The following is a 67,584-nucleotide window of genomic DNA, read 5'->3' on the forward strand; positions in this document are numbered from 1 at the left end:
CTCCTCTCTCGCCCTCCTCCTATCTCTCCTCTCTCTCTCTCGCCCTCCTCCTATCTCTCCTCTCTCTCTCTCTCTCTCGCCCTCCTCCTATCTCTCCTCTCTCTCTCGCCCTCCTCCTATCTCTCCTCTCTCTCTCGCCCTCCTCCTATCTCACCTCCTCTCTCTCGCCCTCCTCCGGCCAATTGTTTGCAGGAACGCTCGTTAGCCATGATCTGGCGGTGTAATTCTGCCGGCGATTCCCCGATGAAGGAGCAAACGCTCCTTAATTTGGGAAATCAGCATCTTTCAGCTTATAAATTCTAGTTTGCTGGCAGCAGATGGCGGTGTGTAGTCACGGCCTGCTACCGGCAGACGACTAGTCGGTATGGGGCCGAGCGATGACGTCAGTGATCAGTGCTCCCAGACTGTATTACACTGCCAGATCAACGCTACCGAGCATTCCTGCAAACACTAACGATAGACTGGACAACAATAGCCTTAATGAGCAGGCGATTGCCGGGAAGGAACGCTTCCGTCCCGACAATCGCCTGCTAGATCATGCAGTGTAATACATGCTTTACTCATACAGCCCGAACACCACTGCCGTCTGAAAAAGTGAGAAAACCTAGACCACCAGGGCCCCTAATAAAGACCCCTTTTTCTTCCCTAGACCACCAGAGCCCCTAATAAAGACCCCTTTCTCTTCCCTTAGACCACCAGGGCCCCTAATAAAAAGACCCCTTTTTCTTCCCTTAGACCACCAGGGCCCCTAATAAAGACCTCTTTCTCTTCCCTAGACCACCAGGGCCCCTAATAAAGACCCCTTTCTCTTCCCTTAGACCACCAGGGCCCCTAATAAAGACCCATTTCTCTTCCCTTAGACCACCAGGGTCCCTAATAAAGACCCCCTTCTCTTCCCTTAGACCACCAGGGTCCCTAATAAAGACCCCTTTCTCTTCCCTTAGACCACCAGGGTCCCTAATAAAGACCTCTTTCTCTTCCCTTAGACCACCAGGGTCCCTAATAAAGACCCCTTTCTCTTCCCTTAGACCACCAGGGCCCCTAATAAAGACCCCTTTCTCTTCCCTAGACCACCAGGGCCCCTAATAAAGACCCCTTTTTCTTCCCTAGACCACCAGGGCCCCTAATAAAGACCCCTTTTTCTTCCCTAGACCACCAGGGCCCCTAATAAAGACCCCTTTTTCTTCCCTAGACCACCAGGGCCCCTAATAAAGACCCCTTTTTCTTCCCTAGACCACCAGGGCCCCTAATAAAGACCCCTTTTTCTTCCCTAGACCACCAGAGCCCCTAATAAAGACCCCTTTCTCTTCCCTTAGACCACCAGGGTCCCTAATAAAGACCCCTTTCTCTTCCCTTAGACCACCAGGGTCCCTAATAAAGACCTCTTTCTCTTCCCTAGACCACCAGGGTCCCTAATAAAGACCCCTTTCTCTTCCCTAGACCCCCAAGCACAGCACCATTACCCCATTCACTGCCAGAAAAAAGTAGAGATAAAGCCATCAACTCATTCCCTTTCCAAGATCAGCAGGAACATAGACAACAGCACTTTACTGCCCTAGACCACCATGGATGCAGACACTGAACTCTTTATTGGCCTCCTAAGGGCAGACAATGAATCCTCCTTTACCCTGGATCACCAGGAATGTCCTCACCTAAACAACCATATCTATACCGACCATGACCCTGTCACTGCCTCATACCACCAGGGACAATGATATTAATCTTTTCACTGCTCTAGACATCCAGAGGTCCGCACCGCAAGGGCCGTCACGCTGCGGAGGTCCGCACCGCAAGGGCCGTCACGCTGCGGAGGTCCGCACCGCAAGGGCCGTCACGCTGCGGAGGTCCGCACCGCAAGGGCCGTCACGCTGCGGAGGTCTCTACTATAGAGTGAAGAGTCCTCCATCTAATGATGTAGAAGCGGGCATGGACTCTGCGGTGGGTGTCCTGGGTGCTGGATCTCCCTGGTAACGTACACACCTTGTACTCTATACATTCTATACGAGATGGGCTGGAAATTCTAGGTCTGCCGCTTGCTAATCCTTCAGTGACCGAGCAGCACAGGAGGAATGAGGCACAACCAGTTTTCCCTTAGTAACTAGTGTTTCTAGTAATGCTGATGAGACACAGAGAGTCCGTACTGTAGTGGAAGAGACGCATACGTGCAAAGATGTCCGCAAGAAGGTAAGTGCCACAGCAGGAGACCCACCTCACATAACAGATCATGGGGTGCAAGGACTTCCCTGGAACAGCATCGACATGATGGGATTAGGTACACATCAGTACTGATCACTGTGCAGGTGTCCTATAGAGAGTGGATTGTACTGATCACTGTGCAGGTGTCCTATAGAGAGTGGATTGTACTGATCACTGTGCAGGTGTCCTATAGAGAGTGGACTGTACTGATCACTGTGCAGGTGTCCTATAGAGAGTGGATTGTACTGATCACTGTGCAGGTGTCCTATAGAGAGTGGATTGTACTGATCACTGTGCAGGTGTCCTATAGAGAGTGGATTGTACTGATCACTGTGCAGGTGTCCTATAGAGAGTGGATTGTACTGATCACTGTGCAGGTGTCCTATAGAGAGTGGTCTGGCAGAGCATCCATGGGAGAGTTACGAGGTGCAAACCACTACTGACCAAAAAGAGCACAAAGTCTAACATAAAAAACACAGCAGTACTTGTGTGTTGGCTGGTGTGGAGATTGGGTACTCTCTTGCCCCAGTCAACATTTGCCATTGCTAATAAGATAATTTACTTTATGCCCACCAGGGTAAAACGCTATTTTTGTGGTAAGCTACTCAAAGATCCCTCTGCCCCCTCCAGACTCCTCTATTCTACATGGACCCCTTTGTCCACTTCTGTCCCCCATTCCAGACCCATCTGTTCCTCTCCAGATTCCTCTATCCCTTCCAGACTGCGGCCTCACTCCAAACTTCTGTGTCCCCTCCAGACTCCTCTGCCCCCTGCTCCCAAATCCTGTCCTCCTCCAGCCTCTTCTGTCTTCTCAAGACCCTTACCCATACCCCTCTTCAGATTCATCTACCCCTCATCTACAGACCCGTTTCCTTTCCCAGACTCCTCTGCCTCCCTCCAGACTGTTCATCTTCAGACATTTCTATCCCTTCTAGACCACGCTGTCCTCCTCGAAACTACTCTGGCCCATCCAAACTTCTCTTTCCCCTACAAGACTCCTGTTATTCTAACATCTGTTTTTGCCCAGACTCTTTTGCCCCTCGGATTACTCTGTCCCTCTCCCACCTCTTTTTTTTACAAACTGCTCTGTCCCCTCCAAACTCTATATCCTCTCCATAGTCCTATTTCTCTATAGACCCCTCGGTCCTCCTCCATACTTCAAGCCCTCCAGACTCCTCTGTTCCCCCTCCATACCAGTCTGTGCCATCCAAGACTCCACTGGCAGCGGCTCATTTCCTAAATATAGTGAAATACAACTTGTTGAAATCTTTCTTTCACACGGGAGGCCCCTCATACACATTAGACCATTTGTGATCTCTCTGAAATCTACGGGTTTGGCCTTCTTTTACCTTTGAGCAGAACTTAACCCACACATAACCCTAGACACACACACACAAGTCATTATAGTGGACAGAAGAAGAAGAGGGTGAGCACCAGGTTCTCAGTAGCTGCCCTCCATGTCTTCAGGTGGACTTATATCTGATGTGTTGAGCTGTGCTACATGATGAGGTCTCCACACAGGGGCGGATTGACCATAGACCTTACAGGGAAATTTCCTTGTGGGCCGATGCCCAAGGGGTCTCCTGGGCCCTCCTCGCGGCCGGCCAGTGGAAGTTTTCGAGGATGTAATTTGTGCTTCTGGCAGTATTTTGTGATGGACTGTAGTATTTGGCTCTGTCGGGGGGTATAATGTGCCGCAATATGGTATTGCTGGCCTGGCCTTCCATCAATTTGGACCTAACTACAAAACAGGGCCACTTTTAGTATTTTTTCCAGGGCCACTTTAAGTTCCCAGTCCGCCCCTGTCTCCACAATATAATCAGGCATTATAGTTGCTTCTTACTTTCAGTGATGAAACAAAGAACTCAAGCTGCAAGAGCCAGGATCCAGCAGAGGCACGAGCAAGTGTGACCATTCAGGTGATGCTGCCACAGGAGGTGGATGAGGAGGGATATAGACGCCCTACAGCAGAGCGGACTACATAGTAAGGTGGATACATCTTCCCTGGACTTTAAATCTCCATCTCATTGACTCTTCCAGATTGCTGAAGAAATTCAAGAAGCTCTGAAGATGCCGACATTCAGTGTGTGGTCCGTGCAGGATAAGGAGGTAGGTGACCCCAAGAACAACCCTTTACAGGGGTAACAGAGCTTTTCAGGGAACACAAACTAGTGTAACTGGGAGGGGATATGCTCCCAGTGGGACTTATTTCACATGTTGATATTACTCTAACCATCTTTGTCGTATACTCGGCAGATGTTGAACCTCCTCGAGCACATGTTCTACAACCTCAATCTGGTGGCACATTTTAAGATGGAAGCTGCAACACTTCGGCAATTTCTGGTGAGAAGAGACAATCAATTCATGGTTTAGAGCATGTTCCTCAACTCCAGTCCTCAAGGCCCACCTGCCGGTCAGAATTTGGGACTATCCCAGACTGAATACCTGCGTTAGGTCCTGATGCACTGACAATAATCATATCATCTGCTCAATACTGAGGAAATCCTGAAAACATGACATGAGGTTGTGAGGACCAGAGCCCATACAGCAGTCCAACAGAAAGAACATGAGGTCCATGGTGACTGCTCAACCATAAGGCAGCTTCAGTTGCTATGACCTCCAAGAGAATTGCAGCCTATGGGGCAGCCTCCCCGCCATGCTCAAATACGTGTCATTATTTGGGGTTCTCCTCAAAACTAGGATGCACGATGACTCATGAGATGTAGGCCCCTGGTGCTCAGAACTTCCTTAATTTGGGGTCTTTGCTATCTTGTCTTCTTGTCTCCAGCGCAGCCTTCAGGATCACTACAGGCAGAATCCTTTCCACAACTTCAGGCACGGCTTCTGCGTCACACAAATGATGTACAGCATTATATCCCTGTGCGGTCTCCAGGTACGTGTCCCATCCACCTTCTATAGAGCAGAAGACCCCATGATGAAACTGCTCCATGATGACATTCTTTAATGAGCCTTGTATGTCTCCACTGATGTCCCAAAATATTCCTAATTAAACCTTTGGTGTTTTCCAGGACCTGCTCCCTCCTGAGGACGTGGTCACCCTGATAGTGGCAGCCCTCTGCCATGACGTTGACCACCCTGGCCTCAACAATAAGTGAGTTGCTGCAGACTGAAGGTGACATATGGGGTTGTAGGGTTCCGTGCAGATTACATCCACCATATTGTAGATGGAGAGAGGAAGGGGTTTGTTCAAGACATCAGAACCTCTCCAGAACAGGATACAGGCTGCCAACAACAGCACCTGCTCTCTGGATCAATCCCTCACAGTTTTCTGTAGGAACCTTCTCTGCATACTCCAGTGGAAAATACCAGGTCCTGCTCCTGTCCACCCCACAACCCAGAGTTATAGCCACCAGCAGTAAACAGTAAGGGGCCTCACTGGATGACAGCAGTCAGAGATCTTGAAAGCCAAGAGGAATGGATACAGAGAGTACATCAGAAAACTATATTGAATAACTTATTTTCTGGTCGGCATACCCCTTTAAGTGATCACATGACCTGGGAGGTGCTGGAACATTCATCTATGGTCACTATGATCCATAATGCCCCAATGCTCTGGAGTCCTGGGATTATGGGAGTGACAGGAGTAATTACAGAGGTTCTGCAGGATGAGGCTACTGCCCCAGCTCTGGTCACACCCCAACTCCGAGTGCACAGCGGGTCCACCTACCTTCCTACAACATACGGTAAGGCCTCTTGCACACAACCGTATGGCTATTTCAGTATTTTGCAGTCCGCAAAAAACAGATCCACAAAAAATACGCCTCACATATGCGTGAATTCCGTTTTTGCGGAACGGAAAAGCTGGCCCGATAGAACAGTACTATCCTTGTCCGTTATGTGGACAATAATAGGACATGTTCTATCTCGGAACGGAACGGAAAAACAGAAACAAAAGGCAAACGGAGTACCTTCCGTTTTTCTTGTGGAGCCATTGAAATGAATGGTTCTGTATACGGAACGTAAACGGGAAAAAAGGCCTCACTAGAATAATGACTAGAGGTCGGCCGATTGTCCTGCAGTGTGGATCCAGGAGGCAGAAGACAATATTCCTCCCCGAGTCTGACAACCCTGGATCCACACTGACACCGTGCTCTCCTCGCAGTTACCAGGTGAACGCTCGCACAGAGTTGGCCTCCAGGTACCAGAATAAGTCGCCCCTGGAAAATCATCACTGCGCCGTCACCATGGAGATCCTGAGCCGGACAGAGTGTGACATCTTCAGGAACGTGGCTCCGGAGCAGGCCAGGAAAATCTTGGAGGTGAGAGGACAGGTGGATGTACCATATGTGCAGCTCTCAGGGGCCCGGTGGGTTAGAAGGGCCACTGTCACCATACAAGCTGCTTCCTGCTGTCTATTATCCATAATTACTGGGGGGACTAAGATACATGAGGGGCCAGGGGCCCATAGACTGCTTGTACCTGGAACCGTCACCATCTCCTCCTCTTCTCAGGGCGTGGCAGAGCTGATCTTGGCCACAGACATGGCGCTTCACCCCCAGATCCTCAGATCCTTACAGGACGTCCACAGCTTCAGCTTCTCCCAAGAAGAACACGTGGCTCTGGTGAGGAGAGGACTGTGGCCCCTGACCCTGAATCCCCATATCTCAGCTTATCTGTCCAATATCATGGAGCCCCCGACCTCACTACCCGCACGTACAGACCTCTGGTGCCCCCCGACCTCACTACCCGAACGTACAGACCTCTGGGGCCCCCCGACCTCACTACCCGAACGTACAGACCTCTGGGGCCCCCCGACCTCACTACCCGAACGTACAGACCTCTGGGGCCCCCCCGACCTCACTTCCCGCACGTACAGACCTCTGGGTCCCCCCCGACCTCACTACCCGCACGTACAGACCTCTGGGTCCCCCCGACCTCACTACCCGCACGTACAGACCTCTGGGTCCCCCCCGACCTCACTACCCGCACGTACAGACCTCTGGGTCCCCCCCTGACCTCACTACCCCGCACGTACAGACCTCTGGGTCCCCCCCCCAACCTCACTACCCGCACATACCAACCTCTGGGGCCCCCCAACCTCACTACCCGCACATACCAACCTCTGGGGCCCCCCTACCTCACTACCCGCACATACCAACCTCTGGGGCCCCCCAACCTCACTACCCGCACATACCAACCTCAGGGCCCCCCGACCTCACTACCCGCACATACCAACCTCAGGGCCCCCCGACCTCACTACCCACATATACCAACCTCAGGGCCCCCCGACCTCACTACCCGCACATACCAACCTCGGGGCCCCCCGACCTCACTACCCACATATACCAACCTCAGGGCCCCCCGACCTCACTACCCACATATACCAACCTCAGGGCCCCCCGACCTCACTACCCGCACATACCAACCTCAGGGCCCCCCGACCTCACTACCCGCATATACCAACCTCAGGGCCCCCCGACCTCACTACCCACATATACCAACCTCAGGGCCCCCCGACCTCGATTCCGGAACATACCAACCCTTAGAGCCGCCCCCCCCCCCCCCGGCCTCACTACCCGCACATACCAACTACCTTAGCGCCGCCCCCCCCCCCGACCTCACTACCCACACATACCAACTACAGGGCCCCCCAACCTCACTATTCACACATACCAACCTCTGGGGCCCCCCGCCTCACTACCCACACGTAAAGACCTCTGGGGCCCCCAACCTCACCACTAGATTTATTGATGGCCCCTCACCTCACAGTCCAGTTGCACTAAAGCTGCTCTTTTCACTGTCCTATAACATGTGGCCCTTGGCTTGATCCCCGAGATTGCTGTGGCCCCGGGAGGGCATGCATCTGACTGTAATGTCTTCACAGCTGAAGAAAGGTCTCATTAAATTATGTGACATATCGAACGAGGCGCGGCCGGTGGAGGAGGCGGAGCTCTGGGCAGATGCCCTGATGGAAGAATATTTCCTGCAGGTAGGCGGAGCAAGCAAGGCACATGACACAAAAAGGACAAAGCTGATTGGTGGGGCATACTGCACACCACAACTCCCACAATGCATCACAGCAAAGCATGTACAGACAATGAACAGGGGGTGAAGATCCTACCACCTAAGAGCTAGCCGGGGGAGGGCGGATCCTACCACCTGAAAGCTAGGCGGGGAGAGGGTGGATCCTACCACTGTAGAGCTAAACAGGAAGGGTGGGATCCTACCATCTCAGAGCTAGGCAGGGAAGGGCAGATCCTCCCACCTAAGAGCTAGGCAGCGAAGGGCGGATCCTTCCACCTAAGAGCTAGGCAGGGGGAAGATGGATCCTACCACCTAAGAGCTAAACAGGAAGGGTGGATCCTACCATCTCAGAGCTAAACAGGGAATGGTGGATCCTACCTACTCAGAGCTAGGCAGGGGGAGGCTGGATCCTACTACCTGAGAGCTAGGCAGGGAAGGGTGGATCCTACCATCTCAGAGCTAAGCAGGGAAAGACAGATCCTACCACCTAAGAGCTAGGCTGGGGAGGGTGGATCCTACCATCTCAGAGCTAGGTGGAGGATGGTGGATCCACCACCAGAGAGCTAGGCAGGGAAGGGTGGATCCTACCACCTGAGAGCTAGAAGGGGGAGGGTGGATCCTACCACATCACAGACAGGAGGGTGGAGGCAGTAACTACTACCTGAAAGTTGGCAGAGGTGGGCAGATCCTACCACCTGAGAGCTAGGCTGGGAAAGGTAGTAACTACCACCTGAAAGTTAGGTGGGGAAGGATGGATGCTACCACCTGAGTGCTAGACGGAGCAGAACTGCAGCTTTGGAAGTAACTGGAGTAATAACATACATACCTAAGAGCCCTGGTCACACAGGGCGACACCCGGCAGACACAAGCAGCAGGTCTCTCATCACTACCTGTCCTCCCCAGAGTGACCGTGAGAAGGCCGAGGGTCTCCCTGTCACCCCATACATGGACCGCCACACTGTTACCAAAGCCAAATCGCAGAGGTCATTCATCAGCTTCCTGCTCATCCCCCTGTGCGAGGCCCTGTGCCAGGTAAGTGCACCGCCATAGACAGCTACTCACAACAGGCCATGGATTATCACTCCCATCATTTCACATGATTTGTCTTCCAGATCTTCCCTCAGATGACAGTTTGGATGTTACAACCTTTACAAGAGGCCAGACTGCGGTACGAGAGGCAGACGACAGAGGTGAGGGGCACGACATGATGGGGCGGGCGGGGGAGAGCAGACGCGCGGGGTCAGTACGGGGGCGGGCGGAGGAGAGAGCAGACGCGCGGGGTCAGTACGGCGGCGGGCGGAGGAGAGAGCAGACGCGCGGGGTCAGTACGGGGGCGGGCGGAGGAGAGAGCAGACGCGCGGGGTCAGTACGGGGGCGGGCGGAGGAGAGAGCAGACGCGCGGGGTCAGTACGGGGGCGGGCGGAGGAGAGAGCAGACGCGCGGGGTCAGTACGGGGGCGGGCGGAGGAGAGAGCAGACGCGCGGGGTCAGTACGGGGGCGGGCGGAGGAGAGAGCAGACGCGCGGGGTCAGTACGGGGGCGGGCGGAGGAGAGAGCAGACGCGCAGGGTCAGTACGGGGGCGGGCGGAGGAGAGAGCAGACGCGCAGGGTCAGTACGGGGGCGGGCGGAGGAGAGAGCAGACGCGCAGGGTCAGTACGGGCGGAGGAGAGAGCAGACGCGCAGGGTCAGTACGGGCGGAGGAGAGAGCAGACGCGCAGGGTCAGTACGGGCGGAGGAGAGAGCAGACGCGCAGGGTCAGTACGGGCGGAGGAGAGAGCAGACGCGCAGGGTCAGTACGGGCGGAGGAGAGAGCAGACGCGCAGGGTCAGTACGGGCGGAGGAGAGAGCAGACGCGCAGGGTCAGTACGGGCGGAGGAGAGAGCAGACGCGCAGGGTCAGTACGGGCGGAGGAGAGAGCAGACGCGCAGGGTCAGTACGGGCGGAGGAGAGAGCAGACGCGCAGGGTCAGTACGGGCGGAGGAGAGAGCAGACGCGCAGGGTCAGTACGGGCGGAGGAGAGAGCAGACGCGCAGGGTCAGTACGGGCGGAGGAGAGAGCAGACGCGCAGGGTCAGTACGGGCGGAGGAGAGAGCAGACGCGCAGGTTCAGTACGGGCGGAGGAGAGAGCAGACGCGCAGGGTCAGTACGGGCGGAGGAGAGAGCAGACGCGCAGGGTCAGTACGGGCGGAGGAGAGAGCAGACGCGCAGGGTCAGTACGGGCGGAGGAGAGAGCCAGACGCGCAGGGTCAGTACGGGCGGAGAGAGAGCAGACGCGCAGGGTCAGTACGGGCGGAGGAGAGAGCAGACGCGCAGGGTCAGTACGGGCGGAGGAGAGAGCAGACGCGCAGGGTCAGTACGGGCGGAGGAGAGCAGACGCGCAGGGTCAGTACGGGCGGAGGAGAGAGCAGACGCGCAGGGTCAGTACGGGCGGAGGAGAGAGCAGACGCGCAGGGTCAGTACGGGCGGAGGAGAGAGCAGACGCGCAGGGTCAGTACGGGCGGAGGAGAGAGCAGACGCGCAGGGTCAGTACGGGCGGAGGAGAGAGCAGACGCCCGGGGTCAGTACAGGCGGAGAGAGCAGACTCATGCGCATGTCCATTACAATGTCTGTGCACGTGTGTGTGTGTGGGGGGGGGTGATGGAGCTGATCTGCACAAGTCCATTATAATGTGGGGGGCGACGTGATGTGGAAATGAGGGCAGCGGACTCCTCACCTCGACATCATCTTTCAGGAAATGACAAGCAGCCTCTGATGTCCAGCAGAAGTTCCTCCTTCCGTGAAATAATCACCACGCGACGGAGTGGACTGAAGTGAAGGAGGGAGAGATGATCGGCGTCCCCCCGGCCTCAGGATGTGTACAGTAAACCAGGCTTCTGTAATAAAGGCTTTAAATTTATTTAAAAAAAATAATTATCAGGAGAAATTCGAGTTCCACCCACTGCCAGTCAATTACCGCCATCGCTGGGGGGGGGGGGGGCACCAGATAAAATATCAGGGCCTAGAAAACTTCTTCAGATGTGGGGGGGGGGGGATAAACGCCAGTACCTCTCTACCACAGTCTGAACAGGAAGCAGTTACCGTACATTATAATACACAGACATCAGTGCTGTAATGTGACCTGGATGGTGTGTGTGTGGGGGGGGGGGGGGGGGGGGAATCGGAGGGTCAGAGGCGGGATACGCGGGGGATCGGAGGGTCAGAGGCGGGATACGCGGGGGATCGGAGGGTCAGAGGCGGGATACGCGGGGGATCGGAGGGTCAGAGGCGGGGCTCTCCAGGACGCCCTTCATCAGTCAGTACATCACTAGCCCCTCACCCTCCTCTGACCCTTATACTGTCCCATGTGACCTGTCGCCTTCTGGAGGGAGGAGCAAGCACCGATTCACATCTTCTGAATCTTGGCAGCAGCTCCTGTTTGCCCGGTTGAGGACTTCCTTTTCTCGGTCTGGATCCGCGCTTCCTTCTTCTGCAGGTAGGAGGCCATGTTGTCAACTACGGCTTTATATAAAGCGCTGAAGCGGTTCTCCAGGGTCACCGATCCTGCAGGGTGACACGGACAAGGTCAGTATACAAGACACCTACCCCTCTCCACCAGCGTTCCCCATCATTCCATACTGTGACCCTGCCAGGAGCTTCATTCACCAGACCGGTCCGTAAGGCTCGGCCGCGCTTATGGTTCTGACACCAGTAACAACGATATCTAAAGGTGCGCGGGGAAAGATCCCATCAACCGGTTCCAGCAGAGCGCTGATACAGTAGTAATCACAGCAGTACAGTAATACATAGTAGTGGTCACAGCAGAGGAGTAAGGCACACAGTAGTGATCACAGCAGTACAGTAATACACACAGTAGTGCTCACAGCAGAGGAGTAAGGCACACAGTAGTGCTCACAGCAGAGGAGTAATACACACAGTATATATCACAACAGTACAGTAATACACAGTAGTGATTGCACCAATACAGTAACAGTACTGATCACAGCAGTACAGTAATACACAGAATGTCACAATCACAGCAGTACAGTAATACACAGTAGTGGTCACAGCAGTACACTAACACACAGTGATCACAGCAGTACAGTAACACAGAATGTCACAATCACAGCAGTACACTAACACACAGTAGTGGTCACAGCAGTACACTAACACACAGTAGTGATTGCAGCAGTACACTAACACACAGTAGTGGTCACAGCAGTACAGTAACACAGTAGTGGTCACAGCAGTACAGTAACACAGTAGTGGTCACAGCAGTACAGTAACACACAGTAGTGGTCACAGCAGTACAGTAACACACAGTAGTGGTCACAGCAGTACAGTAATACACACAGTAGTGATCACAGCAGTACAGTAATACACACAGTAGTGATCACAGCAGTACAGTAATACACACAGTGATCACAGCAGTACAGTAACACACAGTAGTGATCACAGCAGTACAGTAACACACAGTAGTGATCACAGCAGTACAGTAACACACAGTAGTGATCACAGCAGTACAGTAACACACAGTAGTGGTCACAGCAGTACAGTAATACAGTAGTGGTCACAGCAGTACAGTAATACAGTAGTGGTCACAGCAGTACAGTAATACACACAGTAGTGGTCACAGCAGTACAGTAACACACAGTAGTGATCACAGCAGTACAGTAACACACAGTAGTGATCACAGCAGTACAGTAATACACACAGTAGTGATCACAGCAGTACAGTAACACACAGTAGTGATCACAGCAGTACAGTAACACAGAATGTCACATTCACAGCAGTACAGTAATACACACAGTAGTGATCACAGCAGTACAGTAACACAGAATGTCACAATCACAGCAGTACAGTAACACAGAATGTCACAATCACAGCAGTACAGTAATACACACAGTAGTGATCACAGCAGTACAGTAACACAGAATGTCACAATCACAGCAGTACAGGTAATACACACAGTAGTGATCACAGCAGTACAGTAATACACAGTAGTGATCACAGCAGTACAGTAACACACAGTAGTGATCACAGCAGTACAGTAACACACACAGTAGTGATCACAGCAGTACAGTAACACACAGAATGTCAATCACAGCAGTACAGTAACACACAGTAGTGATCACAGCAGTACAGTAACACAGAATGTCACATTCACAGCAGTACAGTAACACACAGTAGTGATCACAGCAGTACAGTAACACAGAATGTCACATTCACAGCAGTACAGTAATACACACAGTAGTGATCACATCAGTACAGTAACACAGAATGTCACAATCACAGCAGTACAGTAATACACACAGTAGTGATCACAGCAGTACAGTAACACAGAATGTCACAATCACAGCAGTACAGTAATACACACAGTAGTGATCACAGCAGTACAGTAATACACACAGTAGTGGTCACAGCAGTACAGTAACACACAGTAGTGATCACAGCAGTACAATAACACAGAATGTCACAATCACAGCAGTACAGTAACACACACAGTAGTGATCACAGCAGTACAGTAACACAGAATGTCACAATCACAGCAGTACAGTAACACACAGTAGTGATCACAGCAGTACAGTAACACACAGAATGTCACAATCACAGCAGTACAGTAACACAGTAGTGATCACAGCAGTACAGTAACAGAATGTCACAATCACAGCAGTACAGTAATGCACACAGTAGTGATCACAGCAGTACAGTAACAGTATATCAACGCAGTACAGTAATACATAGTAGTGGTCACAGCAGAGGAGTAAGGCACAGTGTGTCCGCAGCAGTGCAGAAATACAAAGCACTGATCGCAGCAGTTTTCTGTTTCTTTTCTTTCCCCCCTACCTCAGGGGCGGGGGCAGAGGGGTATTTACTACCCCTCTATTCTTTCTGATAGACTGAGGTACATTTTTTTCTGAATAGGGACAGATTATCATCCACCATGGTGAAGACCTCCACCTCAGGAGCCACCACTAGTGCACCAGGCACACTGAGATACGGTGTACTGTCCCTTTAGACCAGGCCTTTGACATATGAGAAGCACTCACCTTCCATTTGCTCCCAGTTCTTTCTGATGGTCTCTGACACCTCCTTCATGCGGTCGTCTAGCGGCACCAGCTGGACAGAAACCACAGGACACATCAGCCATTTTATCTACACGACCAGGGGCAATCTGCAACATCGTCCTCACCACAAACTCCACCTAAGTAGCCACCACTAGGGGGAGCGCACTACATACAGATTATACAGCCACCACTAGGGGGAGCTCACTACATACAGATTATACAGCCACCACTAGGGGGAGCTCACTACATACAGATTATACAGCCACCACTAGGGGGAGCTCACTACATACAGATTATACAGCCACCACTAGGGGGAGCTCACTACATACAGATTATACAGCCACCACTAGGGGGAGCTCACTACATACAGCCACCACTAGAGGGAGCTCACTACATACAGATTATACAGCCACCACTAGAGGGAGCTCACTACATACAGATTATACATCTACCACTAGGGAAGCTCACTACATACAGATTATACAGCCACCACTAGAGGGAGCTCACTATATACAGATTACACAGCCACCACTAGGGGGAGCTCACTACATACAGATTATACAGCCACCACTAGAGGGAGCTCACTACATACAGATTATACAGACACCACTAGAGGGAGCTCACTACATACAGATTATACAGTCACCACTAGAGGGAGCTCACTACATACAGATTATACAGTCACCACTAGAGGGAGCTCACTACATACACATTATACAGCCACCACTAGAGGGAGCTCACTACATACAGATTATACAGTCACCACTAGGGGGAGCTCACTACATACAGATTATACAGCCACCACTAGAGGGAGCTCACTACATACAGATTATACAGTCACCACTAGAGGGAGCTCACTACATACACATTATACAGCCACCACTAGAGGGAGCTCACTACATACAGATTATACAGTCACCACTAGGGGGAGCTCACTACATACAGATTATACAGCCACCACTAGAGGGAGCTCACTACATACAGATTATACAGCCACCACTAGGGGGAGCTCACTACATACAGATTATACAGCCACCACTAGAGGGAGATCACTACATACAGATTATACAGTCACCACTAGGGGGAGCTCACTACATACAGATTATACAGCCACCACTAGAGGGAGCTCACTACATACAGATTATACAGCCACCACTAGAGGGAGCTCACTACATACAGACTATACAGCCACCACTAGGGGGAGCTCACTACATACAGATTATACAGCCACCACTAGAGGGAGCTCACTACATACAGATTATACAGCCACCACTAGAGGGAGCTCACTACATACAGATTATACAGCCACCACTAGAGCTCACTATCTACAGGCATTAACAGATAACCAGAGCACCAGGTATACTCTTTTTTTTATTAACCTCATCACTAGTGTAACATTAATATTCGGTAGGACATGGACATACGGACCTCACTTCCATGGGTAATCTGGAATACCCTTTAATAACTGTATCTGCCCCTGAAGCCATTGATTTGACATTTATGTTTATGATGAATGGATAGATGGAAGACCCACCCAGCGCATTCTCCACCCTTCCCCCGTGGCTTATGACTGACCTGCCATCTCTGCTCTCTGTACTGGAGGAGCGCTATAGGGTTTTCCTTGACAGACAATAACACCCAAAGGGAGGTCAGGTCCTCAAAATCCATGTCCACAGGGACATACGGGAGGGCGACGTACTGCTGGTGGGTGAGGTGCGGACTGGTGGAAATTGAGAACAGGTAGATCCCAGGAATGCTAGAAGACAGAAGATCTGGATAACTGATAAATACCTTATATATCAGTGGTGACAGGATCATACATGCACCACAACTCCTCACCCATCACACAGGACGGCCACTTGTTCTCCACTGCAGCAGATCCTGGAGACAGCAAATCTCTGGAAGAAATGAGACCTTCATGTTAATTTATCAGGAAGATCCACCCACCTCTGACGGTACCCATCACCTCATCTGAAGATCTACAGACCTAACTGTACCCAACACCTTAGCCGAAGATCCACTGACCTCCAACCATACCCATCACTTGAAGATCCTCCAACCATACAAAACACCTCAGCTAAAAATCCACCAATCTCCAATCATAGCCTTCACATCAACTGAAGATTCACCGACCTCCAAACTTAGCCCTCACCTCACTTGAAGATCCACCAACCTCCAACCATACCAAACACCTCAGCTGAAGACACACCTACCTCCAAAAGTACCCATCACCTCACCTAAAGATTCACAGACTTGCAACTATATCCATGACCTCCCAAACTTCAATCGTGCCCATTAACTCCAAAAAATAACCAAAAGCTACTACTGCACCCATCACATCTCAAAGATCCAATCACACTCCCAGAGCTAGGGCTGGCTCCTGAAAGTACATGCAGTAATCCAGGTGACCATGGATCTCACCTTGATCTCTCGGGTATCATTTTGGGAATCTTCAGGCCTCTCAATGCTGCCGATGGTAAACCTCTGAAGTTCCTGTCCCGTCTCGTATCTCCAGAGCCGCAGTGTCCCATCCTAGAGGGGGAAGAGAAAGAATAACGGAGATATCTTCTCAGCATTGGAGCTTGTGGAGTGTCACACAGTATTTGCTCACAGAAAGCCGATCAATTCCTGAAAACAGATTTTTTACTAAATCCATGTAAAAACAGCCCCAATGACAAATCACAGAAGAGAAAGAACGGGGCTGCTACATCTCCCAGGGCCACCCTAGTCTGGCCAGGTTTATGCACAGCTTCCGCCCCAAAAAAAGGACAACTTCAATTTCCAACCTGGCCCTAATAGAAACCTAACGATGCCCTACCGGTAGATCAAGTGCAAGAGGTGAAGGACAATGGGATAAACAAACACCAAAACTGTGGCAAACACCAAAAACTACAAAAACTCACGCTCCCCACCAGATAAAACAAGAAAATGAGCAAGATGCCAACTACTGTACACAGAGGAAGAGGATCCGAGATGAGGATCGAACCACTCACAGGGTCCTAGGATGAGAACCGAACCACTCACAGGGTCCCAGGATGAGAGATGTGAGAGGTGGAGAACAATGGGATGAACAAACACCACACTGTAACCAACACCAGAAAAAAAAAAAAAAAAAACTCACGTCTATATGGATCACACTCCCCACCAAAAAGAAAAAGGAGAAAGATGAGAACCAAACCATCCACAGGGTCCTAGGATGAGTAACCGAACCATCCACAGGGTCCTAGGATGAGTAACCGAACCATCCACAGGGTCCTAGGATGAGTAACCGAACCATCCACAGGGTCCTAGGATGAGTAACCGAACCATCCACAGGGTCCTAGGATGAGTAACCAAACCATCCACAGGGTCCTAGGATGAGTAACCAAACCATCCACAGGGTCCTAGGATGAGTAACCAAACCATCCACAGGGTCCTAGGATGAGTAACCAAACCATCCACAGGGTCCTAGGATGAGTAACCAAACCATCCACAGGGTCCTAGGATGAGTAACCAAACCATCCACAGGGTCCAAGGATGAGTAACCAAACCATCCACAGGGTCCTAGGATGAGTAACCAAACCATCCACAGGGTCCTAGGATGAGTAACCAAACCATCCACAGGGTCCTAGGATGAGTAACCAAACCATCCACAGGGTCCTAGGATGAGTAACCAAACCATCCACAGGGTCCTAGGATGAGTAACCAAACCATCCACAGGGTCCTAGGATGAGTAACCAAACCATCCACAGGGTCCTAGGATGAGTAACCAAACCATCCACAGGGTCCTAGGATGAGTAACCAAACCATCCACAGGGTCCTAGGATGAGTAACCAAACCATCCACAGGGTCCTAGGATGAGTAACCAAACCATCCACAGGGTCCTAGGATGAGTAACCAAACCATCCACAGGGTCCTAGGATGAGTAACCAAACCATCCACAGGGTCCTAGGATGAGTAACCAAACCATCCACAGGGTCCTAGGATGAGTAACCAAACCATCCACAGGGTCCTAGGATGAGTAACCAAACCATCCACAGGGTCCTAGGATGAGTAACCAAACCATCCACAGGGTCCTAGGATGAGTAACCAAACCATCCACAGGGTCCTAGGATGAGTAACCGAACCATCCACAGGGTCCTAGGATGAGTACCAACCATCCACAGGGTCCTAGGATGAGTAACCAAACCATCCACAGGGTCCTAGGATGAGTAACCGAACCATCCACAGGGTCCTAGGATGAGTAACCGAACCATCCACAGGGTCCTAGGATGAGTAACCGAACCATCCACAGGGTCCCAGTATGAGTAACCGAACCATCCACAGGGTCCTAGGATGAGTAACCGAACCATCCACAGGGTCCTAGGATGAGTAACCGAACCATCCACAGGGTCCTAGGATGAGTAACCGAACCATCCACAGGGTCCTAGGATGAGTAACCGAACCATCCACAGGGTCCTAGGATGAGTAACCGAACCATCCACAGGGTCCTAGGATGAGTAACCGAACCATCCACAGGGTCCTAGGATGAGTAACCGAACCATCCACAGGATCTTAGGATAAGGATCAAACTATTCACAGGGTCCAAATATAGAGACTGTGTAACTCACAGGGTCCAAATATAGGGACTGTGTAACTCACAGGGTCCAAATATAGGGACTGAGTAACTCACAGGGTCCTAGGATGAAGACTGAACCAATCAAAGGTCCTAGGAAGGACTATATAATTCATGGGTTGCGAGCAGCAGGTTCCCGGAGATCAGACACAGGGTGACCCACAGGTGAGGTGGGGCTTCTGCTCATACTCTTGTATGATTGGACATCAGACCAGAACAAGTTCATTCATTAAAGGTTTTGTGTTCCGCAAGTGATCACCGGTTCTAGATGATCCAATGATGAGATCTAATGGATCTGCAAGGGCGTATCTTTCACCTACCCCCGATCCGGACAGCAGCAGCTTCTCCTGTGCAGATGCCAGCTGTGAGACAAACCTGGACCAAGGAGACAGAAAAACATGAAGAACCGGCGCATTAGTGATCCCCTACCACTACCCACCAGAATCCCCCAATAAGGCTTCTCCCAGAGAGCCCCCCCTCCAGAAACGCTTCTCCCAGAGAGCCCCCCCCCCCAATAACGCTTCTCCCACAGAGCCCCTCACTCACTCTGTATGTCCCAGGCAGAAGGCAGTGATGACGTGCGGCGCCCCCCGCTGGCTGACACGGATTTTCTCATCACGGTCGCAGGTAATAATATATTGTCCATCTTGAGTCACCACCTGTGGGAGGACAAGAGGGGCAGATGAGTCCTGGGCAGCCGAGGTACAGCGCCCCCTGACTCCAGCCAGGTAACCTGTGGGTTGTACCATAGCTGCCCCCTAAGTGTCAGCTCCTGTGGTGCATTTACCAGGTCCAGTAACATGGAGAGGTGCCCCAGCTCCAGGTGTCCTTCCTCCTGTGCAGCCTGCACAGAGAACGAGAAAACATCTCCAGATTTATCCGCCACCAGGATGCGGCGCTCACACGGCGAGAAGGTCAGAGAGGTGCAGCGACGGCAGACCCACCTGTACCGGAGAGAAGGGCGGAGTGTAAACCAGAACCCGGGGCCCCACAAGGGGGCATCAAACAGGGAGGATACTGCAAAGGGCGAGACCCTCACACATCACTCACTAACCCCTCCCACTATCACCCCTGACCCCACCCACACATCCAAAACAATGCCACTATTAACTCTTACCCCCTCCCACTATCAATCCTTACCCCGCAAACATCCCAAACCCCTCCCACTATCAACCCCGACACCAACCACTCTAGGAAGGAAGGTGGGTCCAATAACTACCCCCCAGGACGTTAATGGAGAGGCTAAGCCCCACCCACCTTTCTTGGCACCAGATCTTAATAGGCAAATCTTAAAGCGGCTCTGTGTGCAGACAGCCCACCACACACCTCATACAGCGAGGAACAGAAGTATTGGAACACCCTGCGTTTTTTGCAAGTTCTTCTACTTAGAAATCATGGAGGGTCTGAAATTCACATTGTCTCCCACTCAGAGACAGAAAATGAAAGTTTTATGAAAAAAAAAAAAAAAAGCTAGAAATCCCATTGTATGATTTGTATAGAATGTCTTTGTCTTGCTGCTGAACAGAAGGATCTGAACACCTGAGAAACAGCAAGAATTCTGGCTCTCAAAGACCTGTTACTGTGCCTTTAAAAAGTCCACCTCTACTCTGCTCACTAATCCAACTTAGCAGCACCTGTCTGATCTCTGCAAAGACTCCTGTCCACCGCACAGTCAGTCAGATGCCAACTACTACCATGGGCAAGACCAAAGAGCTGTCAGAAGACACCAGATACAAAATTGTGGAGCTCCACAAGGCTGGAAAGGTCTACGGGGCAATTGCCAAGCAGCTTGGCGAAAATAGATCAACTGTTGGAGCAATTGTTAGAAAATAGAAGAGGCTAAAGACGACCGTCAGTCTCCTCGGACTGGGGCTCCATGCAGGATCTCACCTCGTGGGGTATCACTGATGATAAGAAAGGTGAGGAATCAGCCCAGAACTACAAGGGAGGAGCCGGTCAATGACCTGAAGAGAGCGGGGACCACAGCTTCAGAGGTCACTGTCGGTAGAACACTACGCCGTCATGGTTTCAGATCATGCATTGCACGGAAGGTTCCCCTGCTCAAGCCATCACATGTCCAGGCTGAAGTCTGCCGATGACCATCTGGATGATCCAGAGGAGGCCGGGGAGAAAGTCATGTGGACAGAGGAGACCAAAGTAGAACTTTGGTGTGCCTTTTCATAGGTATATACAGTGATATCCAATCATTCTAGTCAAGATGGATGTTCATTGCCTTTAGGAGCCATGCTCGACTATAGTTACAATTCTGTATGTCTTGAGTAGGCCGAAGTAAGGTTGCACAAAGGTTTCTGCTCTTTAGTGTTATTCTTCTCATGAACGCACCGGTCTGAGAAGAGGCCTCCTTGTCTACTTTGTCCTCTATACATTTATGACAGGAGATAAAGATAAGCTCTATGCAGCTGGTGATAATTACCTATACAATTAGGTGTTTATTAATGAAGCAGAATATAGAATATTCATGTAGTCATTTAATGAGCCTTAGTCCTTAGCATAAGACAATCAGTAGGACATATATATATATATATATTACTATATATTATATTGTTATATGTTATGAAGACAACATGCATCCAGTATATATATATATATATATATATATATATATATTTATATTTCTCATTAGGGGAATATTTGTCTCTAAAAGAGTGTCTGTAAAGATGTGTATTTTGTAACAATTAATCACATCTTTGGTATGACAGGAGGTACTGATACAACAAGGCCATTCATATCATTATGGTCCATAGATCAACAGTGTGAGAAACATTCAGAGACGCCTAGAGGTCTGTCTCTAATTGCTACAAGTGTCAGAATTAATCCCTATAGCTTTGAATTAAAGCTTCTAAGGTCAAATGTATAGAATACGTTTATTCAGACTTACATAAGTTAACCCTTTATACTATGATGTAAATAGCTTATACAGCAGTGCCACCTAGGTATGAGTAGGTGACATTACAACAGTAGCAAAAGTGCATTCTGGGTAAGGTTATGATGTCATATTTCTTATCAATGGTCACGCCCATCCGACAATGATTGGAAAGTTCCAAACTAGGAAGGGGTGTCTAACTGATAAGTTTGTGATCATAAACCACACAAAGAGAGAGAGAGAGAGAGAGAGACAAGTGGCGCTCTCTAGAGGGGTCTATCAAGATGAAAGCCATGGTGAGATGCGCTATGATGAACCACCCAGCTTTCCTGGGAGCAGAAGTGAGGTTCCTACTAGGACTTGGTAAGAGACACAGAAAATTATATTTCATTTTATTAAGACTAATTAGTGTGGGTGAAATTATACCATCTAGATTGGCAAATAAATAATTAATAGATATTGGGTTAGTAGTAGTCTTAGGATATTGTGAGGCTTCATTCTACCTGCAGAAGAATCAAGACTCATAATCTATCAGAACATTAAATAATTGCTTTTATATATATATATATATTTATATTGATAGAACATTCTTCGCCAAGCTAAGTGATGGGTTCCCACAGGAAAGACTTATTTCAAGTCCTTCCCATTTGAGATATGGTCTAGGAAAGATCCTAGATCCCTGTTATTTGTCTTAATAGTCTTACCAAAGTCATATGTGTGAAAATAGTCCAGGATGGGGTGGAAGGACACAGTTATCTCTTCTCAGTTATATCCTTGGATGGATTTGCTTATCTTGAGGTCATGTGACGTGTAGTTGGTTAGAGGGGGCGGAATGTATTCAGCGTTCCATATTGATGTCTAGGATTAGACAGGCCGTCCTGATATCACAGAAGGGATGTATGTAATTATGTTCCTATGTGATATCCTAACGTGATAATAGCTTGGTTATAATGTGACAAGTTACTCCCACTCACATGTATTGAGCTTGTAATGCTTTATATTAACGCTGTATATATCCATTCACATGTATCATTGTGTTTATAACCTTGTAACCAATAAACCTGTGTGTTATTGTAGAATGTAGGACTTCATGTTTATACTTAACGTCATCTCACGTCAAAAAGAACTTATTTATCTGAGGAAATAGTCGGACTCCGATGTGAATTATATCGATTCGTTTGTCTACAATTCACCAGGTCACGATTATAAGAATTTATGACAAATTTTATACATTTTATAATTTTCATGGTTAATTATTTTATGACCATAATTAATAATGTTTAATTGAATTATTACTTCCCCACAACTTTTTGGTCGTGTTTGGAGGAAAAAGAAGGATGAGTTGCATCCCAAGAACACCATCCCGACTGTAAAGCTTGGGGGGGGAGGGGGGGTAACATCATGCTTTGGGGGGGGGGGCTTTTCTGCAAAGGGGACAGGACGACTGCACTGTATTAAGGAGAGGATGAATGGGGCCATTTATTGTGAGATTTTGGCCAACAACCTCCTTCCCTCAGTCGGAGCATTGAAGATGGGTCGTGGCTGGGTCTTCCAACATGACATCGACCGAAGCACACAGCCAGGATAGCCAAGGAGCGGCTCCGTAAGAAGCATATGAAGGTTCTGGAGCGGCCTAGCCCAATCCAATAGGACATGTTTGGAGGGAGCTGAAACTCTGTGTTGCTCGGCGACAGCCCCGAAACCTGACCGATGTAGAGGAGATCTGTGGGGAGGAGTCGGCCACAGTCCCAGCTGCCGTGTGTGCAAACCTGGTCAAGATCTACAGGAGACGTCTGACCTCTGGAACTGCAGACAACGGCTTCTGGTCCAAATATTACCACGGATGGTCTCAGGTGTTCAGATACTTCTGTTCAGCAGCAAAGACAAAGACATTCTATACAAATCCTACAACGGGATTTCCTGAATTATTTTTTTATTCTGTCTCTCAGATGGGAGCGCACCTACAGTGTGGATGTCGGACCCTCCATGATTTCTAAGTGGGAGAACGTGCAAAATCGCAGGGGGTTCAAATACTTCTGTTCCTCCCTGTCTGACCCAAATCAAAAGGTAAAAGACCACCGCAAGGCATGGAAACCGCAGAGGGAGGTAGAAATCCCCCCTAATCATCTGCTCAGCAGCAGGGACATTGCCAGATAACGTGCTGAGCGGGGACACTAAGAACTGGCAATGTCCCTGCTGCTGAGCAGACGGTCTCGCCATACGCTCGCTACCACCTGCACACAGATATGTAGCTCTGCCATCCGCTCGCTACCACCTGCACACAGATATGTAGCTCTGCCATCCGCTCGCTACCACCTGCACACAGATATGTAGCTCTGCCATCCGCTCGCTACCACCTACACAGATATGTAGCTCTGCCATACGCTCTACCACCTGCACACAGATATGTAGCTCTGCCATCCGCTCGCTACCACCTGCACACAGATATGTAGCTCTGCCATACGCTCTACCACCTGCACACAGATATGTAGCTCTGCCATCCGCTCTACCACCTGCACACAGATATGTAGCTCTGCCATCCGCTCGCTACCACCTGCACACAGATATGTAGCTCTGCCATCCGCTCGCTACCACCTGCACACAGATATGTAGCTCTGCCATCCGCTCGCTACCACCTGCACACAGATATGTAGCTCTGCCATCCGCTCGCTACCACCTGCACACAGATATGTAGCTCTGCCATCCGCTCGCTACCACCTACACAGATATGTAGCTCTGCCATACGCTCTACCACCTGCACACAGATATGTAGCTCTGCCATACGCTCTACCACCTGCACACAGATATGTAGCTCTGCCATACGCTCTACCACCTGCACACAGATATGTAGCTCTGCCATACGCTCTACCACCTGCACACAGATATGTAGCTCTGCCATACGCTCTACCACCTGCACACAGATATGTAGCTCTGCCATCCGCTCTACCACCTGCACACAGATATGTAGCTCTGCCATCCGCTCGCTACCACCTGCACACAGATATGTAGCTCTGCCATCCGCTCGCTACCACCTGCACACAGATATGTAGCTCTGCCATCCGCTCGCTACCACCTGCACACAGATATGTAGCTCTGCCATCCGCTCGCTACCACCTGCACACAGATATGTAGCTCTGCCATCCGCTCGCTACCACCTGCACACAGATATGTAGCTTTGCCATCCGCTCGCTACCACCTGCACACAGATATGTAGCTCTGCCATACGCTCGCTACCACCTGCACACAGATATGTAGCTCTGCCATCCGCTCGCTACCACCTGCACACAGATATGTAGCTCTGCCATACACTCGCTACCACCTGCACACAGATATGTAGCTCTGCCATCCGCTCGCTACCACCTGCACACAGATATGTAGCTCTGCCATACGCTCGCTACCACCTGCACACAGATATGTAGCTCTGCCATCCGCTCGCTACCACCTGCACACAGATATGTAGCTCTGCCATCCGCTCGCTACCACCTGCACACAGATATGTAGCTCTGCCATCCGCTCGCTACCACCTGCACACAGATATGTAGCTTTGCCATCCGCTCGCTACCACCTGCACACAGATATGTAGCTCTGCCATACGCTCGCTACCACCTGCACACAGATATGTAGCTCTGCCATCCGCTCGCTACCACCTGCACACAGATATGTAGCTCTGCCATACGCTCGCTACCACCTGCACACAGATATGTAGCTCTGCCATACGCTCGCTACCACCTGCACACAGATATGTAGCTCTGCCATCCGCTCGCTACCACCTGCACACAGATATGTAGCTCTGCCATCCGCTCGCCACCACCTGCACACAGATATGTAGCTCTGCCATCCGCTCGCTACCACCTGCACACAGATATGTAGCTTTGCCATCCGCTCGCTACCACCTGCACACAGATATGTAGCTCTGCCATACGCTCGCTACCACCTGCACACAGATATGTAGCTCTGCCATCCGCTCGCTACCACCTGCACACAGATATGTAGCTCTGCCATACGCTCTACCACCTGCACACAGATATGTAGCTCTGCCATACGCTCGCTACCACCTGCACACAGATATGTAGCTCTGCCATACACTCGCTACCACCTGCACACAGATATGTAGCTCTGCCATCCGCTCGCTACCACCTGCACACAGATATGTAGCTCTGCCATACGCTCGCTACCACCTGCACACAGATATGTAGCTCTGCCATCCGCTCTACCACCTGCACACAGATATGTAGCTCTGCCATCCGCTCGCTACCACCTGCACACAGATATGTAGCTCTGCCATACACTCACTACCACCTGCACACAGATATGTAGCTCTGCCATCCGCTCGCTACCACCTGCACACATATATGTAGCTCTGCGAACCGCTCGCTACCTCCTTCACACAGATATGTAGCTCTGCCATCCGCTCGCTACCACCTGCACACAGATATGTAGCTCTGCCATCCGCTCGCTACCACCTGCACACAGATATGTAGCTCTGCCATCCGCTCGCTACCACCTGCACACAGATATGTAGCTCTGCCATCCGCTCTCTACCACCTGCACACATATGTAGCTCTGCCATACGCTCTACCACCTGCACACAGATATGTAGCTCTGCCATCCGCTCTACCACCTGCACACAGATATGTAGCTCTGCCATACGCTCGCTACCACCTGCACACAGATATGTAGCTCTGCCATACGCTATACCACCTGCACACAGATATGTAGCTCTGCCATCTGCTCTCTACCACCTGCACACAGATATGTAGCTCTGCCATCCGCTCGCTACCACCTGCACACAGATATGTAGCTCTGCCATACACTCACTACCACCTGCACACAGATATGTAGCTCTGCCATCCGCTCGCTACCACCTGCACACAGATATGTAGCTCTGCCATCCGCTCGCTACCACCTGCACACAGATATGTAGCTCTGCCATCCGCTCTCTACCACCTACACACAGATATGTAGCTCTGCCATACGCTCTCTACCACCTACACACAGATATGTAGCTCTGCCATCCGCTCGCTACCACCTGCACACAGATATGTAGCTCTGCCATCCGCTCGCTACCACCTGCACACAGATATGTAGCTCTGCCATACGCTCTACCACCTGCACACAGATATGTAGCTCTGCCATCCGCTCGCTACCACCTGCACACAGATATGTAGCTCTGCCATCCGCTCGCTACCACCTGCACACAGATATGTAGCTCTGCCATACACTCACTACCACCTGCACACAGATATGTAGCTCTGCCATCCGCTCGCTACCACCTGCACACAGATATGTAGCTCTGCCATCCGCTCGCTACCACCTGCACACAGATATGTAGCTCTGCCATACGCTCTACCACCTGCACACAGATATGTAGCTCTGCCATCTGCTCGCTACCACCTGCACACAGATATGTAGCTCTACCATACGCTCGCTACCACCTGCACACAGATATGTAGCTCTGCCATACGCTCGCTACCACCTGCACACCGATATGTAGCTCTGCCATCCGCTCGCTACCACCTGCACACAGATATGTAGCTCTGCCATCCGCTCGCTACCACCTGCACACAGATATGTAGCTCTGCCATCCGCTCGCTACCACCTGCACACAGATATGTAGCTCTGCCATCCGCTCGCTACCACCTGCACACAGATATGTAGCTCTGCCATACGCTCGCTACCACCTGCACACAGATATGTAGCTCTGCCATCCGCTCGCTACCACCTGCACACAGATATGTAGCTCTGCCATCCGCTCGCTACCACCTGCACACAGATATGTAGCTCTGCCATCCGCTCGCTACCACCTGCACACAGATATGTAGCTCTGCCATCCGCTCGCTACCACCTGCACACAGATATGTAGCTCTGCCATACGCTCGCTACCACCTGCACACAGATATGTAGCTCTGCCATACGCTCTACCACCTGCACACAGATATGTAGCTCTGCCATCCGCTCGCTACCACCTGCACACAGATATGTAGCTCTGCCATCCGCTCGCTACCACCTGCACACAGATATGTAGCTCTGCCATACGCTCGCTACCACCTGCACACAGATATGTAGCTCTGCCATCCGCTCGCTACCACCTACACAGATATGTAGCTCTGCCATACGCTCTACCACCTGCACACAGATATGTAGCTCTGCCATACGCTCTACCACCTGCACACAGATATGTAGCTCTGCCATACGCTCGCTACCACCTGCACACAGATATGTAGCTCTGCCATACGCTCTACCACCCGCACACAGATATGTAGCTCTGCCATACGCTCTACCACCTGCACACAGATATGTAGCTCTGCCATACGCTCTACCACCCGCACACAGATATGTAGCTCTGCCATACGCTCTACCACCCGCACACAGATATGTAGCTTTGCCATCCGCTCTACCACCTGCACACAGATATGTAGCTCTGCCATACGCTCTACCACCCGCACACAGATATGTAGCTTTGCCATCCGCTCTACCACCTGCACACAGATATGTAGCTCTGCCATACGCTCTACCACCCGCATACAGATATGTAGCTCTGCCATACGCGTATTAGACAGCGTAGGGATTGTTACTGTGAGTACAGGACCCGATCCCTCACTTAATTCTGCCAGAAGTGACATTATACGGAAACAATGTGACGGGCATCGATAGGACGGAGCCATCGGGCCTCGATCCATACCTACCCCCTGCAGAACCATTGGACTGGGAAGACTGATTTACCAATTCCTTTATACCAGTTCATATTCCTCCCCATCTTAGATTGATTTTTTCCCTAAAAAAGGGGATAATGATCGTGATACACTGGGGGTTGTTTTTGTCTGTTTTTTGCTCGGAATTGGGGGTTTTGCTTTAGGTGATCTATTTTTGCATCACCTTATTTTTTATCTAGATTAATATTAAAAGCTAAGTTTTATATCTTGCTACTGCTCCCATTAACATTGCAGTCATTACTACTGCGGTAGAGTGTGGGAGGGTCAACGATCACAAACAACCCCCCACCACGGGCACATTTCTTTAGTTAACCCTGACTCCACCCAGGCACCCCCCCAAGACCACCCCCCCCCCACCCCCCGCCGACACACACACCCCAGACTCCACCCCCAACCCCACCCAGACACCCCCGACTCCACCCAGGCACCCCCCAAGACCCCCCCTCGCCGACACACACACCCCAGACTCCACCCCCGACCCCACCCAGACACCCCCGACTCCACCCAGGCACCCCCCAAGACCCCCCCCCGCCAACACACACACCCCAGACTCCACCCCCGACCCCACCCAGACACCCTCGACTCCACCCAGACACCCATCAGTGGCCCTCAGATTAACCCTCACCCCCATATGCTCAGGGAGCTTGATGTGACACGGTGTCTCACCTGATACTGATCTTCTCCCAGGTCGGAGTCGTCCTAAATAGAACAAGTCTTTTACTGTCATCGGTCAAAGCAAAATAGTCCCCAGAAGATGAGAAAGCAGCAGCCAAAATCTTATCCGAGGCGATGGTGGGCGTGTCCTGTCTGCTGGGCGAGAGGACACAGGTCGGAGTGACAAAAGGGAAGCCCCACAGGAAGGGAGGACACCCCCAGGTGACCACACTCACCCTTCAGCTGGAAGTCTCTTCTCCAGATCACCACAATCAAAGATGAAGAACGAGTCCTTGGACCTGGAAAAGACAAGACAAAGTCAGGCCTGGGGAACTAAGAGGAGCTAATTTATATCCCTCCACCAACTTGACGTACCTGATCCTGCCCCCCAGCAGGCGGCTGCCCCCCGCCACAATCAGCTTCCCAGCCCTCAGCCTCAGCATCATGGAGGTCCACAGATCTGTGAGAGTGTTATATATGGTTATATAGTCTGCACACTGTATATAGCTACTACCCCCCACACACAGGGCGCCGTATACACGACAAGCCGTAACATTAACACCTCTCCCCCTCTCTGACCCCTCATGACCTCCAGGAGACCTCCGAAGTGTCCTGCGGTCTTTGGTCTGCTACCATCAGATCATGTAAGTAGCTCAGAGCGGCCTCCATGGATCCAACTGATTGAGATCAGATTGAGATCTGTGGATCTGGCGGAGAGTCATTACTTTCATATCCGACACTGCGGTTGTGTATAATCCTGTGGAAAGAGGGCACTGCCATTAAGGGGCATCACTGCCATGAAGAGGGTACTTGTCTGCACCGTGGTCAGTAGGTGACACTAGCATATCACACTGCCTCCACCAGCTTGTCCTCTTCCCACAGTGCACCTGGTGCCATCTCTTCCCCAGGTAAGTGACACACCCAGCTGTCCACGTGATGTACAGTACAGACCAAAAGTTTGGACACACCTTCTCATTCAAAGAGTTTTCTTTATTTTCATGACTATGACAATTGTAGATTCACACTGAAGGCATCAAAACTATGAATTATCACATGTGGAATTATATACATAACAAAAAAGTGTGAAACAACTGAAAATATGTCATATTCTAGGTTCTTCACAGTAGCCACCTTTTGCTTTGATTACTGCTTTGCACACTCTTGGCATTCTCTTGATGAGCTTCAAGAGGTAGTCACCTGAAATGGTCTTCCAACAGTCTTGAAGGAGTTCCCAGAGATGCTTAGCACTTGTTGGCCCTTTTGCCTTCACTCTGCGGTCCAGCTCACCCCAAACCATCCCGATTGGGTTCAGGTCCGGTGACTGTGGAGGCCAGGTCATCTGGCGCAGCACCCCATCACTCTCCTTCATGGTCAAATAGCCCTTACTTTCAAAGTTTTCCCAATTTTTCGGACCGACTGACCCTCATTTCTTAAAGTAATGATGGCCACTCGTTTTTCTTTACTTAGCTGCTTTTTTCTTGCCATAATACAAATTCTAACAGTCTATTCAGTAGGACTATCAGCTGTGTATCCACCTGACTTCTCCACAACGCAACTGATGGTCCCAACCCCATTTATAAGGCAAGAAATCCCACTTATTACACCTGACAGGGCACACCTGTGAAGTGAAGACCATTTCAGGTGACTTCCTCTTGAAGCTCATCCAGAGAATGCCAAGAGTGTGCAAAGCAGTAATCAAAGCAAAAGGTGGCTACTGTGAAGAACCTAGAATATGACATATTTTCAGTTGTTTCACACTTTTTTGATAAGTATATAATTCCACATGTGATAATTCATAGTTTTGATGCCTTCAGTGTGAATCTACAATTGTCATAGTCATGAAAATAAAGAAAACTCTTTGAATGAGAAGGTGTGTCCAAACTTTTGGTCTGTACTGTAATGCGATTCCTCAGACCAGGCCGCCTTCTTCCCATAGTGCACCTGGTGCCATCTCTTCTCCATGGAAGGGGATGGTCTCAGCAGTAGATGTGGCTTATACTGCTCTAACCAGGGATTTGCTGCAGAAAGGAAGATTATGTCAGGGACGACCATCACTTTGACCAGAGAACAGGAGACAAGAGCCTCCATTAGAGCATCACATTGCTAACTTCACTGTTCTTCTCTAGTCCAATAAAGAGAACAATAGAGCGCTCACACAGTATCCCTATTCTACACCTACTATTAACACGAGGACTACCCTGCAGATAATATCCCCGCACAGCAGCAGTCAATTGACAACGAGTTACCTAATAGTTTTTTGTTAATTTCTACATTTCAAAAGCACAGCTTTATTTTCCGGTCACAGTATTGGGCTTGTTTTATGCAGGACGAGTTGTATTCGCGATACCACCATTTTGGGGTCCATCAGGGTATTGTATAACAATTCCACTACTGCTGCGCGGTAGAAACGATTCAGTGGGACAGTAGAGAAGAGATCACTTTGTGCCGCCATGTTCTGACACCCATCACATCTTTAGCTCTCCACTGGCGGTGAGGCAAATTTTTTGTGGGGTGAGCGGTAGTTTTTATTGACACCATTTTGGTGACATTAGATCTTTTGATTCTTTTTTTTAGCCAATTTTTGGGGAAGAAAAGTTGCCCAAAAAAGACATATCTGGCACCAGAATCAATCGGTGTGGACACAAACCCTTCCAAATAATGTGCAAATGTAAAATGTGCCACTAACAGTAGAAAGTGACAACGCGTGAGGGTTTTAAGACTCCCTCAGGTTATAAAAACAGCAGGTGGTACCCTGCAGATCGCAAGGACTTCTCCAGATACTAGAGAGCCCAACAATAGAGGATCAGATCACAATCATCATGATCACCATAATCATCACAATCCATCACCACACCATTATCCGGGATCAGGAGAGAGGACCCGGGATCAGGAGAGAGGACTCCCCTGCATAACGGAAACGGAACGGACCCGTTTTGCAGCCCATAGACTTCTATTATGACGGAATGAATAACGGAATGTCTCTAAAGACATTCCGTTATACATTCCGTCATAGAATTGCGTTATAGTCCATGGTAACAGAATCCATAGCGCAATTCACATTTTACCAGTAAACGAAGCGTGAACAAATTTCATAAACTAAAATTCACTCATCTCTAATCACCATCCTCACTAGCATCACAATCATTATCACCATCCTCACGAGCATCACAATCATTATCACCATCCTCACAAGCATCACAATCATTATCACCATCCTCACTAGCATCACAATCATTATCACCATCCTCACTAGCATCACAATCATTATCACCATCCTCACTAGCATCACAATCATTATCACCATCCTCACTAGCATCACAATCATTATCACCATCCTCACGAGCATCACAATCATTATCACCATCCTCACGAGCATCACAATCATTATCACCATCCTCACGAGCATCACAATCATTATCACCATCCTCACGAGCATCACAATCATTATCACCATCCTCACGAGCATCACAATCATTATCACCATCCTCACGAGCATCACAATCATTATCAACATCCTCACGAGCATCACAATCATTATCACCATCCTCACGAGCATCACAATCATTATCACCATCCTCACGAGCATCACAATCATTATCACCATCCTCACGAGCATCACAATCATTATCACCATCCTCACGAGCATCACAATCATTATCACCATCCTCACGAGCATCACAATCATTATCACCACCCCCATTGGTCCACTTTACTCAAGGGTCAAAACACCCACAGCGCACCTTTAGGCGAGGCAGAGACCAAGCAAACGCCAGGTTTTAGCTGATGGTGATTGGCTCTCGGACACTTCAGACGTTGTACAAGAACCTCAGCCAGCTCTGCGACCAGAGGACATTGTAGGATCCTGTGAGCCTGACCAAGCTCTTGTCATCATGTCCGGTGGGTACGAGACACTTCATGCAGCACTGCCACAACGCTGTGGGATTGTTATGGACTTGCTGACTACTTGGGCTCCACACATCAGCCAGTCATTTATGTCAGACCCAGCAGTGGTAACGACTACTGGAAAAGATGGCCGGAGTTCTGAAAACTATTCCATGTGCTGGCGGTGACTGTGTCATATGTGTCTCCAAATCAACCATCCTGGTGCACATGCACCACCTTTACAAGAGCTTTTATCTGTTACTAAATGTATCTGTGGATGAACCTGTCAATCTAATGATGTCATTTTCAGTTTTTCTGTGTAAATTCTGGTGTGTGCCTCTCCTCTGGATCAGCCCGAAGAAGCCAACGGAGCGGCAGAGAAACATGTAAAGGTCAGCCTGAAGAAGCCAGCAGAGCATCGATGAAACACGTAAAGATCAGCCTGAAGAAGCCAACGGAGCGGTAGTGAAAGACGTAAAGATCAGCCTGTAGAAGCCAGCAGAGCATCGATGAAACACGTAAAGATCAGCCTGAAAAAGCCGACGGAGCGGCAGTGAAACACGTAAAGGTCAGCCTGAAGAAGCCAGCAGAGCAGCGATGAAACACGTAAAGATCAGCCTGAAAAAGCCGATGGAGTAGCAGTGAAACACGTAAAGGCCAGCCTGTAGAAGCCGGCGGAGCGTCAGTGAAACACGTAAAGGCCAGCCTGAAGAAGCCAGCGGAGCGGCAGTGAAACACGTAAAGGCCAGCCTGAAGAAGCCAGCGGAGCGGCAGTGAAACACGTAAAGGCCAGCCTGTAGAAGCCAGCGGAGCAGCGATGACACATGTTGCGGAGCGGCAAATTGCGGACCCGCAACACACCCGCCTGGCACCCCCATAGAAATGCCTATTCTTGTCCGCAAGCTGCAGACAAGAATAGGACATGTTCTATCTTTTGCGGAGCTGCGGACCTGAAGATCGGGGACGCGCTCCGCAATTGCGGATAAGACAGCACACTGTGTGCTGTCCGCATCCATTCCGTCCCCATAGAGAAAGAATGGGTCCGCACCCGTTCCGCAAAATTGCGGAACGGATGCGGACACATTCTGCGGACGTGTGAATGGAGCCTAAAGGTCAGCCTGAAGAAGCCAGCGGAGCGGCAGTGAAACACATAAAGGTCAGCCTGAAGAAGCCAGCGGAGCGGCAGTGAAACACGTAAAGATCAGCCTGAAGAAGCCAGCGGAGCGGCAGTGAAACACGTAAAGGCCAGCCTGTAGAAGCCGACAGAGCGGCAGTGAAACACGTAAAGGCCAGCCTGTAGAAGCCGACAGAGCGGCAGTGAAACACGTAAAGGCCAGCCTGTAGAAGCCAGCGGAGCAGCGATGAAACACGTAAAGATCAGCCTGAAGAAGCCGACGGAGCGGCAGTGAAACACGTAAAGGCCATCCTGTAGAAGCCAGCAGAGCAGCGATGAAACACGTAAAGATCAGTCTGAAGAAGCCGACGGAGTGGCAGTGAAACACGTAAAGGCCAGCCTGAGGAGGCCGACGGAGCGGCAGTGAAACGCGTAAAGGCCAGCCTGAGGAGGCCGACGGAGCGGCAGTGAAACGCGTAAAGGCCAGCCAGTAGAAGCCGACGGAGTGGCAGTGAAACACGTAAAGGCCAGCCTGTAGAAGCCGACGGAGCGGCAGTGAAACACGTAAATGTCAGCCTGAGGAGGCCGACGGAGCGGCAGTGAAACACGTAAAGGCCAGCCAGTAGAAGCTGACGGAGCGGCAGTGAAACACGTAAAGGCCAGCCAGTAGAAGCTGACGGAGCGACAGTGAAACACGTAAAGGCCAGCCTGAGGAGGACGACGGAGCGGCAGTGAAACACGTAAATGTCAGCCTGAGGAGGCCGACGGAGCGGCAGTGAAACACGTAAAGGCCAGCCAGTAGAAGCTGACGGAGCGGCAGTGAAACACGTAAAGGCCAGCCAGTAGAAGCTGACGGAGCGACAGTGAAACACGTAAAGGCCAGCCTGAGGAGGACGACGGAGCGGCAGTGAAACACGTAAAGGCCAGCCTGTAGAAGCCGGCGGAGCGGCAGTGAAACACGTAAAGGCCAGCCTGTAGAAGTCGACGGAGCGGCAGTGAAACACGTAAAGGCCAGCCTGTAGAAGCCGGCGGAGCGGCAGTGAAACACGTAAAGGCCAGCCTGAAGAAGCCAGCGGAGTGGCAGTGAAACACGTAAAGGTCAGCCTGAGGAATCCAGCGGAGCAGCAGTGAAACATGTAAAGGCCAGCCTGTAGAAGCCAGCGGAGCAGCGATGACACATGTTAGGCTCTATTCACACGTCCGTGATGTGTTGCGGACCGGCAAATTGCGGAGCGGAGCAGTGAAACACAGAAAGGCCAGCCTGAAGAAGCCAGCGGAGCGGCATGAAACACAGAAAGGCCAGCCTGTAGAAGCCGACGGAGCGGCATGAAACACGTAAAGGCCAGCCAGTAGAAGCTGACGGAGCGGCAGTGAAACACGTAAAGGCCAGCCAGTAGAAGCTGACGGAGCGGCAGTGAAACACGTAAAGGCCAGCCAGTAGAAGCTGACGGAGCGACAGTGAAACACGTAAAGGCCAGCCAGTAGAAGCTGACGGAGCGACAGTGAAACACGTAAAGGCCAGCCTGAGGAGGACGACGGAGCGGCAGTGAAACACGTAAAGGCCAGCCTGTAGAAGCTGACGGAGCGGCAGTGAAACACGTAAAGGCCAGCTTTAGGAGGCCGACGGAGCGGCAGTGAAACACGTAAAGGCCAGTCAGTAGAAGCTGACGGAGCGACAGTGAAACACGTAAAGGCCAGCCTGAGGAGGACGACGGAGCGGCAGTGAAACACGTAAAGGCCAGCTTCAGGAGGCCGACGGAGCGGCAGTGAAACACGTAAAGGCCAGTCAGTAGAAGCCGACGGAGCGGCAGTGAAACACGTAAAGGCCAGCCAGTAGAAGCTGACGGAGCGGCAGTGAAACACGTAAAGGCCAGCCAGTAGAAGCTGACGGAGCGGCAGTGAAACACGTAAAGGCCAGCCAGTAGAAGCTGACGGAGCGACAGTGAAACACGTAAAGGCCAGCCTGTAGAAGCTGACGGAGCGGCAGTGAAACACGTAAAGGCCAGCTTCAGGAGGCCGACGGAGCGGCAGTGAAACACGTAAAGGCCAGTCAGTAGAAGCTGACGGAGCGACAGTGAAACACGTAAAGGCCAGCCTGAGGAGGACGACGGAGCGGCAGTGAAACACGTAAAGGCCAGCTTCAGGAGGCCGACGGAGCGGCAGTGAAACACGTAAAGGCCAGCCAGTAGAAGCTGACGGAGCGGCAGTGAAACACGTAAAGGCCAGCCAGTAGAAGCTGACGGAGCGGCAGTGAAACACGTAAAGGCCAGCCAGTAGAAGCTGACGGAGCGACAGTGAAACACGTAAAGGCCAGCCAGTAGAAGCTGACGGAGCGACAGTGAAACACGTAAAGGCCAGCCTGTAGAAGCTGACGGAGCGGCAGTGAAACACGTAAAGGCCAGCCTGTAGAAGCTGACGGAGCGGCAGTGAAACACGTAAAGGCCAGCTTCAGGAGGCCGATGGAGCGGCAGTGAAACACGTAAAGGCCAGTCAGTAGAAGCTGACGGAGCGACAGTGAAACACGTAAAGGCCAGCCTGAGGAGGACGACGGAGCGGCAGTGAAACACGTAAAGGCCAGCTTCAGGAGGCCGAAGGAGCGGCAGTGAAACACGTAGTTAGACTTAGACCAATCACTTTGTTTATGTTTCTAGTTTTACAGTAAAATAAAGTGCGGTTACATCTTGGCGCCCGGCAGGACCGACCTCTAATCATCGGGGCCTATTCTGATGTCCGCGGCAGAAGGGAGCGGCACTGACACCGCACAAGTTACTCCGCATACTCTTCCCAGCGGTGTGTATAACGAGCACAACCTTCTCTGGCGATTATCAATCCACAACAAATTAAGGGCAATCTCCGAAAAACTGCTCAAACACAAGGGGCGCCGTCCGTCTCTAGTCTCATCTAAGAAGCAGGGAGGGCACTATTATGGTGAGGAGGGGATTATTATTGGAGGACACTATTATGGTGAGGAGGGGATTATTATTGGAGGACACTATTATGGTGAGGAGGGGATTATTATTGGAGGGCACTATTATGGTGAGGAGGGGATTATTATTGGAGGACACTATTATGGTGAGGAGGGGATTATTATTGGGGGACACTTATGGTGAGGAGGTTATTATTATTGGGGGACACTATTATGGTGAGGAGGTGATTATTATTGGGGGCACTATTATGGTGAGGAGGGGATTATTATTGGAGGACACTATTATGGTGAGGAGGTGATTATTATTGGGGGACACTATTATGGTGAGGAGGGGATTATTATTGGGGGACACTTATGGTGAGGAGGGGATTATTATTGGGGGACACTATTATGGTGAGGAGGTTATTATTATTGGAGGACACTATTATGGTGAGGAGGTGATTATTATTGGGGGACACTATTATGGTGAGGAGGGGATTATTATTGGGGGACACTATTATGGTGAGGAGGTTATTATTATTGGAGGACACTATTATGGTGAGGAGGTGATTATTATTGGAGGACACTATTATGGTGAGGAGGTGATTATTATTGGGGGACACTATTATGGTGAGGAGGGGATTATTATTGAAGGACACTATTATGGTGAGGAGGGGATTATTATTGGAGGACACTATTATGGTGAGGGGGTGATTATTATTGGGGGACACTATTATGGTGAGGAGGGGATTATTATTGGGGGACACTATTATGGTGAGGAGGGGATTATTATTGGGGGACACTTATGGTGAGGAGGGGATTATTATTGGAGGACACTATTATGGTGAGGAGGGGATTATTATTGGGGGACACTATTATGGTGAGGAGGGGATTATTATTGGGGGACACTATTATGGTGAGGAGGGGATTATTATTGGGGGACACTATATGGTGAGGAGGTGATTATTATTGGAGGACACTTATGGTGAGGAGGTGATTATTATTGGGGGACACTATTATGGTGAGGAGGTGATTATTATTGGAGGACACTATTATGGGTGAGGAGGTGATTATTATTGGGGGACACTATTATGGTGAGGAGGTGATTATTATTGGGGGGACACTATTATGGTGAGGAGGTGATTATTATTGGGGGACACTTATGGTGAGGAGGTGATTATTATGGGGGACACTTATGGTGAGGAGGGGATTATTATTGGGGGACACTTATGGTGAGGAGGGGATTATTATTGGGGGACACTTATGGTGAGGAGGGTGATTATTATTGGGGGACACTTATGGTGAGGAGGGGATTATTATTGGGGGACACTTATGGTGAGGAGGGGATTATTATTGGGGGACACTTATGGTGAGGAGGGGATTATTATTGGAGGACACTATTATGGTGAGGAGGGGATTATTATTGGAGGACACTATTATGGTGAGGAGGGGATTATTATTGGAGGACACTATTATGGTGAGGAGGGGATTATTATTGGGGGACACTATTATGGTGAGGAGGGGATTATTATTGGAGGACACTATTATGGTGAGGAGGTGATTATTATTGGGGGACACTATTATGGTGAGGAGGTAATTATTATTGGGGGGACACTATTATGGTGAGGAGGTGATTATTATTGGAGGACACTATTATGATGAGGGGGTGATTATTATTGGAGGACACTATTATGGTGAGGGGGTGATTATTATTGGGGGACACTATTATGGTGAGGGGGTGATTATTATTGGAGGACACTATTATGGTGAGGGGGTGATTATTATTGGGGGACACTATTATGGTGAGGGGGTGATTATTATTGGAGGACACTATTATGGTGAGGGGGTGATTATTATTGGAGGACACTATTATGGTGAGGAGGTGATTATTATTGGGGGACACTTATGGTGAGGAGGGGATTATTATTGGGGGACACTTATGGTGAGGAGGGGATTATTATTGGAGGACACTATTATGGTGAGGAGGTGATTATTATTGGAGGACACTATTATGGTGAGGAGGGGATTATTATTGGAGGACACTATTATGGTGAGGGGGTGATTATTATTGGGGGACACTATTATGGTGAGGAGGGGATTATTATTGGGGGACACTATTATGGTGAGGAGGTGATTATTATTGGGGGACACTATTATGGTGAGGAGGTGATTATTATTGGGGGGACACTATTCTGGTGAGGAGGTGATTATTATTGGGGGACACTATTATGGTGAGGAGGGATTATTATTGGGGGACACTATTATGGTGAGGAGGGATTATTATTGGGGGACAACATTATGGTGAGGAGGGATTATTATTGGAGGACACTATTATGGTGAGGAGGTGATTATTATTGGGGGACACTTATGGTGAGGAGGTGATTATTATTGGAGGACACTTTTATGGTGAGGAGGGGATTATTATTGAAGGACAATATTATGGTGAGGAGGGGATTATTATTGGGGGGCACTATTATGGTGAAGAGGGGATTATTATTGGAGGACACTATTATGGTGAGGAGGGGATTATTATTGGGGGGACACTATTATGGTGAGGAGGGGATTATTATTGGGGGACACTATTATGGTGAGGAGGGGATTATTATTGGAGGACACTATTATGGTGAGGAGGGGATTATTATTGGAGGACACTATTATGGTGAGGGGGAATCATTATTGGGGGACACTATTATGGTGAGGAGGTTATTATTGGAGGACACTATTATGGTGAGGAGGTCATTATTATTGGAGGACACCATTATGGTGAGGAGGGGATTATTATTGGAGGACACTATTATGGTGAGGAGGTGATTATTATTGGAGGACACTATTATGGTGATGAGGTGATTATTATTGGGGGACACTATTATGGTGAGGAGGTGATTATTATTGGAGGACACTATTATGGTGAGGAGGGGATTATTATTGGGGGGACACCATTATGGTGAGGAGGTGATTATTATTGGGGGACACCATTATGGTGAGGAGGGGATTATTATTGGAGGACACCATTATGGTGAGGAGGGGATTATTATTGGAGGACACTATTATGGTGAGGGGGTGATTATTATTGGAGGACACTATTATGGTGAGGAGGTGATTATTATTGGAGGACACTATTATGGTGAGGAGGTGATTATTATTGGAGGACACTATTATGGTGAGGAGGTTATTATTGGGGTACACTATTATGGTGAGGAGGTGATTATTATTGGAGGACACTATTATGGTGAGGAGGGTGATTATTATTGGAGGACACTATTATGGTGAGGAGGTGATTATATTGGAGGACACTATTATGGTGAGGAGGAGATTATTATTGGAGGACACTATTATGGTGAGGAGGGATTATTATTGGGGGACACTATTATGGTGAGGAGGTGATTATTATTGGAGGACACTATTATGGTGAGGAGTGGATTATTATTGGAGGACACTATTATGGTGAGGGGGTGATTATTATTGGGGGACACTATTATGGTGAGGAGGGATTATTATTGGGGGACACTATTATGGTGAGGAGGTGATTATTATTGGAGGACACTATTATGGTGAGGAGGTGATTATTATTGGAGGACACTATTATGGTGAGGAGGAGATTATTATTGGAGGACACTATTATGGTGAGGAGGGGATTATTATTGGAGGACACTATTATGGTGAGGAGGTGATTATTATTTGAGGACACTATTATGGTGAGGTGATTATTATTGGAGGACACTATTATGGTGAAGAGGTGATTATTATTGGAGGACACTATTATGGTGAGGAGGGGATTATTATTGGGGGACACTTATGGTGAGGAGGGGATTATTATTGGGGGACACTATTATGGTGAGGAGGTGATTATTATTGGAGGACACTATTATGGTGAGGAGGTGATTATTATTGGAGGACACTATTATGGTGAGGAGGAGATTATTATTGGAGGACACTATTATGGTGAGGAGGGGATTATTATTGGAGGACACTATTATGGTGAGGAGGAGGTTATTATTGGGGGACACTATTATGGTGAGGAGGTGATTATTATTGGGGGACACTATTATGGTGAGGAGGGATTATTATTGGGGGACACTATTATGGTGAGGAGGTTATTATTATTGGAGGACACTATTATGGTGATGAGGTGATTATTATTGGGGGACACTATTATGGTGAGGAGGTGATTATTATTGGAGGACACTATTATGGTGAGGAGGGGATTATTATTGGGGGGACACTATTATGGTGAGGAGGTGATTATTATTGGGGGACACCATTATGGTGAGGAGGGGATTATTAATGGAGGACACCATTATGGTGAGGAGGGGATTATTATTGGAGGGCACTATTATGGTTGAGGAGGTGATTATTATTGGAGGACACTTATGGTGAGGAGGTGATTATTATTGGGGGACACTATTATGGTGAGGAGGTGATTATTATTGGGGGGACACTATTATGGTGAGGAGGTGATTATTATTGGGGGACACTTATGGTGAGGAGGTGATTATTATTGGAGGACACTATTATGGTGAGGGGGTGATTATTATTGGGGGACACTATTATGGTGAGGAGGTGATTATTATTGGGGGACACTTATGGTGAGGAGGGGATTATTATTGGGGGACACTTATGGTGAGGAGGGGATTATTATTGGGGGACACTTATGGTGAGGAGGGGATTATTATTGGGGGACACTTATGGTGAGGAGGTGATTATTATTGGAGGACACTTATGGTGAGGAGGGGATTATTATTGGAGGACACTATTATGGTGAGGAGGGGATTATTATTGGAGGACACTATTATGGTGAGGAGGTGATTATTATTGGGGGACACTTATGGTGAGGAGGTGATTATTATTGGGGGACACTATTATGGTGAGGAGGTGATTATTATTGGAGGACACTATTATGGTGAGGAGGTGATTATTATTGGGGGACACTATTATGGTGAGGAGGTGATTATTATTGGGGGGACACTATTATGGTGAGGAGGTGATTATTATTGGGGGACACTTATGGTGAGGAGGTGATTATTATTGGGGGACACTTATGGTGAGGAGGGGATTATTATTGGGGGACACTTATGGTGAGGAGGGGATTATTATTGGGGGACACTTATGGTGAGGAGGGGATTATTATTGGAGGACACTATTATGGTGAGGAGGGGATTATTATTGGAGGACACTATTATGGTGAGGAGGGGATTATTATTGGAGGACACTATTATGGTGAGGAGGGGATTATTATTGGGGGACACTATTATGGTGAGGAGGGGATTATTATTGGGGGACACTATTATGGTGAGGAGGTGATTATTATTGGGGGACACCATTATGGTGAGGGGGGGGATTATTATTGGAGGACACTATTATGGTGAGGGGGGTGATTATTATTGGAGGACACTATTATGGTGAGGGGGTGATTATTATTGGAGGACACTATTATGGTGAGGAGGGGATTATTATTGGAGGACACTTATGGTGAGGAGGGGATTATTATTGGAGGACACTATTATGGTGAGGAGGTGATTATTATTGGGGGACACCATTATGGTGAGGAGGTGATTATTATTGGAGGACACTATTATGGTGAGGGGGTGATTATTATTGGAGGACACTATTATGGTGAGGGGGTGATTATTATTGGAGGACACTATTATGGTGAGGGGGTGATTATTATTGGAGGACACTATTATGGCGAGGAGGGGATTATTATTGGGGACACTATTATGGTGAGGAGGTGATTATTATTGGAGGACACTATTATGGTGAGGAGGTGATTATTATTGGGGGACACCATTATGGTGAGGAGGGGATTATTATTGGGGGGACACTATTATGGTGAGGAGGAGATTATTATTGGAGGACACTATTATGGTGAGGAGGGGATTATTATTGGAGGACACTTATGGTGAGGGGGTGATTATTATTGGAGGACACTATTAGGCCTAGTTCACACGAACGTTTTTTTTGCGGGTGTACGGGCCGTTTTTTTGTGTTCCGTATACGGTCCGTATACGGAACCATTCATTTCAATGGTTCCGCAAAAAAACGGAATGTGTTCCGTATGCATTCCGTTTCCGTATTTCCGTTTTTCCGTTCTGTTGAAAGATAGAGCTTGTCCTATATTTGGCCGTAAATCACGGGTCGTTGCTCCATTCAAGTCAATGGGTCCGCAAAAAAAACGGAACACATACGGAAATGCATCCGTATGTCTTCCGTTTCCGTTCCGTTTTTTCTGAATAATCTATTGAAAATGTTATGCCCAGCCCAATTTTTTCTATGTAATTACTGTATACTGTATATGCCATACGGAAAAACGGAACGGAAAAACGGAAAGGAAAGGGAAACACAACGGAACTTAAAAACGGAACAACGAATCCGTGAAAAACGGACCGCAAAAAACAATAAAAGCCATACGGTCGTGTGAACTAGGCCTTATGGTGAGGAGGGGATTATTATTGGGGGACACTATTATGGTGAGGAGGTGATTATTATTGGGGGACACTATTATGGTGAGGAGGTGATTATTATTGGGGGACACTTATGGTGAGGAGGTGATTATTATTGGAGGACACTATTATGGTGAGGAGGGGATTATTATTGGGGGACACTATTATGGTGAGGGGTGATTATTATTGGGGGACACTATTATGGTGAGGAGGTGATTATTATTGGGGGACACTTATGGTGAGGAGGTGATTATTATTGGAGGACACTATTATGGTGAGGAGGGGATTATTATTGGAGGACACTATTATGGTGAGGAGGTGATTATTATTGGGGGACACTATTATGGTTAGAGGGGGATTATTATTGGAGGACACTATTATGGTGAGGAGGGGATTATTATTGGAGGACACTATATGGTGAGGAGGTGATTATTATTGGAGGACACTATTATGGTGAGGAGGGGATTATTATTGGGGGACACTATTATGGTGAGGAGGGGGATTATTATTGGGGGACACTATTATGGTGAGGGGGGGATTATTATTGGAGGACACTATTATGGTGAGGAGGGGATTATTATTGGAGGACACTATTATGGTGAGGAGGTGATTATTATTGGAGGACACTATTATGGTGAGGAGGTGATTATTATTGGGGGACACTATTATGGTGAGGAGGGGATTATTATTGGGGGACACCATTATGGTGAGGAGGGGATTATTATTGGAGGACACTATTATGGTGAGGAGGTGATTATTATTGGAGGACACTATTATGGTGAGGGGGGGATTATTATTGGGGGACACTATTATGGTGAGGAGGGGATTATTATTGGGGGACACCATTATGGTGAGGAGGGGATTATTATTGGGGGACACCATTATGGTGAGGAGGGGATTATTATTGGAGGACACTATTATGGTGAGGAGGTGATTATTATTGGAGGACACTATTATGGTGAGGAGGTGATTATTATTGGGGGACACTATTATGGTGAGGAGGTGATTATTATTGGGGGACACTATTATGGTGAGGAGGGGATTATTATTGGGGGACACCATTATGGTGAGGAGGGGATTATTATTGGGGGGACACCATTATTGTGAGGAGGTGATTATTATTGGAGGACACTATAATGGTGAAGAGGTGATTATTATTGGGGGACACTATTATGGTGAGGAGGTGATTATTATTGGGGGACACCATTATGGTGAGGAGGGGATTGTTATTGGGGGACACTATTATGGTGAGGGGGTGATTATTATTGGGGGACACTATTATGGTGAGGAGGTGATTATTATTGGGGGACACTATTATGGTGAGGAGGTGATTATTATTGGAGGACACTATTATGGTGAGGAGGAGGTTATTATTGGAGGACACTATTATGGTGAGGAGGGGATTATTATTGGGGGACACCATTATGGTGAGGAGGGGATTATTATTGGAGGACACTATTATGGTGAGGAGGGGATTATTACTGGGGGACACTATTATGGTGAGGAGGAGATTATTATTGGGGGACACTATTATGGTGAGGAGGTGATTATTATTGGAGGACACTATTATGGTGAGGAGGGGATTATTATTGGGGGACACCATTATGGTGAGGAGGGGATTATTATTGGAGGACACTATTATGGTGAGGAGGTGATTATTATTGGAGGCGCACTATTATGGTGAGGAGGGGATTATTATTGGAGGACACTATTATGGTGAGGAGGGGATTATTATTGGGGGACACTTATGGTGAGGAGGTGATTATTATTGGGGGACACTATTATGGTGAGGAGGTTATTATTGGAGGACACTATTATGGTGAGGAGGTGATTATTATTGGAGGACACCATTATGGTGAGGAGGGGATTATTATTGGAGGACACTATTATGGTGAGGAGGTGATTATTATTGGGGGGACACTATTATGGTGAGGAGGTGATTATTATTGGGGGGACACTATTATGGTGAGGAGGTGATTATTATTGGGGGGACACTATTATGGTGAGGAGGTGATTATTATTGGGGGACACTATTATGGTGAGGAGGTGATTATTATTGGGGGGACACTATTATGGTGAGGAGGTGATTATTATTGGGGGACACTATTATGGTGAGGAGGTGATTATTATTGGGGGGACACTATTATGGTGAGGAGGGGATTATTATTGGAGGACACTATTATGGTGAAGAGGTGATTATTATTGGAGGACACTATTATGGTGAGGAGGTGATTATTATTGGAGGACACTATTATGGTGAGGAGGAGATTATTATTGGGGGACACTATTATGGTGAGGAGGTGATTATTATTGGGGGACACTATTATGGTGAGGAGGAGATTATTATTGGAGGACACTATTATGGTGAGGAGGTGATTATTATTGGAGGACACTATTAGGGCCGCTTCACACGAGCGGATGCCGTGCGTGGCATCCGCTCCGTGAAAGAGTGCCAAGACCCGCTGCAGACTGCAGAGGCACGGAGCGGTAACATGACTGTTAATGCTCCGTGCCTCTCTGTGATCTCTTTACTACGAAATCACAGTGACAACTGTGATTTCGTAGTAAAGAGATCACAGAGAGGCACGGAGCATTAACAGTCATGTTACCGCTCCGTGCCTCTGCAGTCTGCAGCGGGTCTTGGCACTCTTTCACGGAGCGGATGCCACGCACGGCATCCGCTCGTGTGAAGCGGCCCTTATGGTGAGGAGGGGATTATTACTGGAGGACACTATTATGGTGAGGAGGTGATTATTATTGGAGGACACTATTATGGTGAGGAGGTGATTATTATTGGAGGACACTATTATGGTGAGGAGGTGATTATTATTGGGGGGACACTATTATGGTGAGGAGGGGATTATTATTGGAGGACACTATTATGGTGAGGAGGGGATTATTATTGGAGGACACTATTATGGTGAGGAGGGGATTATTATTGGGGGGACACTATTATGGTGAGGAGGTGATTATTATTGGGGGGACACTATTATGGTGAGGAGGTGATTATTATTGGGGGGACACTATTATGGTGAGGAGGGGATTATTATTGGGGGACACTATTATGGTGAGGAGGGGATTATTATTGGGGGACACTATTATGGTGAGGAGGTGATTATTATTGGGGGACACTATTATGGTGAGGAGGTTATTATTATTGGGGGACACTATTATGGTGAGGAGGTGATTATTATTGGGGGACACTATTATGGTGAGGAGGGGATTATTATTGGAGGACACTATTATGGTGAGGAGGTGATTATTATTGGGGGACACTATTATGGTGAGGAGGGGATTATTATTGGGGGACACTATTATGGTGAGGGGGGGATTATTATTGGGGGGACACTATTATGGTGAGGGGGGATTATTATTGGGGGACACTATTATGGTGAGGAGGTGATTATTATTGGAGGACACTATTATGGTGAGGGGGGATTATTATTGGGGGACACTATTATGGTGAGGGGGGGATTATTATTGGAGGACACTATTATGGTGAGGGGGGATTATTATTGGGGGACACTATTATGGTGAGGGGGATCATTATTGGGGGGACACTATTATTGTGAGGGGGTATCATTATTGGGGGGACACTATTATGGTGAGGGGGAATCATTATTGGGGGACACTATTATGGTGAGGGGGAATCATTATTGGGGGACACTATTATGGTGGAGGGGGAATCATTATTGGGGGACACCATCACACAAGGCACGCGGACTGCACACAGCGCCCTCTCTCGGCCGCAGCCAATCACACTCCAGCTCTCATGCGGTACAGCACACGCTGAAGAGAAAAGCAGCAATCTGATTGGCGACGAGCTCCGCAGTCCGGACGTTCTTACCTAGTCACGAGCTGTCAGCGCGCAGCACACGTGTGGACTCCTAGTCCAGTAATTGTGACGTCATCACTGAGCGCCAGCAGTAGGAGACTATCTCCTCTTATAAACACGGGGGAGACTCTGGGAAAATGGCGGCCGCAGTGGGCGGGGTATCAGTTTGACCTCTTGTGTTTGTCATTCCCTGTGAGTGAGGATAGAATGGCGGCGGCGCTGAGATCAGTGGGGAGGATGAAGGTAAAGAGTCTGCGGGCCCTGAGTGTATTCCCCGTGTGATGAGAGGCTGCGTGTGGTGTATCCGACCCCTCCCCCCGTGTATATATATATATATCTCCTGTCATATATACAGTGGATATAAGAAGTCTACACACCCCTGTATGTGTCCTCTGCATATATACACAGTACAGACCAAAAGTTTGGACGCACCTTCTTCTCATTCAAAGAGTTTTCTTTATTTTCATGACTCTGACAATTGTAGATTCACACTGAAGGCATCAAAACTATGAATTATCACATGTGGAATTATATACATAACAAAAAAGTGTGAAACAACTGAAAATATGTCATATTCTAGGTTCTTCACAGTAGCCACCTTTTGCTTTGATTACTGCTTTGCACACTCTTGGCATTCTCTTGATGAGCTTCAGGAGGTAGTCACCTGAGATGGTCTTCCAACAGTCTTGAAGGAGTTCCCAGAGATGCTTAGCACTTGTTGGCCCTTTTGCCTTCACTCTGCGGTCCAGCTCACCCCAAACCATCTCGATTGGGTTCAGGTCCGGTGACTGGAGGCCAGGTCATCTGGCGCAGCACCCCATCACTCTCCTTCATGATCAAATAGCCCTTACTTTCAAAGTTTTCCCAATTTTTCGGACTGGCTGACCTTCATTTCTTAAAGTAATGATGGCCACTCGTTTTGCTTTACTTAGCTGCTTTTTTCTTGCCATAATACAAATTCTAACAGTCTATTCAGTAGGACTATCAGCTGTGTATCCACCTGACTTCTCCACAACGGAACTGATGGTCCCAACCCCATTTATAAGGCAAGAAATCCCACTTATTACACCTGACAGGGCACACCTGTGAAGTGAGGACCATCTCAGGTGACTACCTCTTGAAGCTCATCAAGAGAATGCCAAGAGTGTGCAAAGCAGTAATCAAAGCAAAAGGCGGCTACTGTGAAGAACCTAGAATATGACATATTTTCAGTTGTTTCACACTTTTTTGTTATGTATATAATTCCACATGTGATAATTCATAGTTTTGATGCCTTCAGTGCGAATCTACAATTGTCATAGTCATGAAAATAAAGAAAACTCTTTGAATGAGAAGGTGTGTCCAAACTTTTGGTCTGTACTGTATGTATACAGTGGATATAAGAAGTCTACACGCCCCTGTATAAATGTCAGGTTTCTGTGATGAAAGATAAATCATTTCAGAACTTTTTCCACCTTTAATGTGACCTATAAACTGTACAACTCAATGGAAAAACAAACTGAAATCTTTTAGGTGGAGGGAAGGAAACTAAAAAATAAAATAATGTTGCATAAGTGTGCACACCCTAAATCTAATACTTTGTTGAAGCGCCTTTTGATGTTATTCCAGCACTCAGTATTTTTGCGTCTGGGTCTATCAGCATGGGCACATTTTGACTCTTCTTGGCAAAAACACTCCAAATCTGTCAGATTGTGAGGGCATCTCCTGGGCACGGACCTCTTCTGATCACCCCACAGATTGTGAGGGCATCTCCTGGGCACGGACCTCTTCTGATCACCCCACAGATTGCGAGGGCATCTCCTGGGCACAGCCCTCTTCAGATCACCCCACAGATTGCGAGGGCATCTCCTGGGCACAGCCCTCTTCAGATCACCCCACAGATTGCGAGGGCATCTCCTGGGCACAGCCCTCTTCAGATCACCCCACAGACTGCGAGGGCATCTCCTGGGCACGGCCCTCTTCAGATCACCCCACAGACTGCGAGGGCATCTCCTGGGCACAGCCCTCTTCAGATCACCCCACAGATTGCGAGGGCATCTCCTGGGCACAGCCCTCTTCAGATCACCCCACAGATTGCAAGGGCATCTCCTGGGCACGGCCCTCTTCAGATCACCCCACAGACTGCGAGGGCATCTCCTGGGCACAGCCCTCTTCAGATCACCCCACAGATTGCGAGGGCATCTCCTGGGCACAGCCCTCTTCAGATCACCCCACAGATTGCGAGGGCATCTCCTGGGCACGGCCCTCTTCAGATCACCCCACAGATTGCGAGGGCATCTCCTGGGCACGGCCCTCTTCAGATCACCCCACAGATTGCGAGGGCATCTCCTGGGCACGGCCCTCTTCAGATCACCCCACAGACTGCGAGGGCATCTCCTGGGCACGGCCCTCTTCAGATCACCCCACAGACTGCGAGGGCATCTCCTGGGCACGGCCCTCATCAGATCACCCCACAGATTGCGAGGGCATCTCCTGGGCACGGCCCTCTTCAGATCACCCCACAGATTGCGAGGGCATCTCCTGGGCACGGCCCTCTTCAGATCACCCCACAGACTGCGAGGGCATCTCCTGGGCACGGCCCTCTTCAGATCACCCCACAGATTGCGAGGGCATCTCCTGGGCACGGCCCTCTTCAGATCACCCCACAGATTGCGAGGGCATCTCCTGGGCACGGCCCTCTTCAGATCACCCCACAGATTGCGAGGGCATCTCCTGGGCACGGCCCTCTTCAGATCACCCCACAGATTGCGAGGGCATCTCCTGGGCACGGCCCTCTTCAGATCACCCCACAGATTGCGAGGGCATCTCCTAGGCACAGCCCTCTTCAGATCACCCCACAGATTGTGAGGGCATCTCCTGGGCAAAGCCCTCTTCAGATCACCCCACAGATTGCGAGGGCATCTCCTGGGCACAGCCCTCTTCAGATCACCCCACAGATTGCGAGGGCATCTCCTGGGCACGGCCCTCTTCAGATCACCCCACAGACTGCGAGGGCATCTCCTGGGCACAGCCCTCTTCAGATCACCCCTTAGATTGTGAGGACATCTCCTGGGCACAGCCCTCTTCAGATCACCCCACAGATTGCGAGGGCATCTTCTGGGCACAGCCCTCTTCAGATCACCCCACAGACTGCGAGGGCATCTCCTGGGCACAGCCCTCTTCAGATCACCCCACAGATTGTGAGGACATCTCCTGGGCACAGCCCTCTTCAGATCACCCCACAGATTGCGAGGGCATCTCCTGGGCACAGCCCTCTTCAGATCACCCCACAGATTGCGAGGGCATCTCCTGGGCACGGCCCTCTTCAGATCACCCCACAGACTGCGAGGGCATCTCCTGGGCACAGCCCTCTTCAGATCACCCCACAGACTGCGAGGGCATCTCCTGGGCACGGCCTTCTTCAGATCACCCCACAGATTGCGAGGGCATCTCCTGGGCACAGCCCTCTTCAGATCACCCCACAGACTGCGAGGGCATCTCCTGGGCACAGCCCTCTTCAGATCACCCCACAGATTGTGAGGACATCTCCTGGGCACAGCCCTCTTCACATCACCCCACAGATTGTCAATCGGATTCAGGTCCGGGCTCTGGCTGGGCTGTTCCAAAGCTTTCATCTTCTTCTGGTGAAGCCATTCCTTGGTGGATTTGGATGTCTGCTTTGGGTCGTTGTCCTGCTGTTTTGAGCTCCTCCCTTTTCTCTGTCCTTCAGTAGAGTGCACACATCCTATGTTTGGGGGGTGTTGGGATCATTATTGGGATTCACTTGTGACCGTGTGTCCACATCTCTGTCCAGCAGGTGCTGCTACTGCCGAGGATCTGTGTGACCTCAGTCCGGATGGAGAGTGGAGGTGAGAGACCCACCATCATATAGACCCTGGTTCACTGCAGTGTGTGCAGAGGAAGATGCCGTATTGTCCCCTGATATCAGACCATGAGGTCTGTTCTCCAACCTTGGCACTTTTCAGGACTCTTCTTAGGAGAGAACTTTTGGTTCCTTTCAGGAGCCATCCTCCCAGTAGCAAAAAACATCATAAGACTCATAGGTGGTGACCCGCAAATATGACTGACCTATATACCCTGGACCTACGGAGTGAATATAGTGACCATTAAGGACCTATGCGTGCAGTCATACTTTTAGAATGGATATAGCACTGACGCATCCATTTTCATTTGTCCCATACCTCACCACACTACCTGGTATTGTCCGTATTTATGGATGGGAATCGGACAAAAAGGAAAGTGCACGGAAGATGTTTTTCAAGGATCCATTTTTAAGGACCAAAAACCAGTTAGAGCCCTAAGCATGTGAAAAGGATCACTTCAGTGGGTAGAAGAACTCCACCTGTAGATCAGATCTCGGCACTGGTCTGGATACTGGAGGTACGATGTGTGTGGAGATTGATGTGGGTGGGGCCTCTGTTATCTAGACCAGTACCCTAATATGATCAGATGTCAGCACTGGTCTGGATACTGGAGGTACGATGTGTGTGGACATTGATGTAGGTGGGGCCTCTGTTATCTAGACCAGTACCCTAATGTGATCAGATCTCAGCACTGGTCTGGATACTGGAGGTACGATGTGTGTGGACATTGATGTGGGTGGGGCCTCTGTTATCAAGACCAGTACCCTAATATGATCAGATGTCAGCACTGGTCTGGATACTGGAGGTACGATGTGTGTGGAGATTGATGTGGGTGGGGCCTCTGTTATCTAGACCAGTACCCTAATATGATCAGATGTCAGCACTGGTCTGGATACTGGAGGTACGATGTGTGTGGACATTGATGTGGGTGGGGCCTCTGTTATCTAGACCAGTACCCTAATATGATCAGATGTCAGCACTGGTCTGGATACTGGAGGTACGATGTGTGTGGACATTGATGTAGGTGGGGCCTCTGTTATCTAGACCAGTACCCTAATGTGATCAGATCTCAGCACTGGTCTGGATACTGGAGGTACGGTGTGTGTGGACATTGATGTGGGTGGGGCCTCTGTTATCTAGACCAGTACCCTAATATGATCAGATGTCAGCACTGGTCTGGATACTGGAGGTACGGTGTGTGTGGACATTGATGTGGGTGGGGCCTCTGTTATCTAGACCAGTACCCTAATGTGATCAGATCTCAGCACTGGTCTGGATACTGGAGGTACGGTGTGTGTGGACATTGATGTGGGTGGTGCCTCTGTTATCTAGACCAGTACCCTAATATGATCAGATGTCAGCACTGGTCTGGATACTGGAGGTACGGTGTGTGTGGAGATTGATGTAGGTGGTGCCTCTGTTATCTAGACCAGTACACTAATATGATCAGATCTCAGCACTGGTCTGGATACTGGAGGTACGATGTGTGTGGACATTGATGTAGGTGGTGCCTCTGTTATGTAGACCAGTACCCTAATATGATCAGATGTCAGCACTGGTCTGGATACTGGAGGTACGGTGTGTGTGGACATTGATGTGGGTGGTGCCTCTGTTATGTAGACCAGTACCCTAATGTGATCAGATCTCAGCACTGGTCTGGATACTGGAGGTACGATGTGTGTGGACATTGATGTGGGTGGGGCCTCTGTTATCTAGACCAGTACCCTAATATGATCAGATGTCAGCACTGGTCTGGATACTGGAGGTACGGTGTGTGTGGACATTGATGTGGGTGGTGCCTCTGTTATCTAGACCAGTACCCTAATATGATCAGATGTCAGCACTGGTCTGGATACTGGAGGTACGATGTGTGTGGACATTGATGTGGGTGGGGCCTCTGTTATCTAGACCAGTACCCTAATATGTTCAGATGTCAGCACTGGTCTGGATACTGGAGGTACGGTGTGTGTGGACATTGATGTGGGTGGTGCCTCTGTTATCTAGACCAGTACCCTAATATGATGAGATCTCAGCACTGGTCTGGATACTGGAGGTACGGTTTGTGTGGACATTGATGTGGGTGGTGCCTCTGTTATCTAGACCAGTACCCTAATATGATCAGATCTCAGCACTGGTCTGGATACTGGAGGTACGGTTTGTGTGGAGATTGACGTATATGGTGCCTCTCTTATCTGCACCAGTACACTCAAATGTTGAGATCTCAGCACTGGTCTGGATACCGGAGGTATGATGTGTGTGGAGAATAGATTGATGTGGATGGTGCCTCTTATGGATACCGCTACCCTCATAGGATCCGATCTCGGGACTGGTCTGGATACTGGTGGTACGGTGTGTGTGGACATTGATGTAGATGGTGCCTCTCTTATCTGCACCAGTACACTCAAATGATGAGATCTCGGCATGGGTCTGGATACTGGAGGTATGATGTCTGTGGACATTGATGTGGATGGTGCCTCTCTTACATAGAGCGCTACCCTCATAGGATCTGATCTCAGGACTGGTCTGGATACTGGAGGTACTGTGTGTGTGGACATTGCTCTGGGTGGTTATTCTCTCATGGAGACCAGTACCCTCATATGATCAGATCTCAGCACTGGTCTGGATACTGGAGGTAATGTTTGTGTGTGGACATTGGTGTGGATGGTGCCTCTGTTATGTAGACCAGTACCCTTATATGATGAGGTCTCACCACTGGTCTGGATACTGGAGGTACGTGTTGTGGACATTGATGTGGATGGTGCCTCTCTTATGTAGACTAGTACACTCATATGTTGAGATCTCCCCACTGGTCTGGATACTGGAGGTACGGTGTGTGTGGACATTGATGTGGATGGTGCCTTTCTTATCTATACCAGTATCTTCAAATGATAAGATCACACCACTGGTCCGGATACTGAAGGTGTGATGTGTGTGGACATTGATGTAGGTGGTGCCTCCCTTATGTAGACCAGTACCCTCATATAATCAGATCTCACCACTGGTCTGGATATTGGAGGTACGGTGTGTGGAGATATCTAGGGATGGTGACTCTTATCTAGACCACTACCCTCATATGGTAAGATCTCAGCACTGGTCTGGATACTGGACATGCGGTGTATGTGAAGATTGATCTGGATGGTGCCTCTCTTATGTAGACCAGTAGCCTCATATGATTAGATCTCAGCACAGAAGACTTTCTGAAGAGTCCCCTATAAAGTCTGCACAGAAGTGAACAGATGTCAGTAAATGTAGAACAATAGATCACCCCCTATACAGAAAACCAGTGGGTGGGTTGTCAGTGTCATCATCACACGTAGCGTGGCGGGATGTTATGTGTCTGATTCAGTTATGGACTGTACTCTTGGGTCCAGGGTCCAGACTTCCCCATCTTAGACCAGTAAGACCATGTCTGCCTCAGACCTGAGCTCGCAGCTTCAACGACGTCTCCATGTGACTGCCCTGTGACACTGGATGTCTCTTTCTCCTAGGTAAGGGCTCCCCTCCCACAGGAATCAGTAAGACACTGGTCTCATTTCCAGTGAAAATCTCTAATTTCCAGCAAGCAACCACAGGTGAGAATAGAAATGAGCCCCTCAGACCAGTGAAGGGTCTGCAGCAGTACGTGGCAGGGTTGGATGGACAGTTGGACAGAGAGATGGAGCTTAGACAGGAGGTCTCATACAGCAGTGGTCAGAGCGTGGATGAGATGTCTCACAAACAAGATAATTCCTCTTCCAGCTCAAGCTCTGACTCCAGCTCTGATTCTGAGGGTGAAGGGGAAGAGCCAGCCACTGATTTACATATAAGTAAAAAAGAAAGTAGTGAAGGACATCCAGGATTACCTCCAGCCACCCATAAAGTTCCCTCTAGTCCTGGTCACACAAGTCGGGAGAAGAAGAGCCCAATACCCCTAGATAAAATGGACCAGACAAGGACAGCAAGGGAGGACTTGCAAGAATTTGCCACAGTGGTGACCATAGAAGAGCAAAGTCTGCAGACTGTTTCTCTACCTACAAAGAAGATCTTACCTGGAGCAGACAAAATGGAGGGACCAGATAGGGCAGTTCCTACTCAAGGAGCTTCATCAACAGCAGCTGCGGATTCTGAGGAGGCCAAAATCCAATCAACATCTAAGGAGCTTCCCGCAGGAGCAGTAGAGACCAAGATTCTATTAACTACAACATCTAAGGAGCTTCCCGCAGGAGCAGTAGAGACCAAGATTCTATTAACTACAACATCTAAGGAACTTCCACCAGAAGCAGTAGAGATGCCAGCACCCATGTCTGGAAAGACCCAGATGCTATCGACTACAACATTTGAGGAGCCTCCCACAGGAATAGTAGAGATGCCAGCACCCATGTCTGGAAAGACCCAGATCCTATTGACTACAACATCTGAGGAGCCTCCCACAAGAATAGTAGAGACGCCAGCACCCATGTCTGGAAAGACCCAGATCCTATCGACTACAACATCTGAGGAGCTTCCAGTACAAAAGGAGGCGGCAGAGCTGCATGAATCATGTGAGGAGACATTGCTTCTACCCTTTGTTTCCTATCTGCTTGTTCCTGTGCGCAAAGGTATACTGCTCAGTCCACCATGTCTGTGGCCCCCGACTCTTCACCTTGGCTCCTGCTCCAGACCTGATGGACTGATGGATTCCTCCTCCTGAATGTTTTCACGGCTTCTTGCTGACTTGTCTCTGCATAGAGATGGCTTGCTTCCATGCTCCCCTCTTGTTCAGCTCCATCTCCTATCCCTCTTCCCTCTGTATGTCTCCCCTGCCCTGATACGGGTGTAGGGGCTCCTGCTTCCTTCTCCAGCTCACTCCCTGCAGTAGTGTATACAGGTCATGATCCTGGAGAAGGGTACATACTAGTAGAAAGGAGATAGACGTCCATGCGGGATTATGGTTACTGCGTGACACCGTTGTCTGATGTTATAGGACCCCGATCTTCACCAGTTTATAGCATATCTTCTGTACTGCCCATAATAGGGGCCACATTCTGCAGCATTGCTCTTCTAATTACTAGGTAGGCGGACGGTGAGATTACAGAACATTCGTCCCCATGATGGCGGATGTTTCCTGTGTGAGGCAGACAGTGTTCTCCTACATTATCATCAGACGTTAAAAACTAATGTATGAAAGATGGAAGAATGGTTCAACGTCGGTGGCTCAGTGGTTAGCACTGGAGTCGAATCTGACCAGGGACATCTGCAGGGAGTTTGTATGTTTGTGTGTTTCCTCCCACACTCCAAAAATATACAGATAGGCAAAAATTGGTTCCTTTGAAATTGACACTAGTGTGTATTGGGGTCAAGCGCCTATATGGCAACAACGCAGGAAAGCAGATTACAGATGTTGGATCATAGTCAGCGTGCTACCTCAATAAGTAAAAAGTACAAAGGTGTCAGGCGTATAGGTCTGCTATAGGTCTAGCTGTGTGGATGTCATATATGAGAGGGTGGACATTTCATATAGCAACTGCTATAGGTGTAGCTGTGTGGATGTCATGTATGAGAGTCTGGACTTTTGTATATAACCTGCTATAGGTGTAGCTGTGTGGATGTCACGTATGAGAGGGTGGACATTTCGTATATCACCTGCTATAGGTGTAGCTGTGTGGATGTCATGTATGAGAGTCTGGACTTTTGTATATAACCTGCTATAGGTGTAGCTGTGTGGATGTCACGTATGAGAGGGTGGACATTTCGTATATCACCTGCTATAGGTGTAGCTGTGTGGATGTCATGTATGAGAGGCTGAACCTTCTTATAGCACCTGCTATAGGTCTAGCTGTGTGGATGTCATGTTTGAGAGAGTATATGTTTTGTAAAGCTTATTCTATAGCTCTGGCTGTGTTGATGTCATGTATGAGAGGCTGGACCTTCTTACAGCACCTGCTATTGGTCTGGCTGTGTTGATGTCATGTATGAGACAGTGGACATTTCGTATAGCTCCTTCTATAGGTCTGGCTGTGTTGATGTCATGTATGAGACAGTGGACATTTCGTATAGCTCCTTCTATAGGTCTGGCTGTGTTGATGTCATGTATGATAGAGTAGATGTTTCGTATAGCTCCTTCTATAGGTCTGGCTGTATTGATGTTACTAATGAGAAGGCGCACATTTCGTATAGCTCCTTTTATAGGTCCGGCTGTGTGGATGTCACGTATGAGAGGCTGGACCTTCTTATAGCACCTGCTATTGGTCTGGCTGTTTGATGTCATGTATGAGAGAGTAGATGTTTCGTATAGCTCCTTCTATAGGTCTGGCTGTGTGGATGTCACGTATGAGAGGGTGGACCTTCTTATAGCAACTGCTATAGGTCTGGCTGTGTGGATGTCATGTATGAGAGGGTGGACATTTCGTATAGCTCCTTCTATAGGTCTGGCTGTCTTGATGTCATGTATCAAAGGCTGAATGTTTCTTGTAGCTCCTTCTATAGGTCTGGCTGTATTGATGTTACTAATGAGAAGGCGCACATTTTGTATAGCTCCTTCTATAGGTCCGGCTGTGTGGATGTCACGTATGAGAGGGTGGACATTTGTATAGCTCCTTTTATAGGTCTGGCTGTGTGGATGTCACGTATGAGAGGGTGGATATTTGTATAGCACCTACTATAGGTCCGGCTGTGTTGATGTCACGTATGAGAGAGTAGATGTTTCGTATAGCTCCTTCTATAGGTCTGGCTGTGTGGATGTCACATATGAGAGAGTAGATGTTTCGTATAGCTCCTTCTATAGGTCTGGCTGTGTGGATGTCACATATGAGAGAGTAGATGTTTCGTATAGCTCCTTCTATAGGTCTGGCTGTGTTGATGTCACGTATGAGAGAGTAGATGTTTCGTATACCTCCTTCTATATGTCTGGCTGTCTTGATGTCATGTATGAGACAGTTGACATTTCGTATAGCTCCTTCTATAGGTCTGGCTGTGTGGATGTCACATATGAGAGAGTAGATGTTTCGTATAGCTCCTTCTATAGGTCTGGCTGTGTTGATGTTACTAATGAGAAGGCGCACATTTTGTATAGCTCCTTCTATAGGTCCGGCTGTGTGGATGTCACGTATGAGAGGGTGGACATTTGTATAGCACCTACTATAGGTCTGGCTGTGTGGATGTCACGTATGAGAGGGTGGATATTTGTATAGCTCCTTTTATAGGTCCGGCTGTGTTGATGTCATGTATGAGGAGGTGCACATTTCATATAGCACCTGCTATAGTCAGTAATGAGGATTGACGTATCGTATAACACATCTAGCTTTGTCACTTACATTCAGGTGACACCACATCACTCCCAAACGGTGGAGCTAACCCAGGGTGTAGTAGCGCGCCGACTCCATTTTTGCAGCTGTCATGTAGCAGGACTATTGACTTCTGTTTACCAGAAGAAAGAAATTCTAGTATCCGTCCTCCCTCAGACTGTTTCAAGCAGGGACATTTCATGCTGGACTAAGAACCCAGGAGACCATACAGTCACAAGTCCATGTGAGGTCCAGAAGAAGCTTTGGGCAACCTTCACACAGCCATATTTTCTGATGGATCCAGTTTTGTTCTTCTTGGTTTTTCTCCACCACGAAGCTTAGTGGCTTTTCCATCTGTCTCCGGCTTTTGTCATTTATCAGGATGCTACACGGCCTGGGAATATGGTGGTGTGACCAAATCTAATGGAAGTGTCTCTGGGGCACTGAAGAGGGTCTGCCATGTGAGCTGCCACTCCTTATACCCTCACCCTCCATTATGCTTCAGTCTAGTAGATGGAGGTTTCTGCAGGTTCCGGGGCAGCACTTGAGTCTTCCTACGGACATTGATGTCTACCTCCTCCTGAAGGTCCTGCTCCCTGTTTGGGTTGAATGGATCTGAATAATGGACCTGACATCTCATGTGCAGCGGGGCAATGACATCATGCATGTGGGAGGAGCTTATGTGGTGACACATTAGAAAGTTCTATGGAAGGGAATTACAGAGGAGACAGCGGCATTCAGTGCCAAGTGTCTTCAGTGATATTCATCTGGTAGTATTCTGCGAAGAATATCCTGAACCTCCTCCTTCGTTAAGCGGTAGTGCCTCTGCGGTGGGGTCTGGAGCCTCCAGTGTTCTACACCGATCCCATGCATCGTTGCTCCAGACTGAAATGTTGTGGTGATGATCTCATCATCTAATCCTCTCGGACACTGAAGTCTTCGGATGAAGCGTGTTCATACCGAATAGATGATACCCGACTTTCCATTGGCCACCGGGAGCTGGGGGTTCAACTGAAAGAATCCTTCCACCAGCACTCGCACAGAGAAGGCCATGCGGTGCTGATCTGTATACATGCTACTGTCCGCTCAATCAGATGTCCGCTGGCGTTTCATCGGAGCTGAAGCAGGACAGCTTCCTCCTCCTCAGGCTTTGTACTTTAGGCACACATTAATATTTTTGAGAAATAGACATGAACCGCCCTGTGATTGGCTGCGGCAGCCACGTGTAGAGGGGAGCACAGTGTTGGTGGGGGTGGCAGTACCTGTGGAGGTAGAACTACCGGTACTTACCTTGTGTCTGTTGACTCCTGTTTCCTCTCCTTGTGCCCCATGTGTTTCTGGTTTTCTATCACTTGTCTGCTTTTTCAGATTCTCCCCCGGAACCTGCACCCCAGGAGCCGTTTGATAACACCAAGTACCAGAACCTGCAGCATTTCCACTATACAGCCTTCACCTTTGTAGATGTGGACGTGGAGCTGGCGAAGTATCGACTGCCGCAACCATCGTCAGGACGTCAATCGCCTCGTCACTGAGGCCTGATTCTGTGCAATAAAACCTGTGTATATATATATTGGGGTGACTCCAGTGTCTCATTTCTGTATTTTTGGACCACAGCACTAAGGATAGTTTGAGGGTCAGCCCCTTCCCATCTAATGAACCCTAAACATGTCCCACCCTGCAGAGCAGGAGAATCTGTCCCAGACCCTCTGCCCCTGATGGGACCAGGATTCAAAGAGTATGAAAAGGGACTCAATCTTCCTCCCTCCCCCACCTTAAACAGTGGTCTTTGTGTAGAGATCAAGTGGGGTCCAGGAGCTCTCCGGCCATCATCTCCTGTGGGGGCAATCTAACGGTGGCGCAGGGCACGTAGCCAGCCCACACAGAGTAAACGTGGCATTTTTGGCACTGGCACTCGGCGTTCTCGACCTGATCTAATGCGTCAGGTGACGTGTTTTGGCTTATCCCCGATTCTGGCCACTAATCACTATTGTTCTAGATCAGGGGGAGCATTGTTTTGATACCAAAATTTTTATTATAAAAAAAGTATTGCGATATTTGATACCACACCAAGAAAAGCTGCGTGCATTCCGCATTTTATGGAACGCCTGGCCCATAATAGAACAGTCCGATCCTATTTTGTTGGGGGACAAGGTGGCTAAAAAAAAGGCAAATTGGCCGATTTTTTTTTTTCCCTGTTACGGCGTTTACTCCTTAGGACATTTTTTTATATTTTAATAGTTTGGACTTTTCTGACATGGCGATATGTAATATGTTTCTATATTTTATATGTAAAATTGGGAAGGGGGGTGATTTATACTTAACCCCTTAAGGACCCATGACGTAGCTGTACGTCATGGGCCCGATCCCTAAACATGGCGCGTGCAGCGGGCGCCTTAGCTGCTGGGTTTCTGCAATTTTAAACAGCAGAGACCCGCGGCACATGTATGCGATCGGCCATAAGGCTGATCACATAAATCTTACCTTTCAGATGCCGTGGTCAAATGTGACCACGGCATCTACGCAGACCAGAACCGGAAATCGCAATCTTCCGGTCCGGTAACAGTGTTCCCCGGCTAAGATCGGGGGACCTGTTACCTCGATCTAATTGACCGAAGCCCCAAGCCAGTCAATTAGATGTATATATGAATACAGGCCACTAGGTGGCAACCTGGTACTGATGTGTATATGAATACAGGCCACTAGGTGGCAGCCTTGTATTGATGTATATATGAATACAGGCCACTAGGTGGCAGCCTTGTATTGATGTATATATGAATACAGGCCACTAGGTGGCAACCTGGTACTGATGTGTATATGAATACAGGCCACTAGGTGGCAGCCTGGTACTGATGTATATATGAATACAGGCCACTAGGTGGCAGCCTTGTATTGATGTATATATGAATACAGGTCACTAGGTGGCAGCCTCGTATAGATATAGTGCAATTGAAGTCTTCAATGATGGCTATTTACCAATCACTGAATGCTATGGGCAATCGAATGATTGACAGTTATTGTCACTCAAGGTGACTCAAAAAAAAGTTTAAAAAAAAAAGTTTTACAAATATAAAAAAAAAAAAAAATATTCAAATCGCCCCCCTTTCTTTATAATAAAAATACTTAACCAATAAAAAAAATAAACATCATGGGCATCGCCGCGTGCGAAAATGCCCATTCTATTAAAATATAACAATATTATTGGCATACGGCAAATGGCGTAGTGGGGAAAAAATAAAAACAGGCAATTTGCAATTTTTTGTCCCTTCAACTACCCAATAATGTTTTAATAAAAAGTGATCAAAAAGTTGCACACACTTAAAATTGGTATCACTAAAAGAACAGATCGTCCCGCAAAAAATGAGTCCTCACACAGCGCCGTACACATGGCTACAAAAAAGTTATAGGGGTTAGAATATGGTTATGGAAAAAAAATAATAATTTTTCAGTATTAAAATGCAAGAAAAATTATTCAAGTGTGGTATCGTTGGAACCGTACTGACCTGGAGAATAAAGACCACAGGTCAATTTTACTGTATAGAAGTGTATAGTGTAAAAATAAATAAAAACCTTTATCAGAATTGCGGTTTTTTTCCCAATTCTACCCCATTTGGAATTTTTTCTCCGCTCCCTACTACATGGTATGCGACCGTAAATGGTGCCATTATAAAGGACAACCTGTCCTGCAATATAACCCTCATAAGGCAATGTGACTGGAATTCATAGGGGATCCTGTCGGCTCTCGTTGCTGCCGTCGCGGAGGACCGCTCGATGTGGTGACGGAGCCTCTCGGTGCTCTGCTGTGACGACATTCAGCACTTGTACAGGACCGTGCACATAGGTAAGTGCTGGTCACCATCCAGGGGCAGACAGGCTGCTGTAAGGCTAGGTACACCTTTTGGAAAGAAATCACAGTAGTATTATAGGGTTTCGAAAAGTATCAATATAATGTATCAGAGAAATGACTTTTCATCTTAAACATAACTTTTACTATCTTTGGTTAAAATATTGCCCCATCTAGATATAATATTAGGCTAAGTCCAACAGATAGACAAGGCCTTACTTTGGACGGATCCAGGGTAGTACAGTCCGATATATAAAAAATGTCGGCAACTTGCAGTTAGATGACTGGACCTGGCCAGACGGTGAACGAGAGGTGAAGTCTGGGCCGGGGATAGATGAGGAGGGGGATGTACCGCTGCCTACAGGCGGAGCGCCCCCACCTCTCGGTGGCTAAGCCCTCGCTGTCTCCTAGTATTACCCTGCCTGTAAGCATTGAAGATGTCCGTCCCTTCTTAGCAGCTTGTCCCGACGCGTTTCCCCAGTACTCGTAAAAACGGGTTCATCAGGGGACGGGATAGATGATCAGATCTGTACAAACTTCAATTCTAATAGTTGTTGATTAGAAAATAGTAAATTGTTGCAGGTCTCATTAATGGTAATTGCCCATCTGATATTGTGGGGCAAACAATTCCGGTAATTATATAGCAGACGGTGTAATAAGGTACTGGTACTGGTATTGCTGAATAGGCGATTTAAATACCTGTTTTTGGCGCCTAGAGAACTGCCCCACCTCCTGGATAGCCCTATGACTGCCTTAGTATTGAAGAAAGCGCCACTTCCGGTATTTGGAACGCACGCGGCGCCAGGTAGAACGCACATGTGATTCCAAAGTCGGAAGCGAGCGGGCGTCAGGCTCCTCGTCACGTCCTGCCTATGGAACGCTTGGAGGAGGAGATCAAGGAGGTGGATAGCGGTGCTGCCCACATGATCAAAAGGGGGAGGAGGAATATTACATATATAAGTTCTAGAACCAAGATTTTTTGCAAAACGTCCCACGTACTTGTAGACGGGGTGTAAAGAGGGACTGGATAAATAAACTGTAATGACAGAAACTAAAAGCACGGCCCCCCATTGTGGTATATATCGAAAGGAACCAACTTCGGTCCGATATACAGCGAGTTATTCTTAAATGACATATCTGAACAGGTCACCATAGAGTATGGTTATTATATGGAAAAGAGGGAGACTGAATAAAGCAGCCGAAGGAAAGCCGTTCGTTTCATCCCATAGGAAACACTGGGCTTCTTTGCGGAGAATCCTATTATCCCAGTCGCCACCCCTTGGTGACTGCCGTATGACTTCGATGACCTGGAATTTGAGTGTACTCACATCGCCTTCAGGTACATGACGTGCCATCGGTTTGTCTCTGCGATTCCTAACATCACCCAGGTGTTCCCCAACCCGTCTCCTAAATTCGCGTTTAGTTTTTCCAACATAATTTAGGCGACAGCTGCAAGTACACAGACAGATGACCCCTTGGGTACGGCCGTGTAGTGTATGTTATCCCTGTGCTGACACTCGTAAAACAAACGCAGTCTCCACCACATTTGTAGGTTCCCGTTGGTTTGGGATTGAGCCATGTGGTGGTTCCTACTGGTTTCCGGTAGTGACTGTGTACCAGTCTGTCCTTTAAGGATCGTCCATGTCTATATGTAATCGCAGGTCTGGGGGGAGCACATCTTTTATATCTAGATCAGTAAGGAGAACATCCCAATATCTACCTAGGATACCCCTAACTTTCTGATTTTGCCGATAATTCGGATGGTATTACCCCTTTTTTAGCACTCTGGGTCTTGCTAACTAACACGGCTTGGCGTTCAGTTGTCGGAATCTCTTACGCATATCGGCTGCCTGGTGATGGAAAGATTCATGTGAGGAACAGTTTCTTCTAACTCTAAGATATTGTCCCTTGGGGATACCGCGTCTTAGACTCTCAGGGTGACAGCTGTTCCACCATAACAAGCTATAGGTAGCCGTTGGTTTCCTGTAAGTTTCGGTATGCCGCTCACCCTGACGCTTAGTGATGCGTATATCCAAAAAGGCAATACTCTGTTACTTTCATATGTGAATCTGAGACCTATATTGTTGATAGTAAGGTGAGTAACAAATTCAGAGAAGGAGTCACTGGTGCCATCCCATATGATAAACACGTCGTCAATGTATCTACCCCAGAATAAAATATTCGGGGCCCATTGACGACATGGCTCATTGGACACCCAGGAATAGATTGACATAACTGGGCGCACAGGGGCTACCCATTGCCGTACCCCTGAGCTGGTGGAGGAAACGCGGCCCAAATATAAAGTAGTTGTGCGTCAATATAAATTCAAGTGACTGGATAACAAAATCAGAATGAGACTTGTATTGAGTCCCTCTTGTGCTGTAATGCCGGTATACAAAGCCTCTACATCAATGGACGCCAACAGAACATTATCATCTCCTTGGATATTGTCTTAAGTAGTAGATCCGTCGTGTCTCTAATATAGGAGGGCGAGGCTGACACAAAGGGACGCAGGAGGTTATCAACATATGTGCTAAGACTATGGGTGAATGATCCTACCCCGGATACAATGGGACCGCCTATAAGAGAGGGGGGTACCCCTTATGGATTTTGGGAAGTGAGTAGAAGGTGGGAATCTGTGGGTGTGATGGTACCAAGAATTTCATCTCCTCCTTAGAAATCAAACCCTTTTCAAGGGCTTGTATAAGGATAGACTCTGGTCCGAGAACCCAGCTGTCGGATTTGATGGAAGAATGGAGTAGCATGTCCTGTCATCCAGTAATTTAAGACACATATTGTGATATGTGGGATGATCCATTATCACAATATTGCCACCTTTATCAGGTGGTTTGCATACAATATTTTTGTCCATTGACTACACCCTTTGACCCGCCCCTTTTTTGTCGGCCACCTATTTAATGATTGTTGCATGCAACATTTTACTTGACCAGCTATTTTAGATATTCTAGATATTCTTGGTGGTCATCTGTGCCATTGTGGCCTCAAAACATTACATGACCCCCTACACTACATTACATTATTGACAACTGTAAGTCTTTACCTTGACTGGTGGTGGCTTAGGTGTGTTTATCAGCAGGTGTGCTCCAGTCACTGTTATGGGGGATCTGTGGATGACACTGTTATGGAGGGGGATCTGTGGATGACACATACCGTATATAGCATCTTATGCTATATGTGTCATCCACATATCCTCCATAACAGTGTCATCCACAGATCCCCCTCCCTATAACAGTGTCATCCACAGATCCCCCTCCCTATAACAGTGTCATCCACAGATCCCCCTCCCTATAACAGTGTCATCCACAGATCCCCCTCCCTATAACAGTGTCATCCACAGATCCCCCTCCCTATAACAGTGTCATCCACAGATCCCCCTCCCTATAACAGTGTCATCCACAGATCCCCCTCCCTATAACAGTGTCATCCACAGATCGCCTCCCTATAACAGTGTCATCCACAGATCCCCCTCCCTATAACAGTGTCATCCACAGATCCCCCTCCCTATAACAGTGTCATCCACAGATCGCCTCCCTATAACAGTGTCATCCACAGATCCCCCTCCCTATAACAGTGTCATCCACAGATCCCCCTCCCCTATAACAGTGTCATCCACAGATCCCCCTCCCTATAACAGTGTCATCCACAGATCCCCCTCCCTATAACAGTGTCATCCACAGATCCCCCTCCCTATAACAATGTCATCCACAGATCGCCTCCCTATAACAGTGTCATCCACAGATCCCCCTCCCTATAACAGTGTCATCCACAGATCCCCCTCCCTATAACAGTGTCATCCACAGATCCCCCTCCCTATAACAGTGCCATCCACAGATCCCCCTCCCTATAACAGTGTCATCTACAGATCCCCCTCCCTATAACAGTGTCATCCCATATCCTCCATAACAGTGTCATCCACAGATCCCCCTCCCTATAACAGTGTCATCCACAGATCCCCCTCCCTATACAGTGTCATCCACAGATCCCCCTCCCTATAACAGTGTCATCCACAGATCCCCCTCCCCTATAACAGTGTCATCCACAGATCCCCCTCCCTATAACAGTGTCATCCACAGATCGCCTCCCTATAACAGTGTCATCCACAGATCCCCCTCCCTATAACAGTGTCATCCACAGATCCCCCTCCCTATAACAGTGTCATCCACAGATCCCCCTCCCTATAACAGTGTCATCCACAGATCCCCCTCCCTATAACAGTGTCATCCACAGATCCCACTCCCTATAACAATGTCATCCACAGATCGCCTCCCTATAACAGTGTCAACCACAGATCCCCTCCCTATAACAGTGTCATCCACAGATCCCCCCTCCCTATAACAGTGCCATCCACAGATCCCCCTCCCTATAACAGTGTCATCTACAGATCCCCTCCCTATAACAGTGTCATCCACAGATCCCCCTCCCTATAACAGTGTCATCCACAGATCCCCTCCCTATAACAGGGCCATCCACAGATCCCCCTCCCTATAACAGTGTCATCCACAGATCCCCCTCCCTATAACAGTGTCATCCACAGATCCCCCTCCCTATAACAGTGTCATCCACAGATCCCCCTCCCTATAACAGTGTAATCCACAGATCCCCCTCCCTATAACAGTGTCATCCACAGATCCCCCTCCCTATAACAGTGTCATCCACAGATCCTCCTCCCTATAACCGTGTCATCCACAGATCCACCCTGCCTATAACAGTGTCATCCACAGATCCCCTCCCTATAACAGTGCCATCCACAGATCCCCCTTCCCTATAACAGTGTCATCCACAGATCCCCCTCCCTATAACAGTGTCATCCACATATCCCCCTCCCTATAAACAGTGTCATCCACAGATCCCCTTCCCTATAACAGTGTCATCCACAGATCCCCCTCCCTATAACGTGTCATCCACAGATCCCCCTCCCTATAACAGTGTCATCCACAGATCCCCCTCCCTATAACAGTGTCATCCACAGACCCTCCCTATAACAGTGTCATCCACAGATCCCCTTCCCTATAACAGTGTCATCCACAGATCCCCCTCCCTATAACAGTGCCATCCACAGATCCCCCTCCCTATAACAGTGTCATCCACAGATCCCCCTCCCTATAACAGTGCCATCCACAGATCCCCCTCCCTATAACAGTGTCATCCACAGATCCCCCTCCCTATAACAGTGTCATCCACAGATCCCCCTCCCTATAACAGTGTCATCCACAGATCCCCCTCCCTATAACAGTATCATCCACAGATCCTGCCTATAACAGTGTCATCCACAGATCCCCCTCCCTATAACAGTGCCATCCACAGATCCCCCTCCCTATAACAGTGTCATCCACAGATCCCCCTCCCTATAACAGTGTCATCCACAGATCCCC

At 48.7% G+C, this 67,584-nt stretch overlaps 3 protein-coding genes across 5 annotated transcripts; 2 read left to right on the forward strand and 1 right to left on the reverse strand.

Moving 5' to 3' along the window:
• Nucleotides 1-2,170: 2,170 nt before the first annotated feature.
• On the forward strand, nucleotides 2,171-11,037 carry PDE9A (phosphodiesterase 9A). The gene is made up of 12 exons (XM_044285890.1): nucleotides 2,171-2,184; nucleotides 4,046-4,115; nucleotides 4,237-4,305; nucleotides 4,453-4,539; nucleotides 4,985-5,089; nucleotides 5,226-5,308; nucleotides 6,320-6,476; nucleotides 6,669-6,779; nucleotides 8,042-8,146; nucleotides 9,085-9,213; nucleotides 9,294-9,371; nucleotides 10,913-11,037. The coding sequence occupies exons 1-12, from the start codon at nucleotides 2,171-2,173 to the stop codon at nucleotides 10,931-10,933; spliced, it is 1,029 nt and encodes a 342-aa protein (XP_044141825.1). The 3' UTR covers nucleotides 10,934-11,037.
• Nucleotides 11,038-11,171: 134 nt separating this feature from the next.
• Nucleotides 11,172-47,332, reverse strand: WDR4 (WD repeat domain 4). 2 transcript variants are annotated; one of them, XM_044284302.1, is made up of 12 exons: nucleotides 47,259-47,332; nucleotides 29,446-29,530; nucleotides 29,307-29,369; nucleotides 29,083-29,226; nucleotides 19,607-19,763; nucleotides 19,366-19,478; nucleotides 19,140-19,194; nucleotides 16,647-16,757; nucleotides 16,065-16,123; nucleotides 15,801-15,981; nucleotides 14,208-14,277; nucleotides 11,172-11,721 (listed from the first exon to the last, which is right to left on the reverse strand). In XM_044284302.1, the coding sequence occupies exons 2-12, from the start codon at nucleotides 29,514-29,516 to the stop codon at nucleotides 11,564-11,566; spliced, it is 1,182 nt and encodes a 393-aa protein (XP_044140237.1). In that variant the 5' UTR covers nucleotides 29,517-29,530; nucleotides 47,259-47,332; the 3' UTR covers nucleotides 11,172-11,563. The 2 variants fall into 2 exon arrangements, with proteins under 2 accessions (XP_044140237.1, XP_044140238.1); XM_044284303.1 differs by having other exon boundaries at nucleotides 11,187-11,721; nucleotides 29,083-29,223.
• A 55-nt stretch (nucleotides 47,333-47,387) lies between these two features.
• On the forward strand, nucleotides 47,388-59,920 carry NDUFV3 (NADH:ubiquinone oxidoreductase subunit V3). 2 transcript variants are annotated; one of them, XM_044284304.1, is made up of 4 exons: nucleotides 47,388-47,489; nucleotides 51,040-51,094; nucleotides 54,598-55,629; nucleotides 59,719-59,920. In XM_044284304.1, the coding sequence occupies exons 1-4, from the start codon at nucleotides 47,454-47,456 to the stop codon at nucleotides 59,880-59,882; spliced, it is 1,287 nt and encodes a 428-aa protein (XP_044140239.1). In that variant the 5' UTR covers nucleotides 47,388-47,453; the 3' UTR covers nucleotides 59,883-59,920. The 2 variants fall into 2 exon arrangements, with proteins under 2 accessions (XP_044140239.1, XP_044140240.1); XM_044284305.1 differs by having other exon boundaries at nucleotides 47,389-47,489; nucleotides 51,043-51,094.
• The last annotated feature ends 7,664 nt before the right edge of the window (nucleotides 59,921-67,584 follow it).

This window comes from Bufo gargarizans, chromosome 3, assembly GCF_014858855.1.
Source record: "Bufo gargarizans isolate SCDJY-AF-19 chromosome 3, ASM1485885v1, whole genome shotgun sequence".
Taxonomy (NCBI): domain Eukaryota; kingdom Metazoa; phylum Chordata; class Amphibia; order Anura; family Bufonidae; genus Bufo; species Bufo gargarizans.

Coding starts and splice junctions, on each gene's coding strand:
- PDE9A (XM_044285890.1), top strand. Junction 4,116..4,236: donor GAGCAAGTGTGACCATTCAG/GTGATGCTGCCA, acceptor TGACTCTTCCAG/ATTGCTGAAGAAATTCAAGA. Junction 9,214..9,293: donor TGTGCGAGGCCCTGTGCCAG/GTAAGTGCACCG, acceptor TTTGTCTTCCAG/ATCTTCCCTCAGATGACAGT.
- WDR4 (XM_044284302.1), bottom strand. CDS start 29,516: ATGATGCTGAGGCTGAGGGCTGGGAAGCTGATTGTGGCGGGGGGCAGC. Junction 29,370..29,445: donor CTGCTGGGGGGCAGGATCAG/GTACGTCAAGTT, acceptor TGTCTTTTCCAG/GTCCAAGGACTCGTTCTTCA. Junction 16,758..19,139: donor TGCTGCTGTCCGGATCGGGG/GTAGGTGAAAGA, acceptor TTCCCCCTCTAG/GATGGGACACTGCGGCTCTG.
- NDUFV3 (XM_044284304.1), top strand. CDS start 47,454: ATGGCGGCGGCGCTGAGATCAGTGGGGAGGATGAAG. Junction 47,490..51,039: donor GATCAGTGGGGAGGATGAAG/GTAAAGAGTCTG, acceptor ATCTCTGTCCAG/CAGGTGCTGCTACTGCCGAG. Junction 51,095..54,597: donor AGTCCGGATGGAGAGTGGAG/GTGAGAGACCCA, acceptor TCTTTCTCCTAG/GTAAGGGCTCCCCTCCCACA.